The 72,089-nt window shown below is 36.0% G+C and overlaps 1 protein-coding gene and 1 pseudogene across 1 annotated transcript; one reads left to right on the top strand and one right to left on the bottom strand.

Moving 5' to 3' along the window:
• Nucleotides 1-27,877: 27,877 nt before the first annotated feature.
• On the bottom strand, nucleotides 27,878-59,862 carry LOC148940344 (uncharacterized; annotated as a pseudogene).
• Nucleotides 59,863-64,337: 4,475 nt separating this feature from the next.
• Nucleotides 64,338-65,495, top strand: LOC148940343 (E3 SUMO-protein ligase ZBED1-like). The gene has a single exon (XM_089106144.1). The coding sequence runs from the start codon at nucleotides 64,338-64,340 to the stop codon at nucleotides 65,493-65,495; it is 1,158 nt and encodes a 385-aa protein (XP_088962270.1).
• Nucleotides 65,496-72,089: the final 6,594 nt, after the last annotated feature.

Raw genomic sequence — 72,089 nt, 5'->3', positions numbered from 1 at the left:
CTTAATACTATATAGAAAAAGATTACAAGCCCTATTTGAATTATTCAACACGGAAGCACAAAAATTAAAACAAAGTACCACGAAGATTTTCGAAGTATTCTTTCGAAGAAATAAATGACGTTGGTCTACAGGCCTAATTCCCATCATCGGAGAACTCGCCTCCCGCCTTTTCGGTTTAACGACAGAGGAGGACCTAAACAGCCCAAGGGAAAGTGTAAGAAGGTTGAATAATGCCATGAACGTAACATTACACGTTCAGGAGATACAAGCCAGCTTAGCAAATTACCAGAGAGATAAAATTGATATGGTATCTAAGAGAATCTCAAAAACTATAAACGTAATGAATTACTTAAGGAATGAAGTGGAATGCTTGATAATGGACGCGAGCTTAACTATGGTTTCACTCGATACAATTACCATGTCACTACTAAATTTGGCGACAGACGTCAGCAAATTCGAGTTTGCACTATTTGCCCTCACGGGAGGAACTTTGTCCTACGACCTAGTAGATCCATCTAGCCTAAAAAATATACTAGACAAAATAAAAACGCACCTAACGTTTGATTTACATTTGCCCATAGAACCAGAAATATCAAATTTATTCCATTACTATACTAAATTAAAAGTCCACGTCACGGAAATAAATGAACAGCTATTTGTGGTAGTAACAATTCCATTGATAAATCAACAATCCGTTTACGACCTGTACAAAATTTTGACCTTCCCGGCTAACATAAAGAAGACGAATTCATTTATGACTATCACGCCCGAAGCAGAGTACTTGCTTATTGATCAAGATAGACGAAAATATGTCCTAGTCAATCCACAAGACTTAATAGAGTGCGTACCATTCAAAAACTTAGTATGCCAACTCACGTTACCTATTTATAATGTCAAGTCTGGATACTGCATGTTAGATATATTCTTGAAAGACACACAGCAGGAAGAAACACAGAACTCATGCGAAGCCGTAATAGGAAGTACTAGGCGAGAAGTATTCATACACCTTAGAAATGACCTTTGGTTATTCTCAGTTCCAAGAGAAACTGTCCGAACTTTGTCTTGTTACAATAATACAGAAAGAATAGACCCAAGTTACGAAACAGAATTACTATTACAAAATGTGGGTACGATAACCATAAAACAAGGGTGTCGACTCGTAATTAAAGAGTCAACCGTCCGAACGCCGTTAATTACAAAGAGCACAAAGATAATAAGTCCCAAAATAACTAACTTCAAGGCGATCAACCTGTCGTACACTATTCCCAATCTAGAAAGCGAGGAAATGAAAACCTCGATATGGTCAAAAATGGAAAAGAATAAAGGGACAATAAGGCTTACAAAAATAAGAGAAGCATTAGATTCACAGATTCCCCTATTTACAAATGAAGACCAAAGATTGACATATGTAGATAATAGATACGGATTGTTCTCGATCAATTTCTGGTGGAACATATTATTGGCCGTATGTTTCGTATTCGCAACCTCCCTGACCATAAGAACCCTATTGACTTTTAATTACGGAAAAGTCCTAAGAATAAGAAGACGAATACCAAGAGAAGAACACGAGGAAACAGCTGAAATGCTGAGGTTAAACCCGGAACCCCATGAGAACGTCTAAGCCAAGAAATAGAGAAGACATTAGAAAACGAGTGGGTAAAGAGGTCTCCATTCTTCCTTGTTATGTCTTGTTCCCTCATTGTAGTATCGTTTACTTAAAACCGTGTGGTTACGACGCTGCAACATGCGTTTCTTCAACAGCACGGACTTGCGTGAACAATGCAGGCATGAAATATGTTGTAAAATTTGACCTCAAACTTAATAATGTAGGGTAAATTATGTTTATTTAATAAGTATTGAAGAATTATAGGAGCCCTTTATCGATGTTTCCGTTCTCAAAACAAATTTGAAGACATCTCTGTTTTAAATTTTTAGATTTTCGTTGAGAGCACTAATATTAGTGTATTTATTTAATTCTGTCTCATAGCTTAGAAATTAATGTACCCAATCAACACGTGACTTATTTGAACTATGAGTGTTTACTTTAAAGAACGCGTGATTCCGCCTCGTTATTTTTATTACAGGAAGTAAATGGCAAAATGGTTATTGAGCATTACAATGAGCTGCCCAGTACAGATACGACCCAGTAGCATCTATTTTCATCATATCTCAACCAACGAAGAGTACTCACCATAGACTCCAGGCAATTTTTATCCCAGCTTCGTCTACGAAAACAACAGTTACCTTCAATCGTCGTTTCTTCGACCATGAACCATATTACGTATCAGGTAACACTATATTTGAAGTTTAATTCTGAGAACCCCATCGATCAATACAAGATAAACGATATTTAACGATATTTGAAGTTAAATGATATTTAAAGACATTCAAAGATATTTGAAGTTGAAGTTAAATACAATTTGAAGTTTATTTCTGATAACCCCATCGATCAAAACAAGATAAACGACATTTAATGATATTTGAAGTTAAATGATATTTAAAGAAATTCAAATATATTTGAAGCTGAAGTTAAAGAAAATTTAAAGTTTATTTCTGATAACCCCATCGATCAGAACAAGATAAACTATATTTAACGATATTTGAAGTTAAATGATATTTAAATACATTAAAAGATATTTGAAGCTGAAGTTAAATACAATTTGAAGTTTAATTCTGAGAACCCCATCGATCAGAACAATATAAACGATATTTGAAGTTAAAGAATATTTAAAGAAATTTGAAGATATTTGAAGCAGAAGTTAGAGACAATTTGAAGTTTAATTCTGAGAACCCCATCGATCAATACAAGATAAACGATATTTAACGATATATGATGTTAAACGATCTTTGAAGATGTTTGAAGTTCAAGTTAAAGACAATATGTTAAAAGAATCACAATAGTTTGATGACAACCCATTCCAAATCCAAACTTCAATTACCGCGTGATTAACATAGGAATCACCGCAAAGACTAATCGACGCAAGCCATGAGCTAACAATTTTATAAAAGGCACAAATGAACAATTTTACGCGAGAATACATTCTCTATGTGCCTCAAAAAATCCTAAAAAATGATATGTTGAGAAGAAAAACACCAACGCCTGTAATGGGAAGCATCATTTCCCAGTTGACTATTAGAGAAAACTTGTCGTGTGAAGACAGTCAGGCTCGAACTGTTCCATGAAGAAACCATAACGCAAATGCTTCAAACTTTTTACTTAGACAAAAAGAGTGAAGGACAATAATATACAACAGAAGGGTGTAGTACACTAAGGACTCGAAGGTGATCAATAGATGTGAATCTACAGGTTTTACTTCCTAATAAATTTTATAATTCAAAAATCCCAATAGTGAAAGTGTTTTAAAATTACCAGTGAACATGGTAAACACAATATTGTGTGTTTTAAATCGTTTTTGTATGTAGTGCTAGATATCCAGATAGTTCTGTGTAGCGTTGTCAAGCTATTCATTTGATGTAGCGTAGATAGAAAGTAGTGTACCATATAGACAAAAAAAAATTAATGAAAAAAAAACTAATGTAAAGGTAGAATAGCCCCAACCTTGTTGGAAATGTAAAAGTAATCAGTGCTAGATATAGAAAAAAATCCTTGGTATAGTAGCTAACCTAGAACCATAAATAATCTTAGTCCGGTAGATGAATTTTAGATAGGGATGTAGAATAAAATAAGAAAAATAATCGAGAAACTTTTTAGCACTCCTAATGAGCAGTTACTAATGACGGAGCTTCATTAATTGATGGGAAGGGTGATATGTACCATGAGTAAGATACGATGTATTAAAATACCAAAATAAAGTTCCTTCTTTCTAAAGATAATTCCGATTTCTTATAATTAAGCTAAATCTAGTTGCAAAAATGAAAAGTCCTTAATCAGCAAAGAGAAAAAGTGCAGTCACTTTCGCATGAAGTTTAAACGGCAAAAAACTGTGTGAATGCTTGAATCATCAAAAATATTTAAAAGAATTCATTGGACGAAGGGCTCGCATCCTTGGGCCACGTGAGCCAATTGCGAGCCAGTCCTTACAGCGCAGGACTAAAGAACTACGTTTGATAGTGCGGCAGAAGTGGTTTTTGAGATTATTCGTAATGTTGAAGCAGGTCTATTGAAATAGAAGTCTTAAACTTTTTCATCTGGGTCACCGTTATTGTCATTGAAGTGACCTATTGCTTTGCACCTAAATATGTAAGTCAATAAATCTATTGCCTTTTTATCTGTGTTTGTTATATTTTATATGTCTAAATCTAGTCTGATGATACATAATCAGTTCGTATGTCTCCAAGGTAAATGCTCCTACAGGTAATCGGATTTCCAGATAACCCGAGAAAAAGAGGTCACGTTTACATGGCTGTACATTTCATTTTCACCCAATAATTGAGCGTGGCGCAGGCCTTGTTGGCACAATCTCCAGCGATATGAGCGGCGCTATAGGATAATTTTCTATCGCCACAAATATAAATCTTTTTATTGCTACACTTTTACGCACACAAAGCTCCGGACCGAATGAGTGCTGGCGAGTGCAGGATGAGTGCAGGATCTGACGACTTAGAGCTGTAGTTTCCATGCACTACTATGTTTAGTGTTCAGATGTCGCGGCTGTACTTACAAGCGGTTTCTCAACATTTATGTAGACATTCCCCGTCTGAACGACTTTATGGTGGAAAATCTCCTCTCAGACCTGTACAATATTGATTTTAGTGCCCTACGAATAAAGTGCTTAAAAAATATATGTGAATTTGTTTATTAATAAAATAAATGTATATATATGACAATTTTTTTATTCATTAATTTAGATTCTTCTTCTTTGGTGTATAGGCAACAGTCGTGAACCATTAATACTGGTAGATCATTTGAATTCACTGTATATTGATCTTGATTGCTTCAAAGTCAGGGTCATATTTTCTACAGTATAATGTAAATTTACTCTTGTCATATCTGTTTGTATAGTCAATGATACTATTTGCATTCATATTGTGAAATTCACGTGTTTCAATCTGTCTATTTGAAGCAATATCACATAGAGTGTTTTCAAATGGTGAATCACACTCAGTAACTGCCAAATAAAAATCACCAGGTTTATAGCCATAAAAGGCAGTGTCGTCACAACGATGACGTAGAAACCAAATTGTCTTGTTACCCCAATAGTTGAATCGTAGACCTGAATCTTCCTCCCAAAATAATTTAAATTCACGACGATACCAATCTCGTAGAAATAAATTAAAATCACGTTTGGGGTTCTTTCCAATTATACCGGGGTAAGTAGTCTCCCAATGATCACATTTGTCATAGTGGTAATTAGAGTATAGATGTCCTCTAGGGTGAAAGTCACAAATCTCTTCAAGACATGAATTACATACTTTAATTTGTACTGCATATCATCTATGTAATTTACAAGGATTACATAATTTGCACTTTTCATTATAGTCACCAACAATTGTACAATTCTCACATGATGACGAATTGCCAAGAGTGTACATGCATAGTGGACATGTATAGAACATTTTTTTGGTTTTCGATGTCATCTCTCTCACAGCTAAAGGGAAACTGATCCTTGTTCAATAGATTCAGTGGGAAATGAGAGTGGAGTAGCTCTGTGACGTTACCTCTTTCGAGGAGGGAGCCATCTACATTGAATCTAGGCAATGTTTTCAAAAGCATATCCACAATATTATTCTGCTTTGTTTCAATTAATATATCAATAAATTGAGTATAAGCATTTGAGTCACATCGTAAAAGCTTCATACAGTAGTTCAATAGGTAAGAATCAGTTTTCATTTATTTCACTGTAATTTATTTTTATTTTCAATCCTGTAATAACTGGCAAAGAAAATATTTGTAATATAATTCGTGTTCAGTTAAGCGCCAAAGACGCAGTACGTTTTTTGTTTTTATTTACAGTTAAGGAAAGAGGCAGTATCCAAACTCTTGTTTGTAGTGAAACCTTATTCATCTTTAACAACTTTAGATAGAACTGATATATTAAACTGAATATATGATGTATAATGATATTATTTGCTCAAAGGTCATCAGTTCAAAATTTTACTATAGTTTTAATGTTTATTTTCAATATTATGTGCCAAAAAAAATATTTGTATTAAAATTAATTTTTTAGTTTCGGGCGAAAAAATAAAATTACATTAAGATGAAAGGAAGAAAAAATGTATTGAGCGTTTCGGACGAAAAACAAGTGTAAAAAAAAGTATTGGCTGACAGTGATGTGCACCGACATTTGGTAAGCTATGTGAAGGCGTTACATAAATTGTGTGACGCCTTTTAATTAAAAAAATTAAAAACGCTTAAAATGTTTTGGGTGAAAAAACCTTAATAAGTATTACGTGACAGTGATTTTTTGCACAGTCATCACATAATAGGTGTCGTTGAGTTACAAATGGGGACTCCCCATGGGTTCCTGTCACATGGTTATATGAAATTGCGTCAATTATATTAGACCTGAGCGTTTGAAACGGGGTAAGTCGTGTGACGTCCTTAGAGTCCAGAGGGGTGTGTCATGGGAGTATTGCCAACTGTGTTCTCTTTAATTGAGCTGTTGACAGTGTTGCACAGTTATGGGGCTTGAGGGGCAGGTAGCTCCACTTATCTATGTGCTAAAAATGGTGGTTGCTAAGGGGAAATATTAGACATATTCCAGAAAAAATATGTGCTAAAAATTGCGGTTGCTAAGGGGAAATACTGGAATACCTGGAATTCCGGGAATCTTGCCAAGGCATGTAATGGGAATCTTGCCAGCCGACTTCTAGAAACAAGGTATGACCAGAATCTTGCCAGGGATGCCATGACTTACGACGGATGTCATGCGAAAAGGGATAGGGGTGTCATGACGTAATAAGGCATTTGTTTAACATCCTATGGGAAAAGGGAGGGCTAGCGTTTAGAAGCAGACTGGGGTACTACTAAAGGATGTCTTAGGGGGATGGGGCGATGTCAGAGGGGTGCCACAGAGCGGTAACAGTTTGGCATTGTTGCATGCAATGTCTTGGACGAGTATATTGTAGATCTTAAAGATAAAGACTAAATTCTAACATTCCTGTCTAAGAAACTATTTATTCCATTAAAAGTCCTTCAAAAGAACCACTTAATATGGTTTAAATGTCTTACTAATATCAGCTAATACTCTCAAAGTGAATTTTAAGGGGGCAGTGGTCCACCGTATATGGTCAGGATATTGTGAAATATTCATAAGTTTAAATCAAAGAAGACGAATTATTTTCCTTAAAATTTTTTAATAGGGCTTAAATATGCATGTAATATCACCCATATCCCCCTGTTACTGTATGCTAGGTTCTTTTGTATATACTACAATAAGTCCCTTTTTACCTGTTTATCTTAGTTCCTTTAACTGTTTTTTCTGTGTTTTTAATGTTAATCTAAGTTGGTTTTTATTAATAAAACTTTCATTTACAAGTTCTGTGTTTTCAAGATGTATTGTTTATGACGATATCTGTGATTACACAATTTTGGCATCCCGTTAGTCTGATTGCTATTAATACTTTGAGAGCAAATGTTTCTGAAAATAAATATTCTTCAAGAGCTTGTCAAATTTTGACACTAACACGTCGTTCTAGCATGTGGAAAAAATAGGGAATCTTAAGTGTTGTGCAATAGGTTAATTTTAGAATATAATGATATAATTAGAAAATAATTAGTATATATGTATATATGTATGTATGTATGTATGTTCTTGAAAACGGTTCCACAATCGTTAAGAGCCTTAAGTTTGGTTTTTCAAATGACGTCATGTAGTTAAAAATTACAATGACTTTATGCACTTAAATTTAACGATGACGTTATGCATGATGCCGTTAATGTTACCGAGGTTTTAGGTTACATTGTAAGACCTGAAATTTGCATTTCTAATTAATTTGCTGGTAGTTAATTGAAATAACTCCCCAAAATAAGTTTTTCATGGAAACATAAAGAAACTTATTACAAAAAAAAATGATCAAAATTAATTAATGGTTTTTTGTCTAATTAATGATTTAAATAATATACCGAGCGTGTAACTACCACAAATCAGCATCAATAAATAAATGAAGCCCAAAAAGAACAGAAATCACATTAAATAACCGAGTAAAACTCAAAACGAGAAGAAATTAACACGATTAAGGCTCACAGCGCTTATGGTTTCTCAAGGCCAGAACATAATTTGGACTTTAATGAAAAAATACGAATAAATTTGCATTTTCAGTTTAATATACAGATGCTCATATTTATCCTTTAAAATCGTAATAATTTTTTATTTCTGACTTGGTTGTTTTTGACTCGGTTGACTCTTGTCAAAAAATACTCGGTTATGTTTTGATTCGGTTATTTAATTTTTGACTCGGTTATTTGTTGTAATTTCTGTTAGTTTTGGATTTAAGTTATTTATTTATATTGATTTGTGGTAGTTTGGCTGGGGTTCAAACCCAATAACCTGCACTTGAAGTTTAACGGCCAACCATTCCATAAAAACCTTATACATTCCCAAGGCACAACTTTCAACCTTTGCTCCAGGACTCTTGAACATTTGCCAACCCTAGGGGAATTGTTATATGTGAAATTACAGGTTTAGGGGAGTTGTTCCAGTAAAAATTGCAGGTTTTTGGTCTTCAGCAATGATAATCAAATCAGAGTTTTCCTATGCTTTATCAGCATAATGGAACCATTTCCCTAGTGGTTAAACAGGGTAAAGAAGGTAATTATCCTTTTTTACAATTGAGGAAATTGTACACGTTCCACAGCGACTAAAGAAGACATAGTTTTCCTGTTATATTACTGTGAAAAGGGCACATGTCCTGTGCATTTTCTCTAAAAGAGGCTCATTTTATCCATCTCTTTCAAAATATTTGAGTTTGTGTTCTACACAATAGTAAACGTTTTTTTTCTTCGTAAATTAGATAATTCAAAAAGAGTGAAGAACAGTGCATAATTGTACATCAGCTGTGATGAAGGAAGGGTCGTGGGTCCTTGTGTGGGTGGAAGAAGAGATGCCAGATTGCTAAAAGAGATAAGTTCAATAGCCTAATTTTCTAAAGAATCATAAGCATTTATATGAAAATAAGAAGCAGTGTGGGACTTCTAAACTAACATCAAAACGCCAATTTAGATTAGTTTAAGAAAATTTAGATTTAGTGAGACAGAGAATCCAATTTATTTTTCTCCAAGATTCATTCAGTAATTTCCGCTTTTGTGTGAAAAAAGTCTCTATTTCAATGAATTAGAGAGAATTTAATGCCCATGTGCCTTTTCAATTTCATATCCACAGTTTCTGGTTAAGCACTATCTAAATTAGTTATACAAAACACAAGTTATTTAAAGACCAACGAAATTACCAATTTCAAGATACTTCCAGCATCGGGTGTCAAAATTCTGACCATTTTTTTTACCATCTTTTACTACCACTGCTATCAACTCACCGCAGCATCAAACCGCCTTAGGCCAACACAGCTACACACACTCCTCCTCTATCCCAATCTATTCGAAGCCTCCCTTTTTTAAACCCACCCACGAAGTTACCATTTCCTTTAAATCTTTCTTTATGACATCCTCCCAGACGAGGACGATCTGCTTTCCGTTTAACCCTAGAAAGTTGGCCGAAAAGAGAAATCTTCGGCAATCTGTCATCGTTCATCCGTACAACATGCGCTAGCCATCTCAACCTTTCTTTTATTATAGCCCTAGAGAGCAGTATTGAACAACATTTTTCGTATAGTCTATTGTTTGAAATATGGTCCGTCAGCCGGAAAACATTTCTCTGGAAAACATCTAGGAAATGTTCATCCGCTTTTCGGAGCGCCCATGCTTCAGAGCCATATTTGACCACTGTCATCACTGTAGCTTCTAATATTCTAATCTTGGTTTGCAGACTTATCCTTCCTATTCTTCCAAAAAAAATTTAAATGTGAAAAAAACACCCTGACCCTTGGCTATTCTACTATTAACATCTTAACTGCTCCCACCATCATCACTAATAATACTACCAAGGTAAATAAAGCTGCCCATCTGATCAATCTTTTCATTACCCAACGTCACCTTTTCATCTTCACTTATTCCAGGATTTTAGTGACTTAGTCTTCTTAACATTAATTTTCAAAGCTATTTTAGCACCCTGAACTTGCAAAAACTCTAAGACTTCATTCGTTTTGCTCACACTTTCATCTAGGATGCTTAAATCATCAGCATAATCTAAGTCCAGGAGACTTTTTCATCCCCATTTGAATCCATGGTCTCCTATTGCCTTTTCAGTGCTCCTTAAGACAAAGCCCATAAAAAAATCCAAATGAAGGGGGATAGAACACAACCCTGCTTAACTCCTGGTTAATGCAAAACCAGCTGCTAACCTCATTTCCTACCTTAACCACAGCAGTGTTATTCTCGTACATAGCACTAATCATTTTAATGTATTTGTCCGGTATACAATACAAGGATTAAACCTTTATAATAGCTCCTCTATCAAAAGAATCAAACGGTTACTCGTAATCTATAAAACTAAGGACGAAAGGTGTTTGAAAACTCAGGCACTTCTCAATTATTAGCCTAAGAGTAAAAATTTGGTTGACAAATCCTCTACCTTTTTTAAAATCACACTGTTCTTTCCTTAAAACTTTGTCTACGACATCTCTCAGTCTAAAAAGTATCATATTACTAAGTCATTTACTACCTACGGAGACCAGACTAATGCCTCGATAATTCTTACCATCGGCAAAGGCAATTCTGTTTCCAATGTGATTAACACAAAATGAGCAAAGTATAATGAGTAGAAACGAAACTCGCCAGATACCCCATTTCAAGTTTACATAACTTACATAACAGTTTACATAACAAGTTTACATAACTAACATCACTTTTAAGGATCAAAAACCGCTTGGGGGAATATATTCCCGGATTATATTGTGATCATCAGGTTCGATTTGACGAGAAAGTGTTTTCAGATTGTGCGAAATAAATATTTCTTGGAGGTATCACGGTCCTAACGTCTGGACTATAATATTTTTTGACGGTAGAAGCTGATTGTAAACACAGTTGGATTGGAATGGACTTCAAACATAATATAACATTGGACTTCAAACATAATAATAATATAACATTAAATATAACAGTCCAATAATATAACATTGGACTTCAAATTTAATATATAACAAAATACCAGTGTAAGATGTAAAACAAAGAATATCTTCCGCCGTTTTGCACGGGAGAAAAAAGGGAGAAACCTGATCCCTGGCCATCCTAGCCAGCAATACAATAAACCATGTATTACCACATACTCAACAAAAAGATCAATCCAGTTATCAACGTCAAGCAAGATTTGACAAATGTCAAGAAAGATTTCAACAAAACCGATATCATCGGCTATGTTGACTTTGCGAGTAAAAGGAATGTAATCACTCGGTGACTCTTCAGCTAAATTAGTCAGTTTTTCAATTTGTGGTTTTGATGCGACAGCATACGTGGATTTATTTCTTTCCGAATGGAATAGTGTATAATGTTGGTTAACTGGATTTTGATTACTTCGACGTTGAAAGGAATCTTCAGCTTTATGATCAGAATCAGCAAGTTCCTCGTCGCCTTCTGTACAAAATTTGTTCAATTCTTTTCTTGTGACATTCCATAGAAAAATGCTTTCAGAAATGAATCTCTTCGGGTTGCCAATGCAACTGTTGGTAATCGCTGTTGGTTCATCCTTGCTATTTCGTAGTAAATCATTAACGTTAAAGGTATTTAAACTATTTTCCAAAAAATGTCTGTCCAACTTCTTTCTTTTGTCTTTAATTTTTCTGTCCAACTTTTTACAATATGCAGATGCTGCTTTTCCGTCTGTTTGTTGTTTCAAAGTTGTCTCAAAATAACACTGACTCTCTGGATTGCCTAAACTATTAGTCGAATTTCTCAAATCGGGGTGTAGAAATTTTTCCATGGTATTGGTCAATTTTATATCGAAGATGTTGACGGTAGTTAGTTTAACCAATATTGCTGCTATTATTGAGCTTACAATTATTTTCATATATTTTTGATAAATTGGGTTCTTGACTTTTTCCTGTGAGTTGAAGTAGTGGAAATTAGAAATCTCCAACTTTTGCCTCAATCGATTATGCCAATATTGAAAAAAGTTGTAATAATCAAATCCTAGTTGCTCCTGCATTTCTATTTCTCCTATTATTGCTATAAATAGCCTGCATCTTGAAAGATTCTTGACATGAAGATTATATGCGAAGAAATATAGGAGAAGAATAATTTTATAATTGACATAAAATACAACATAAAATAAAAGAATGTTTATTATAGCACTATACAGCAAAAATACCACGCTCTGACGTCTACTCCATCTCCCCAGTTTAATTTGACATATTTGACACGTGTCAGACCCAGATATCAAAAGCCATTTCGTCAGGCAAGTTTTGTGGGTATAAGCCATACTTCCTTTACAATTGCAAGGGCAGATTAATGGTTCGTCACTTTCCGATTCGATACAAATTCGACAAGCCTTGCTATTTGACATATTCATCATTGTGTCTTAATTAAAGATTTGAATTCTGTTGATCTCTTGATTAAAACATATGAATATATTCTCTTCAAATTCAGTTAGTATATTTGTACCAGAGATTCAAAACAACATTGGAATTTTAGGGATAACCAAAGCTTTAATAAAAGAGATTTTTGCTATTATGCATTTGGCTAAAAATATTAAATCGAGGAAGAATATCTTTTTTTTAGCTAATTTAGTAATGGTAACTATTATTATTATCCTGGTTGCAGCAGTAGATACAACCTGCTAAGGGTTTGACAAAGAATAAAAAACGACCAAAAAATGTCAAGTGAGAAAATATTGCCATTACTTGCTAATTTAGGAATAGTAACTTTGATTTCAATCCAGGTTGCAGCGGTAGGTGCAACCTAGTAAGGGTTGGACAAAGAATAAAACAAGTTTAAGAAACTAAAATTTAGAAAAATTGCCATTTTTAGCTAAATTAGGAATAGTAACTATGATTTTAATCCTAGTTGCAGCGGTAGGTGCAACCTAGTAAGGATTAGACAAAGAATAAATCACGTTTAAAAAAGAATGAAAAGTGAGAAAAAATTGCCTTTTTAGCTAATTTATGAATAGTACTTGCGATTTTGATCTTGGTTGCAGCGGTAGGTGCAATATAGTAGCCTAAGAAAATGTGCAATCTTTGTAGCGTTAAGAAAAATGACAAGTGAGAAGAAATTTCCAGTTTCAGCTGATTGAGTTTGGCTAGCACAAGTTAGCATTATTAAACAACTAAAATCTGAAACGAACAAAATCACAATCATAGCCGAGTAAACATCAAAACGAGTAGATATTAGCAATTTTAGGGCATACAACCCTTATGCCTTCTCAAGGTCAGGACATATTTGCAGTTTTGCACTATGCTATTGTGCTGAATGTTTTTTCTTTTAAATATTTTCACTTATATTTACTTTTATAAATCAAAAATTTTTGAGATTATAATGCATAACTAAGAGCTTATGCATATTAAACTGGCAATGCATATTCATTTGTATTTATACAGTAATGTGGCAATTATTTTTGGCCTTGAGAGGGCATAGTGGTTGTGAGCCCTAATTATGTTAATTTTCGCTCGTATTGAGTTTGACTCGGTTACTTATTGTAATTTCTGTTCGTTTCGGAATTCATTTATTTATTAATACTGATATGTGTTTGGTTTGCGCTCGGTACATTCTCACAGTTGCGTAGTGAAAAATATAATTTTACAAAGGCACCTCTTCTAATTTAAGGCCCATAAGAAAAGGCTCAAATTGTCCGCGTTTAAAACACATGCGACAGTGAGAATCTAGACATAGAAGGCTGCCGCGTCCCGATTGCATATATATATATATATATATATATATATATATATATATATATATATATATATATATATATATATATATATATATATATATATATATATATATATATATATATATATATATATATATATATATATATATATATATATATATATATATATATTCTGTAAAAAATTGGAAGTTCTAGACACACCTCTAAGCATTTCTACCGGAGCCCTCTGACGACACGGCATCCATAGTAAAAATTGTGTTGGATTTTAAAAGCATGCCCTGTGACGTCATGGTACATACCCCTTTTCTGAACATGCCTTGTTTCTGTGCAAAATTCCCCTCTACATGTCCAAACATGCATCCTCAGGTGGTTGAAGCCACATTGTTGTCCCCCACGATGTTTTTTCTAGACGCTTGTACGAAATCATGTCCAAACATGCCTCCTAGCTAGCAAGACTCCCCTACGTTGCTTTTCTATTAAAAGCCTAAGAGGGATTTTCAAGGTGTCCCCTTCGATCCCTGAGTGTTCTGGGAACTCTTTAAATACCCAGGGTAAAAGCGATTTTGCATTAGCCTCAAATATTCAGTTGATGGCGTCACAAGTATCTAAAATTATGGAGAATTCCTACAATGAAGTAAGTGCCTTTCTTTAGTAGCTCCCCTCCCTTCTGCTTTGCTTTGTTTATAATTATTTTAAAGAATAAAATACGCTCTTTTTACCATGTAAAAACCAACTCCTCCTCCGTTCATTTGAAAACAATCCTTTCAAAAAGAATTATTCTTTATTCAAAAAAGATACTTTTCTGCAGTCCCTTTCTTCCTCAACGCATTTAAAGCCTTGGCATAGTATTCAACAAATGTGTCAAAATGTTTCGTGCTTAATATAAATTAACAAAACATGTGTGGATAAGGCTGATATTCCTGTAACCCTAAATTTTCTTTTTAGAATTCCCCCCCCCCACACCCCTCCCCATTGAAAAACAGCAAGGACCAATAATAGTAATAATAATAATTTATTTATTACCTACTATAAAAAAAGAAGTGGAGTCCATCAAGAACAAAAAAAAAAGCAAACTTGCGCACTTAACAATTATTTACATAAAACGACGTAGATTATGGTGCGCTGTAGGACCTGCAGATAACGACAAGTTTTCCGCAAACATAGTAACTTTTTCCCGTAAATCAGTGAGGCTGAATCGCAATTAGATGCCGGTTCTGCAACCAAGTAGGGAGGTACAAAAGGTACCGAGAAAATTTAAAATAATAAGTCCTGATAGATTTCAGATCCTTAGGCTTCAGAATTGGAAGAAAACCAGATAAAAAAGAATAGAATGATCGCAAAATGAAGAATACAATTTCCCAAGCACTTTTCAATTGTACCTCCCTCTATTTGCAACAATTTTGAATATCCTATCTGAATTTTCTTTTGTCATTAGAAACTGTAAAAGCCCGAAGTGTTTTGAGATTATTGGTAATATGAAGACCGAGCCAATAAAAAGAATAGACACAGGGAATAGAGAAAAAACCACAGTTAAGAGAGAGACTCGGACTATAATTAAATGAAGTATATTCGCACTTATCAACGTTCAACACAAGCACAATCTGTCTGAAGTGGTCTGAGAACCAGCTGACAGAATGTGAGAGCCCAGCCCTAGAAAGAATGACAAGGAGAACATCGTCCGCATAAGCAAGATACGCGACTTCAATTCCCAGAAATAGCCCTAGAGAGCGGTATTGAACGACATTTTTCGTATAGCCTATTGTTTGAAATACGGTCAGTCAACCGGGTACCCAGAACAATCCTTAAGCAATTTCTCTGGAAAACATCTAGCAAATCTTCATCCGCTTTTCGGAGCGTCCATGCTTCAGGGCCATATTTAACCACTTTCATCACTGGAGCTTCTAATATTCTAATCTTGGTTTGCAGACTTATCTTCCTATTCTTCCAGACTTTTTTTTAACTGTGAAAAAACACCCTGATCCTTGGCTATTCTATATTTAACATCTTAACTGCTCCCAAAATCTTTTTTAATAATACTACCAAGGTAAGTGAAGCTGCCCACCTCATCAATCTTTTCATTACCCAATGTCACCTTTTCATCTTCACTAAATCTTAGCTTTAGTGACTTAGTCTTCCTAACATTAATTTTTAAACCAATTCTAGCACCCTTAACTCGCAAAACCTCTAAAACTTCATTCATTTTGCTCACACTTTCATCTAGGATACTTTTTCCAAAGACTTTTGGAAAAAGACTTTTGGAAAAGTCTCCTGGACCCTTTCCAAGAGTCCAGGAGCCTTTTTCCTTCCCAGTTGCTAGTGCTCTTTTTATGAGTACAAGTGATCAGAAGGCAGCCCCCCCCCCCCACAAACACACTTCTTTTTTGCCCAAACTGAAATCGAATTTAAGGTTTATATGAAAGGATAGAATGTATACACTTAAGAGGTGGTATATCTGGTTGAAATTAGAAGTTCTAGTTCTCTTTTAAGAGTAAAAAGTGATTGAGGTAAACTAGCCCCCCTCCCGGATGCCCCTTTTTTCACCAGGCACATTTGAAATTGTGTGGTAGCAATTTTGTTCAAAATATTCAAAAGAACATTTAACAATGCCTCCACGTTAACACAACCCCGCAGCGCCCAGGGCCAAGAGATAAAAGATGTTCCCTGGGGGCATATAAGGTTTTATAGAATAAATGGTAATATTACTTACTTTTTTATTCATTAATGTCTTTGTCTTTTTTTCCTCTTACTACACTATCTTCAAAGATTTAAGTTTTGACTTACTTACTTAACTTAATGCTCCTGTCGAGGGTTTGCCGTAGAGAACGATGAGACCAGGTACCTCTAGGTTGACCTATCTCTTGTCAGGCTGGCAGCTTCTTCCGCTGGAATATGGGCTTAAGCGAGGAATTCAGTGGCTTTTACTTTCAACCTAGTGTAATGACGTCCTTTGAGTCACGGTTATACATGGCGGGTTGGGCCAAATTCAAAATTTAACCCTGCGGGGGCTTTATATTTACAGCGAAAGAGAATGCCGTAACACCCAAAATTAGGCGGAGTGTGCGTCATAGAGAGACGATTTTTTGCCGTGCGTGGCAGGAGGGTCTAGTTGCTAACGAAGTCAGTACAGTGAAGTCCCTCGATTCTTCGGAGGTATTTCGTCTGTGCAACATTGACGGCACTGAGGATAGATTTTGCAGCTGGCCACGTTTCGGCTTTAAACAGCCTTACAGTGCCGACTGACGTATTGTAAATGCACATTTTGGTAAGGCGGCTAATGTTTGGCTTTCACAAGATTCTGCTAAGCCTCCAAACACGTGCCGACGCTTTGACTATTCGAGATTTAAGCTCTTTTGTGATCAAGCCATCCTTAAAAAGAAGGATGGCTTGGATTATTCAACCACCTATCTCCAAACATGTGGAATTCTGAATTCTTTCCGAGAAGAAAGATCCCAGATGAGTTTTTTCTCTTTTTTCTCCACTTTTTTTCACTCACTAGTCAACATAATTAAGGGATCACCATTGTTAACTGACGCTGACCACCTGCCACAGACTCTCCTCTCAAGTTTCTGACCATAACAGAGGGTATTGTTTGATATGATCTGCCGAGATTGAACAGAATGAAGCCAGTAATAGCTGCCAAAACCATACATCGGGAAAGGGGTGGAGGTCAATCCTCCTTGACATATGAAGTGCAAACTGAGACGGGAGACATTACCCTATTGAAAAGAAACTTTCTTGCTAGTTATTTCCACACCTCATCTATATGAGATGAGAAATCTGAGACTCTTTAAAAACTTATTTTATTATTTTAGTTTTAAAATTTATTTTTCAAAAAGATTTTTTAGCATGTCTGTTTTTTTTTGCTTTATATTGTATTTTGCTGATGACGGTTGTTCCATATTGATCAAAATTTTTGCTTAGGTTGTTTTCCCTGTCTCGACGAGTTTCCCTGTTATCTCCTCTTATTTTGTAGTATGAATCCTAAAGATTAAACGCCGCTAACGGCTGGTAAATAATGGGCAACCATCGCTTCTCTTTTGAGGGAAGAGTCCAGCAGCTGTTGTTGATTTATTATTTTCTCTTTTGGGGTGATTTTACCGAACCAATACTAATAATACTACTGCTAACTACTCACCGAAGCACCAATCCGCCTGAGGCCAACAGAGCTACGGACGCTCCTCCTCCACCCCAATCTATTCAAAGCCTCCCTTTTTACACCCGACCACGAAGTTCCCATTTCCTTTAAATCTTTCTTTATGACGTCCTCCCATCCCAGATGGGGACGACCTACTTTCCGTTTATCCCTAGATGGCTAGCCAAAAAGAATAATCTTCGGCAATCTGCCATCCTTTATCTGAACAACGTGCCCTAGCCACCTCAGCCTTTCTTTCATTATAGCCCTAGAGAGCGGTATTGAACACTATAGAATATAGAATAGCCAAGGCTCAAGTTGTTTTTGTCAGTTAATAAGAGTCTGGAAGAATAGGAAGATAAGTCTGCAAATCAAAATTAGAATATTAGAAGCTACAGTGATTACAGTGGTCAAGTGTGGCTCTGAAGCATGGACGCTCCGAAAAGTGGATGAAAATTTGCTAGAAGTTTGCCAGAGAAATTGCTTAAGGATTGTTCTGGGTACCCGGCTGACTGACCGTATTTCAAACAATAGGCTATACGAAAAATGTGGTTCAATACCGCTCTCTAGGGCTATATTGAAAGAAAGGTTGAGGTGGCTAGGGCACGTTGTGCGAATGAAGGATAACAGATTGCCGAAGATTGCTCTTTTTGGCCAACCATCTAGGGATAACGGAAAGTAGGTCGTCCCCATCTGGGATGGGAGGACGTCATAAAGAAAGATTTAAAGGAAATGGGAACTTCGTGGTCGGGTGTAAAAAGGGAGGCTTTGAATAGATTGGGGTGGAGGAGGAGCGTCCGTAGCTCTGTTGGCCTCAGGCGGATTGGTGCTTGGGTGAGTAGTTAGCAGTAGTATTATTAGTATTGGTTCGGTACAATCACCCCAAAAGAGAAAATAATAAATCAACAACAGCTGCAGGACTCTTCCCTCAATAGAGATGTGATGGTTGCCCATTATTTACCAGCAGTTAGAGGCATTCAATCTTCAGGATTGATATTACAAAATAAGAGAAGATAACAGGGAAACTCGTCGAGACAGTGAAAACAACCTAAGAAAAAATTTTGATCAATATGGAACAACCGTCATCAGCAAAATACAATATAAAGCAAAAAAAAAACAGACATGCTAAAAAATCTTTTTGAAAAATAAATTTTAAAAAAAAAATAATAAAATAAATTTTGAAGGAGTCTCAGCTTTCTCATCTCATATAGATGAGGTGTGAAAAGTACAAGCAACAGAGTTTCTTTTCAATAGGGTAATTTCTCCCGTCTCAGTTTGCACTTCATATGTCCAGGAGGATTGACCTCCACCCCTTCCCCAATGTATGGTTTTGGCAGCTATTACTGGCTTCATTCTGTTCAATCTCGGCAGATCATATCAAACAATACCCTTAATTATGATCCCTTAATTATGTTGACTAGTGGAGTGAAAAAAAGTGGAGAAAAAAGAGAGAAAACACATCTGGGATCTTTCTTCTCGGAAAGAATTCAGAATTCCACATGTTTGGAGATAGGTGGTTGAATAATCCAAGCCATCCTTCTTTTGAAGGATGGCTTGATCACAAAAGAGCTTACATCTCGAATAGTCAAAGCGTCGGCACTTTTTTAGAGGCTTAGCAGCATCTTTTGAAAGTCAAACATTAGCCGCCTTACCAAAATGTGCATTTACAATACGTCAGTCGGCACTGTAAGGCTGTTTAAAGCCGAAACGTGGCCAGCTGCAAAATCTATCCTCAGTGCCGTCAATGTTGCACAGACGAAATACCTCCGAAGAATCGAGGGACTTCACTGTACTGACTTCGTTAGCAACTAGACCCTCCTGCCACGCACGGCACAAACTCGTCTCTCTATGAAGCTCACTCCGCTTAATGTTGGGTGTTACGGCATTCTCTTTTGCTGGACATGTTAAGCCCCCGCAGGGTTAAATTGCTACTTTGACCCAAAACAACAGGTATAAACGCGACTCAAAGGACGCCATTACACTAGGTTGAAAGTAAAAGCCACTGAATTCCTCGCTTAAGCCCATATCCCAGCGGAAGAAGCTGCCAGCCTGACAAGAGATAGGTCAACCTAGAGGCGCCTGGTCTCATCGTTCTCTACGGCAAACCCTCGACAGGAGCCTTAAGTCAAGTAAGTAAGTCAAAACTTAAATCTTTGAAGATAGTGGAGTAAGAAGAAAAAAAAGACAAATACATTGATAAATAAAAAAGTAATTAATATTACCACTCATTCTATAAAACCTTATATGCCACCCAGGGAATAGCTTTTATCTCTTGCCCCTGGGCTCTGCGGGGTTGTGTCAACCTGGAGGCATTGTTAAATGTTCTTTTGAATATTTTGAACAACATTACTACCACACAATTTCAGATGTGCCTGGTGAAAAAAGGGGCATCCGGGCGGGGGGCTAGTTTACCTTAATCACTTTTTACTCTTAAAAGGGAACTAGAACTTCCAATTTCAACCAGATGTACCACCTCTTAAATGTATACAAACTATCCTTTTATATACAACTTAAATTTAATTTAAGTTTGGGAAAAAACGAAGCGTTTTTGTGGGGGGGGGGCTGCCTTATGATCAATTTGACTCATAAAAAGAGCATTAGAAATTCTGATTCCCAATCTAACGAGTCCTATTTAAAGCAAATACACCCCACCTGTCGAAAACACACTTATATGATGCCAGGGCATAACCTAACACCCTTGCCTGGAGAGATGCAAGACGAGGGTAGGGGTATATTCATCACACACACAATTTTCGAACCCTTCAAATAATGTGAGGAAAATTTCTTATCTCCAAATTTCGATCTGAGGCGTTAAGGGAAATGATACACAGAGGCAGTGGATACTAAAGCAATTTATAATCCTACCAATTTTCTTTCTAGAACAAAATTATGGAAGGTACATCTGGTGGAAGCAACTAATTACTGGGGCTCTGTCACTGATTTACTTTTAAGATTAACAGCTTAGTAAGATGAAGCTATGTCAGTATGTTAAAAAGTTAAGGAATAAGCAGCAGCAACCCTAAAATATTACAGAATTCTATGGTCTTAGATTTTTTTTTTTTGGGTTTTTGTATTTTGTTCCATCCTATTGAGATTCGTTCTTCTTACTATGAAATTGACTTTGATATGACATTGAAGTAATAACGTGTTTTTTTTTCAAATTTTTATAGTAAATGCAAGGTTTAAAGAAAATTTTAACTTAGTAGATTGATATGAATAATAATAGAAAAAAATAATAATATTTTCGGTCATTAAGGGATCCAAGGATAGATCCCCTTTGGACTTCCTGCTGCTTCAAAATATATTTGCCGTAAACTAAGGTCAAACCTGACACTTTATTAATTTAACAGGGTTTAAGCATAGTCAAAATCACAACTTTTAAAGGAAAACATATATAAAACTTGTAAACAGAAAATATTAGACTATTAAAATGCAATAAGCTTATGCTTATTCCCCAAATTTAGCATTAGATATTTTAAATTAAACACTTTACATTTGTACATTATTAAAATATTGGTTAAAAATTTTATTTAATAAGCTAATTAATAAGAAAAAAACGGCTAGACCTTTTAACAGTTTTGACAAATCATATTTTTCCAAATTTGAAAAATAATGCAAGTGGGTAAGCGTCTGGCTGCCCCCTCCCCCTGCCCATCACTTTTAGACACCCCCTCAACATGCAATACAATTTTTACATGATATCCCCATTATTCCCTGAGATATTGCTGATACATCATTTTATACCTAACACTAGGGTCTATAGTAGCATGTCACTTCTGCACAGTAAGGTTTGGTGACAAGCTTGGAACTGGTCCCTGTAAAAAAGACTCAGCAAGTGAAGCATCGATTCAACACCCAATATGCCAGTAATGGCTCTGGAGGATCTTTAAATTTTAAATCACTCTGCAAACAGCCCTTCTTACTAATGATTAACATTATTAAGAATTTTAGAGTCGAATCTAAAAGAAAATATCAATATGTATATTAAACTTTCTGAATAGTTTTGCCGTAGATTTTATGAATGTAAATTATTATTTTCGTCACTATAGAAATAATATCTTACAGAGATTTTGTAATTGCATCCTTAAAACGAACTATTTCTGGTACTGGACATTAGCATTAGCTACATAGCCGTCATCTCCATTGACTGTAAATGTAACTACTTGCAGACGCCAATCGGGAAGAAGTACGTTCTAGCTACCCTTACTGACCATTCTTCATTGGCAAAATCGAGTCCATTCTTTTGATCACTGACAGCCCAGTCTAATTCATAGGGCATTAGCTCAGACACCTAAAAATAATTGAGAAATATAAAGCTTCCATGGGGACTCCAAAAATAAGGTTACACCTTTGTTTTATTTCCTCTCCAGAAAAACTTGACGGGTTCCAAGTGGCAATTTACTTAAGTGAAACCTATTCCAAACAATCGAATAGACGTCACTGACATACTAGGTTACGAAGCTATGAGTATATGCAGTGTCTTAAAAAAGTTCTCGAGATTAATTTATTATACGCAACTTGATCTTCTTTATATTTTTAATGAAACGAATTTGAAGAAAAAGAAAATTCCTCCCAACCGTGTAAATTCTTGTAAATAACAGTTTTATTTCGTTCAATTTGTTTCCCCCCAGGAAAAAACTGACTGGTATAAAATAAAGCCGTGTCTTCGTTTTGACTTTTTCAAGCTAAGTCGTCCGTGCTTTTTAACTGTTTCATGCAGCCTCAGTATCCGTTTGTACTTTTTAAAGCATGAAAATTCAAAGCAGGTTCATTTGAAGTGAATTTTTTCCAGAAAATTTGTTTTCAAGGAAAACTAAACAATCTTTCCTCGGCCGACTTTGCCTTAAAATGAATACGAGGCTTAACAAACTATGATAGCAGATGCCCCTCTGCAAACCTTTCAAAACAGATTTCGCAGTAATTTTAGGCTACCAAAGAACCACAAATACATGTATTTACTTTTACGGCGTGCGACAAAAGTCACCCATCCAACATGGCTTCGTCAAGCTGAATTTCAATCAACCAACAACTGAACGCTCCGCTCTTTACTCTCTTTCAAGGCTTTGCTCTTTACGCTAAAGTTTTTTGTTGTTTTAAAAAATAAGTTGTGAGACTGAGTCAAACTTTAGCGTAAAGAGCGAGGCGTTGAGAAGGGGACAGCCCTTTTCAAATACGGATTAATTTTTGTTTGTTTTATGTTTTAACGCCGCCCCTTACTATTAGTTTAAAAGCTTATTTTTTTAATTTAATTTCTGAACATTTTTGAGTTAATGCAGCTTTCTTGTTGGCTCGCGGTACATGAATAATCAAAACAAAATTTGCACATTAATTTTACTTTTTTTGGCTAAATTTTTTTTTCGAATTTTTGTTCTGACGTAACTTACGAAGTAACTTACGTAACGAACCTCTGCATTCGTATATTTTTATTAACTATATTAGAAAATTTGCCCCCTAGCCAATATCTGTTCTTTATGATAAAGTTCAATTTTGGTTCTAATTCTTTAAGAACGACCCCTTAGTCACAAAGTCCGTTAATTAGAATAAATAGCTCTGATGAAAGTAAAAAAAAGTTTAGCGTAAAGAGCGAGGTAATGACTAGGAGGCGAACCCAACCATACGTAATAATTTGTCTTCGTTTTGAATTTTGATGTTTCTCATTACTTTCAGTTGAATCAATTGTTTTTTTTAACTGTTCGATTTCTGATCGTTGTGTTAAAAAATGCTGGTAAATCTGGCACCCCTTCATAACAATGCCCCTTCCCCAATGAAAACTTCCTCTATGGAGAGATCCTCCCATGTAACGCCCAATCCATCCAACCCCTCCCCCCCCCCCCCAGTACCCGAAACATCCCCCTGAAAACTTCTCCATACTTCCTAATAACCAACACTATATGTAAAAATTGGGCAAAGTTCATCACTTGCAGACCTTCCCCCTGGGACTTTGGGGATTAAGCCTTCCTCTAAGACATAATTATTGTATTTTTAGACCATGCTGAACAAAACAGCAATATCAAAATTTTGATCAGGTGACATTGGGACAAATTAGCGCTGAAAGAGGCCTAGTTGCGCTCCATTTTTTTTAAATTAAAAATAGAAATATAACTTTTAATTTCCTTTAAAATGATTCCGCCCGAAATTTTCTAGTACCAAGGTTTTTAAACCATAAACCCTAGGAAAAAAAAAAAAAAAAAAAAAAAAATAAACACTCATCTGTGACCTTTCTTCTGGCAGAAAATATAAAATTCCATATTTTAATAGATAGGAGCTTGAGACTTTTTTAGTAAGGTTCTTTGATACACTGAATCTGATTGTGAGATTTTTATTAAAGTTCTATGACTTTTAGGGGGTTTTGCTCAAATTTTCTCGGGCACCTAACCTTTTGTGGGTAAGACTAAACTCGATGAAACTTATATTTTTGAAATAAATACAAAAATTCAATTCTTTTGATGTATCTATTGGTATAAAAATTTTGTTTTTTTAGAGTTTTGGTTACTATTGAGTCGCTCCTTACTTACATAAACACGCATGCGTGATCTTTCTTCTGGCAAAAAAATAAAAATTCTACATTTTCACCGATAGGAGCTTGAGACTTCTATAGTAGGCTTTTCTGATACGCTGAATCCGATGGTGTGATTTTAATTAAAGTTCTAGGACTTTAAGGGGGTGTTTTGCTCAAACTTTCTCAGACGCTTAACCTTTGTGGGTAAGATTAACCTCGATGAAGCTTATATTTTTGAAATAAACATAAGAATTCAATTCTCTTGATGTATCTATCTTTCGAGGATCTGGAAGATACAGCTAGACGGCATAATAGTAAAATAATGTACTGGCACATTAATAAATTGAGAGGGAGTAGTCAATCCGGACTATGCCCAGTTAAAGATAGGAATGGGGTCGCAATTAACGATAAGGAAAAAATTAAAGAGAGATGGGCCGAACATTTTAAAAATTTTCTTAACCGAGATAGAGTTGCAGGAAAAAATCTAGAGGAAAATGAAAAAGTTTGTGATACCTTGGATGTGAAGGAAGATTTGTTGTGTAGGAGGAATTAGCAACAGTACTAAAAGGATTAAAGAATAATAAGGCTCCAGGTGCTGACGGGGTGGTAAAAGAGTTTCTTAAATATGGTGGCTCTGACGCTACAAATAAGTTACTGAAGATTATGAATATGATTCTTGAAAAGGGGGAAGTACCTAACGAGTTTAGGAAAACCTTAATTAAGCCACTTTATAAGAAATGTGATGAAAGTGAGTTTTGTAATTAACGAGGATTTAGTCTAGTATCTGTAGGTAGTAAATTACCTAGTAATATGATACTTTTTAGACTTAGAGATACCATAAATAAAGTTTTAAGAGAAGAGCAGTGCGGTTTTAGAAAAGTTAGAGGATGTGTCGACTAAATTTTCACTCTTAGATTAATAATTGAGAAGTGCCTGAGTTTTCAAACACCTTTGGTCCTCAGTTCTATGGATTATGAGGTTTCGTTCGATTCTGTTGATAGAAGAGTTTTAGTAAAGGTTTTATCCTTGTATGGTATACCAGACAAATACAATAAAGTGATTAGTGCCATGTACGAGAATAACACTGCTGCGGTTAAGGTAAGAAATGAGGTTAGCCGCTGGTTTTGTATTAAATCAATAGTTAAGCAGGGTTGTGTTCTATCCCCGTTTGTATGGATTATTTGGATGGACTTTGTTTTAAGGAGCACTAGAAAGGCAATGCGAGACCACGGAATCAAATGGGGAGGAAAAAGTCTCCTGGACTCTTGGAAAAAGTCCAGGAGACTTTTCCAAAAGTCTTTTTCCAAAAGTCTTTGGAAAAAGTATCCTAGATGAAAGTGTGAGCAAAATAAATGAAGTTTTAGAGGTTTTGCGAGTTAAGGGTGCTAGAATTGGTTTAAAAATTAATGTTAGGAAGACTAAGTCACTAAAGCTAAGATTTAGTGACGATGAAAATGTGACGTTGGGTAATGAAAAGATTGATTAGGTGGGCAGCTTCACTTACCTTGGTAGTATTATTAGTAAAGATTTTGGGAGCAGTGAAGATGTTAAATATAGAATAGCTAAGGATCAGGGTGTTTTTTCACAGTTAAAAAAGTCTGGAAGAATAGGAAGATAAGTCTGCAAACCAAGATTAGAATATTAGAAGCTCCAGTGATGAAAGTGGTTAAATATGGCCCTGAAGCATGGACGCTCCGAAAAGCGGATGAAGATTTGCTAGATGTTTTCCAAAGAAATTGCTTAAGGATTGTTCTGGGTACCCGGTTGACTGACCCTATTTCAAACAATAGAATATACGAAAAATGTGGTTCAATACCGCTCTCTAGGGCTATAATGAAAGAAAGGCTGAGGTGGTTAGGGCACGTTGTTCAGATAAAGGATGGCAGATTGCCGAAGATTATTCTTTTTGGCTAGCCATCTAGGGATAAACGGAAAGTAGGTCGTCCCCATCTGGGGTGGGAGGACGTCATAAAGAAAGATTGAAAGGAAATGGGAACTTCATGGGCGGGTGTAAAAAGGGAGGCTTTGAATAGACTGGTGTTGAGGAGGAGTGTGCTTAGCTGTGTTGCCCTCAGGCGGCTTGGTGCTTCGATGATTTGTTAGTTGTAGTAGTAGTAGTATCTATTGGTATCAATTTTTTTTTTGAGTTTCGGTTACTCTTGAGTCGCTCCTTGCTTACGGTTTGTAACCACGAACTGTTTGATTTTTTTTGCACGTTCAACATATAGAACGGTGTGTTTATTGCTACTTAGTTTTTTTTGGGGATTTGGTTTGTTGTTCCATCTTATTGAAATTCACTCTTCTTACTGTGAAATTGATTTTGATATGACATTGAAATGGTAGCGTTTTTTTCTAATTTTTATAGTTAACACAAGGTTTGAAGAAAATTTCAACTTAGTAGAGTGATATGAATAAAAAAAACTACAATAAGAAAATTTTGGTGCATTAAGGGCTCTGGGGCCCGATCTCTGTTGCAGTTCCTCCTGCTTTAAGTTACATTTGCCTTAAACCAAGGTCAAACCTGACACTTTATTAATTTTATGGGGTTTAAGCTTAAACAAAACTATGATTTTTAAGGGGCAAACTCTGAAAAATTTAAACAGAAAATATTAAATTATAAAAATACTCTAAGCTTATGCTTATTTCCCAAATGTAGCATCAGATTTCTAAAAGGATAACTTTTCAAGTGGACATTACAAAAACATTTTACATATTTGCAATATATTTTCTCTCTCTTTGACCACTGTGATTTTGATATACTCTACTGCCTTAATATTTCATAGCATAATTTTTCTATTTAGGAATACAGGGCACAGACACAGAATTACCTTTACATTTAGCAGTGCTAATTCACAAAAATGAAGGAAGGGGGGGGGGGGTGAGAACTAATAAGCAATAAATGGTTAGACCTTTTAATAGTTTTTACAAAATGTTTTATTCCAAATTTGAAAAAATAAGACAAGTGGTTGAGAGTCTGGCTGCCCTCCCATCATTTTTAAACACCTCCTTAATATGCAATGAAAATTTCAACTTTATATTTCAACTTGAAATATGAATGTGCAATGAAAATTTCAACTTGAAAACATGCAATGAAAATTTCAACTTGATGATATTGATAGCCGTTTCAGCACATAAATTTCAACTTGATCCCTGAGATATTGCTGACATATTATTTAATACTTAACACTAGGGTCTATAGTAGCATTGCTTCGCATTAAGGTTGGGTGACAAGCTTCGAACTTGTCCCGGTATAAAATACCCAGTAAGTGGAGCGTTGATTCAACACCCAATGTGCCAGTAATGGCTCTGGAGGATGTTTAAATTTCAAATTTCAAGGGTTGTAAACAACCCTTCTTACTAATGATTAAACAATATTAAGGATATTTAAAGTCGAATCTAAAGGAAAATATCAATATGTATATTAAACCTTCTGAAAAGTTTTGCCTTAGATTTTATGAATATAAACTATCATTTTCGTCGCTATAAAAATTAAATTTATAGAAATTTTGTAATTGCATCCTTAAAACGAACTATTTCTGGTACTGGACATTAGCATTAGCTACATAACCGTTATTTCCATTGACTGTAAATGTAACATCTTGCAGACGCCAATCGGGAAGAAGTACTTTGTAGCTACCCTTACTGACCATTTCATCACTGCTAGCTTCTTCATGGGCAAAATCGAGTCCATTCTTTTGATCACTGACAGCCCAGTCTAATTCATAGGGCATTAGCATAGGCCCCTAAAAATAATAGAGAAATACACAGCTTCCATGGAGATTCCAAAAATCAGGCAATCTATTTTAAACCTTTGTATTAAACAAATTATGATAGTAGATGACACACTGCAAGCCTTTCAAAATAGATTTCGCAGTAATTTTAGGCCAAAAAAGAACCACAAATACGTGTATTTACGTTTACAACGGTTTATACTTAGAAAAATTCTAGAGGCTACTTTGTGATGTGTAGTGGGATCCTTTTGGGCTTTTTCTACAAAACGAAATGTCCAAACTACCAAAAGTAACGCTTTTCGCGGTCGAGGAAAGCTTTCAAGAATAAGACAGCAAGGCTTACCAACAGTTTGAATACTAGCACTCACAGAAGGGATAATTATTAAACACGATTGCAAAGCTTATACGTTTTGAAAATAATAATTGGACGTTTTCCACAAGACTCTTTTAAAGTTTAGCAATTGAACCAGCTTTAACCAGCAATTGAACCAGCAATTAGGAATAATACTAGTTTTTTAGTTAATTAGGAATAATACTAGTTTATTCAAAGCAAAACCCTTTACAAAAAATGACAATGACGTTTTAATAAGAAGTACAAAATAGAAATGATGTTCTAATAAAAAGTACAAAAATAGCAATGATGTTCCTATTAGAAGCGTAAAAATAGCAATTATGCTCTAATAGGAAGTCCTAAAATAGCAATGAGGTATCAAAAAGAACTGCAAAAATAGCAATGACATTTAAACAAGATAAGCTAAAGTAGCAATGACGTTTTAATAAGAAATGCAGAAAATAGCAATGATGTTTTAAAAAGAAGTACAAAAACGATAATATCAGGGATATCTTACATTAGTTATATCGTAAGCCAATACGTTATACTGCAGACGATTCTTGAAACATAACCGTGAAGTGTCATGGCCAGATATTAAATTTTCAGCCGGCGTTTTAAAACCTTGCAAAATGGTTTTGTTGCCTTAGAACGATTAAAAAAAAGGAAAAAATCTAAGTGTAGGAATGACTTTTCAGTTTAAATTCTCGTATGTTACATTTATCTTACCAGAATTTTTTTCGAATTTTTATAGGTGATTGCTTGCATTTATTAAACTGCTATCATAAGAAAAAGAACAATAAATGAAACTCAAATAATGAAAGACCAAGCCAAAGACAAAATTGATCAACCTATTTATCTATAAAAACAAATTTAAAGAGTTAACAAAAAATTAACACCATTAGCTAATTAAACATGTGTTTTCAATAGTTTTTGGGGTTAGAATCTTATTTTTTGCCTCTTGAAGATCAAAAACTGAAGAAATTAGGAAGTCTCTACGACTCTAATTAATTTAAGTTTTCCTGATGAAAAATCTTTTAATACCCCCTAGCGACTTTTAGTTTAATCATAGTAATACCTAGTCTTCGTCTTGTTTATATTGCTTTTGGTACAAGAATTTTAAATTTCGCTTTTTTACATTCAAATAGCAATTTCAGACTGTTTCTTCAACTATTAAAATTTCAATTCTATTCCATACATACTAAATTCAATTTTTTTTTATTCTTTTGCTCAAATGTCTACACCTTGTAGACAGGATATTAATAATACAACTAAAAAACTTTTTTCAAACTTGATTAGTTACAACTCCAACCTGTTTCAACAAAATTCTACATCGTATTAACCCTTTCGTTCCCACTGACCACAATTGAGGACAAATCTTTAATCTTTCATCCCAGAGCCCAGTGAAAATATAATGAAATCACTGACATGCCATCTGTTAGAGAAGTGTCTTTCAAGTATTTCACCTGTACACAGTATCGCCATCTAAGGTAAGGTATGCGATCTAGCCCGATAGAAAGTCTCAGGTAGGTCAAACATCAGAAAGGTAAGATTTCTTCTTTTTATAAATTTTTTTACTCTGATAAGGGCTGGATTTGGAAGTCTGGGATTTTTGCCGTAGAAAATTATGTCATTAAACTTTCCTTAGACAACTGTTACATCATCTTTGCAACTCTGGGTTATCAGCACATCGCCATTGCGTTTTGTCCCCGTTTGTGGACGCTGGGATACAAGGGTAGTTGAACCGATGACACTGTAGTAGTGAATGTCAAAGGGACATCTAGGGGTCTCTTGTTGTTTTTACGATTTCTGTTGCTAGAGGGCACCAAAGTATTCGATAAGCACAAGTTCTCGTTTGTGGACAATGGGAAATTCACTGAAACTATTCACTATAACTGAAACTAGCATATTTATATACAAAAAAAAGTAACTTTTCAGGTCATTCACAAAATAATTAACTTCCGGCTTATTCACTAGATTATTTTCAGAGAAAAGTCACTGACAGAGTTCATAAAAAGTCTCGATGTAAATTTTCTTCTTTAATATTGCCCAAACGTAAAATAAATTTGTAATAAAGATGGCAAAGTCTTCTGTGTCTTCTAATTGCAAAAGAAATGTTGAGTTTATAGTTGTGTACTTGGTAGGTCTTATTTCACCATATGTACGACGTATCGTGACGTAACACCTTTAAGTAGGCATTCCCTTCTTAGACCACACTGCCGTTCTATAACAAACGAATAAATTTCCAAATGGGGATAAATCCATTTATTTAGACACTGAAAAAAACACTGTCGAAAAAATGTTTTTTTCACTGTCTAAATAAATGGATTTATCCCCATTTGGAAATTTATTCGTTTGTGATAGAACGGCAGTGTGGTCTAAGAAGGGAATGCCTACTTAAAGGTGTTACGTCACGATACGTATCATCTCAGAAATCCAAAATCTGTGAATAATCGGCATAGTGTTTCTTTGAGGAATGGAAAGACGAAAAAGACTCAGTGCTGCAGATTGCCTTGGCGTCTTTGACGATCTCGATGTTACTGATCTTTCAAGCGAAGAAGATGACAGCGTTCCCACATGGGATCCATCTGACTTTCCAGGAAATGCGGAAACCTTCTACGAGCTGCTTGACGATCAAGAAACGGAACTCGGCTGTGAATTCGACGGTGCAAGTGAAAGCGATACAGTCGCTGCGAGTATTGAGGATGTTATTTATGGATCTGCAAGTGCTCATATTTCTGAGACCCCAGCTGTAAGTTCTAACAATGGAAGCAAGCGAAAGAGTGTTTGGAGAGCTGCTGACCATCCATTAGCAGGAGCGCGACCGAACTTCAAAGCAGACCGTGATGAATTGCTGCCAGACATTCTATTGCTGAAGGAGCCAGTAGAGTTTTTCCTCAGACTGTTCCCAGATGCCTTGATCGAGAAAATTGCTTTCGAATCTACCCGCTATGCTGTTTCACAAGGTAGCAGTTTCAACGTTTCTGTACATGAAATGAAGCTCTTCCTGGGGATAAACCTAGTGATTACTTACCTCAAATACCCGCGCCTGAAGTGGTACTGGAAATCTGACGAAGCAATGCGGATTCCGATTGTTGCTGATTCAATGTCTCGCAATCGTTTTGACGAAATTTCCAAATACCTTCATTTCAATGAAGCGCAGAGTGGGGAAAATGATAAATTTTTCAAAGTAAGACCGGTTCTTGACGTTTTGAAGAGTACATTCTTACAAAATACTCCTCTCGAAGAACACCACAGCATAGACGAAATGATGATACCCTTCAAACGTCGCTCCCAAATGAAGCAGTACATCAAATCCAAACCCAAACCTTGGGGTTTCAAATGTTGGGCTCGAGCTAGTCCTTCAGGATACATCCACGAGTTCGAAATGTATGAAGAAGCTGCGGTAGGGACAGAAACGTTTGGATTAGGCGTTGGTGGTGATGTCGTTGCACGTCGTTGCTCGTCAAAAAAATACTACATGAAGGTCTTTTGGAACTTCGTTGACGTTGCAGTTGCAAAGGCGTGGATTCTGTATCGTACGGCACAAAAGGCAGGGATGGAAAAGCACGATTTAGACGCTGGACTGAAAGAGCTTGGCCTATTGGAGTTCAAGGCCAGCGTAGCAAGAACTTTGATCAACACCGGGAAAACTAGTTTTGCAGCATCTGCTAGACCTTGCGGGAGACCTTCCCAGTCACCGTCGGTTTCTCAGACACGAAAACGAAAGTATAATTGCATTGTTGCACCCGAGATTCGCTATGACGGACTGACTGGCCACTGGCCTACCAAGACGAATGCCGCCAACGCAGGACGCTGTTCGCTAGAGTCGTGTACTAGCAAGTCGCGGATCAAGTGTGTAAAATTTGAAAAGGTTTTGTGCCTTGAATGTTTTGAGAGTTTTCACACACGCTATGTGTCAGTTTTTTGTAATTGAAAATAAATAGATGATACTTTTGTTCGCAAATAATTCTGCTGGAAATTGTGAAAAATTGGAAACCTTAGTTCCCACCGTCCACATATGAGGACATATTTTTTCTGCACCACCAAGCGGTGATGCAAAGATGCAAGTTACACCACTAGAAAGAGCGCATTTTTCTCTCTCAGAAACGACTATTAAAAAAAAATCCTACCAACTTTCTTAAAATTCGGGACTGAAAGGGTTAAGAATAGTCCTTAACTATGCAAAACCTTTGCGCATTATTGTATGTGGAAAACTTACGACAGCGGAAGGTGGGGCTGCTCTTGTTTCAACCTGATTCGTTGGTGCTTCTGGTAATACATACAATCTGCTTGGGGGTCTGTTGTACGAGTATTGCGGGCAGAAAATACAACAAAAAATCTCGAAGCCAATAGTAGCCTAGCCTGCAATTAAAAAATTCATAGTTTAACTTCAATATATGCTTATTGACAAAATACAACTTGAAAAAAAATTATAGCAATTCATGTGTACCTTTTTGCAACATCTTGCGGTACTTGTGTATTATCTGTAACACACGTAAGAGGACCCGACTACGCAAGTTGTACTTTCGTGGAATATTAATGGTGGAATTTTAGTCAAAATTCCTGTGATAAAAGGTTTGCTTTCGAATTGTGACGTATTGTGCTTGCACGGGCATTTTTTGAGAAGTCATAGTTTAGGACTTCAGAAAATTGACAATAATTTTACTAGCTATTCAGTGCCCGCTAAACGATTCGCTCCCAACGGCCGCCCTTCGGGTGGTATTGCGATGCTTGTTTGAACCTCGTGCCGGTCAAGTATATTTGATTCATATGATTTTTTTCTTGCTGTCCATGTAAAAGATCATGTTATTGTAAACTTCTATCTCCCGACAGATTATTGCAATGACCGATCGGAATTTTTATTTACTTCTGCATGTGATAAACTAGGGTCTTGCCTTTCAAATTTTCGCCTGTTAGGTAAGTGTTGTGTTATTGTAGGAGATTTTAACTATAATTTAACTGACGCCTCGTTATAGCGTACTTTTATTTTGTCTGGTATTTTGACGATTGGCTTAGGCAGCTGCCGAAAGATCTTGATTACACTTTCACACACCATTCAAATCACGCATAGAGCCTTGACCATGCAGTTTCTTCTATAAATCTCCAAGTGGCACCTGTTCACGTCGTTACTGATTTCCAACTATCAGACCACCTTCCGATATCTGCATTTATTTATTGTTCCTCTGCTCAGTCTACTCCTGCTACACAACCATATCAGCCCCACGCCCAATTTTACAGGTATTGGGATAATATCCAAGATGCCCTTTTTGCTGCAGAAACTAATTCTGTCCTACATAAAATTCATGTACCGTTCCAGCTGCTCATGGAAAATCCGCAAGTTGATGCAAATGAAATACGGATGTTGCTGGATATCTTGCACAAATTTGCCATGCTCTGTGATGCGCAGAAAAAGCCAGTATACCTCTTAAACGTATACATCGGGGTGTCACAAAGCACTGGTCCAGTAATCCGAGCCTAGTTGAAGCTTGGAGAAAATCCAAATTTTCGTACCATTTGTGGCTCCAGTGCAACCGTCCTCGCTCTGGCTGGGTTTCAGACATTCGTCTTTCTATCAAAAGAAAGTTTGCAAGAGAACTCTGTATCCACATGAACTGGATAGTTGAAGAGACAGCCCAGCAAGCTTCTCTGTCCCAACCTTCCTTCTGGAGAAATGTATCAAGAGATCCTTCTAGGGCCCACTTATCTGCTCAACTTATTCCTGATTCTGAATGGAATTCATAATTCTCTGGTGAATTCTCCCCACCAGATGCCGCCCAACAGTCCAAATGTGAAGATAAGCTTGATAACTTTCTGTCTAGGTGTCCAACCGACAATTTTGTTATTTCAGCTGATTCTGTACTGCGAGCAATCCAACGCCTAAAGCGTAAGAAATCTTCTGGCATCGATAAAATAAGCGCTCTTTACATTCTGCATGGAAGCGAGCTGCTGGTAAACCATATTGCTATTTTGATGCTGATAAATGTTACCCAAGGAGTTGAACCGTCTTCTTTTTCAATCGGAGATCTTACTCCAATTCCAAAATAAGGTAAACTCGCAACCCAGTGATCTTCCTTCCGCCCTATAACAGTGGCTACTACCTTCTAGTAGTATGTTAACTTATACTTTGCTCGGTGCCATAGCAATTCCCATGTTATTTGCTTGGTTTATTTTCCCTTCCATGCTATTTTATGTCCCTTCCATTGTTATTTTATTGGAACCTCTACATGTGATTAAACACGTCATGAAACTACGTTCTATTTGCTTATGTTCCGTTGGAACCATTCCAAACGAACGGGGATTCCCCACCTGTTGCTAAACATTGCAAAAAAGATATCAGTATGAACGGGGGTTCCCCACACAAATTTGTTTCAACTCCAAGTTTTCCAACCAGACTGGTTTTTGAGCCAACTCTAAGTTTCTGGGCCTTTAGGGGTGATTGTGTACTGTATAATACACATGTGATGTTTTGAAAGTGTTGTCAATTGAAAATAGTTTAACGTTCCCTCCTTCCCCCATTTCTGAGGGCAGGAGAGGGGGGGGGTCAATTTTTGAGGGAAAACCAAAAATAATCATAAATGAAAAAAAACGGGATATGCCTCACAAGGACGGCTCAGCGGTCATTCGTTCCCCTTTTTCTGAGGGCAGGGGAGGGGGGGGGGTCAATTTTGGAGGGAAAACCAAAAATACTCAGAATCGAAAATAAAGCGTGATCTGCCTCAAGGGGAAGGCTCAGCGGCCCCTCCTTCCTCCATTTCTGAAAGCAGGGGAGGGGGGGTCAAGTTTGGAGGGAAAACCAAAAATACTAAGAATCGAAAATAAACGGGATCTGCCCCAAGGGGAAGGCCCAGAGCCCCCACGTTCCCCCATTCCGGAGGGCAGGGGTGGGGGTGGAGTCAATTATGGAGGGAAAACAAAAAATACTCAGAATCGAACATAATGGGGATCTGCCGCGCGGGCAAGGCTCAGAGGCCCCTCCTTCCTCCATTTCTGAGGGCAGGGGAGGGGGGGTCAATTTTGGAGGCAAAACAAAAAATACTCAGAATCGAAAATAAATGGGATCTGCCTGAAGGGGAAGGCTCAGAGGCCACTCCTTCCCCCATTTCTGTGGGCAGGGGAGGGGGAGGGGGGTCAATTTTGGAGGGAAAACTCAAAAATACTCAGAATCGAAAATAAACAGGATCTGCCTCAAGGGCAAGGCTCAGAGGCCCTTCGTTCCCCCATTTCTGAGGGCAGGGGAGGGGGGGGGTTCAATTTTGGAGGGAAATCCAAAAATACTCAGAATCGAAAATAAACGGGATCTGCCTCAAGGGGAAGGCTCAGAGGCCCTTCGTTCCCCCATTTCTGAGGGCAGGGGGGGTCAATTTTTGAGGGAAAACCAAAAATACTCAGAATCGAAAATAAAAGGGATCTGCTTCAAGGGCAAGACTCAGAGGCCCTTCGTTCCCCCATTTGTGAGGGCAGGGGAGGGGGGGGTCAATTTTGGAGGGAAAACTAGAAACACTCAGAATCGAAAATAAACGGGATCTGCCTCAAGGGGAAGGTTCAGAGGCCCTTCGTTCCCCCATTTCTGAGGGCAGGGGCGGGGGGTCAATTTTGGAGGGAAAACCAAAAATATTCAGAATCGAAAATAAACGGGATGTGTCTAAAGGGCAAGGCACAGAGGCCCATCCTTCCCCCATTTCTGAGGGGAGGAGAGGGGGGGAGGTCAATTTTGGAGGGGAAACAAAAATGCTCAGAATCGAAGATAATTTCCATTCGTCTTAGTTTTTTTTAACGATGCTCCTTATTTCTAGTTGAAAATGATTATTTTTTAATTTAATTGGGAATGAAAAGTCAAACTCTGAAATAAGGAACGAGGTATTTTGGAGGGGATAGCTAATTTCATATGCGGGGTAATTTCAATTCGTCTTAGGTTGTAACGATGCTCCTTATTTCTAGTTGAAAAATGCTCATTTTTTAATTTAAATGGGAATGAAAAGTTAAACTCTAATATAAGGAACCAGGTATTTAGGAGGGGGTAGCTAACTTTATATACGGGATAATTTCCATTCGTCTTAGTTTTTAACGATGCTCCTTATTTCTAGTTGAAAATGCTGATTTTTCAATTTAATTGGGAATGAAAAGTCAAAGTATAACATAAAGAACAAGGTATTTCGGAGGGGGTAGCTATCTTCATATACGGGATGATTTCCCTTCGTCTTAGTTTTTAACGATGCTCCTTATTTCTAGTTGAAAATGCTTATTTTTTTAATTTAATTGGGAATGAAAAGTCAAAGTCTAACATAAAGAACAAGGTATTTCGGAGGGGGTAGCTAAATTCATATACGAGATAATTTCCATTCATCTTAGTTTTTAACGATGCTCCTTATTTCTAGTTGAAAATGCTTATTTTTTTAATTTAATTGGGGTGAAAAGTCAAAGTCTAACATAAAGAACAAGCTATTTCGGAGGGAGCAGCTCACTTCATATACGGGGTAATTTCCATTCGTCTTAGTTTTTTAACGATGCTCCTTATTTCTAGTTGAAAATGCTTATTTTCTAATTTAATTTTGGTGAAAAGTTAAAAGTCTAACATAAAAGAACAAGGTATTTCGGAGGGGGGCTCGTTACTGATATTGATATTAGTGCGTAATCTACAAACTGACAAAAAATATCCAGAACTTTTTTTCTTATAGTCTTGACTTTGAAGACATTTCTTCATCTTAATTGGCGTTAGAAATATTATGCAAAATAAACTAGCCTAACCGTCATTGCTTTGTCGAATTTTGAGCAAAAACAAAAGGATTGTAACACCTGATTGCCCCGTTTTCCAACTTTTACCTTGAGAATCGATGTTGTTAGCAGAATTTCAAAAGGATCGTTTATTAGTGCTGGCGTATCTGATGACGATGCTCCTTATTTCTAATTGAGAATGCTTATTTTTTAATTTAATTGTGATGAAAAGTCAAAAGTCTAACATAAAAGAACAAGGTATTTCAGAGGGGGGCTCGTTACTGATATTGATATTAGTGCGTAAACTGCAAACTGACAAAATATCCAGAACTTTTTTTTCTTATAGCCTTGACTTTGAAGACATTTCTTCATCTTAATTGGCTTTAGAAATATCATGCAAAATAAACTAGCCTAACAGTCATTGCTTTGAATGCAAAATAAAAAAAACTAGCCTAACAGTCATTGCTTTCTCGAATTTTGAGCAAAAACAAAAGGATTATAACACCTGATTGGCCCGTTTTCCAACTTTTATCTTAAGAATCGATGTTGTTAGCAGAATTTCAAAAGGATCGCTTATGAGTGCTGGCGTATCCGATTAAATAAAAATACTTATTTTTTTAATTTAATTAGGGTGAAAAGTCAAAAGTGTAACATAAAAAGAACAAGGTATTTCGGAGGGGGGGGCAGCTCACTTCATATACGGGGTAATTTCCATCACGTCTTAGTTTTTTTAACGATGCTCCTTATTTCTAGTTGAAAATGCTTATTTTTTAATTTAATTGTGATTAAAAGTCAAAAGTCTAACATAAAGAACAAGGTATTTCGGAGGGAGCTCGTTACTGATATTGATATTAGTGCGTAAACTACAAACTGACAAAAATATCCAGAACTTTTTTTCTTATGGCCTTGACTTTGAAGGCATTTCTTCATCTTAATTGGCTCTAAAAATATCATGCAAAATAAACTAGCCTAACAGTCATTGCTTTGTCGAATTTTGAGCAAAAACAAAAGGATTGTAACACCTGATTGGCCCGTTTTCAAACTTTTACCTTGAGAATCGATGTTGTTAGCAGAATTTCAAAAGGATCGTTTATGAGTGCTGGCGTATCTGATGAAATAATTTAGGTCATATGATCAATTTAATTTTTTTTTTTTAATTCAGTAGTTTTTCAGTAAGGACACTCAATATTCTAAAAGTGTTTGATTAAAACTTTTACTTTGAGAATTGATTTTGTTAAAAGAATTTTAAAAGGATCGTTTATGAGTGCTGGCGTATCTGATGAAATAATTTAGGTCGTATGATAATTTTTTTTAATGCAGTAGTTTTTTTAGTAAGGACACTCGAGACAACACGCACACAGAGAGAACAAACACACAGACAGATACGAAACACACATAGAGACGACACATGCATAGAGACAACATACACACACACAGAGACGACACCCACACAGAGACGACACACACACACACACAGAGACGACATACTCAAAGTGACGACTTACACATAGAGACGACACACACACACACATACATACACATACACACACACACACACAGATACACACACACACACACACACACACACACAGACACACACACACACACACACACACACACACACACACACACAAACACACACACACACACACACACACACACACACACACACACACACACACACACACACACACACACACACACACACACACACACACACACACACACACACACACACACACACACACACACACACACACACACACACACACACACACACACACACACACACACACACACACACACACACACACACACACACACACACACACACACACACACACACACACACACACACACACACACACACACACACACACACACACACACACACACACACACACACACACACACACACACACACACACACACACACACACACACACACACACACACACACACACACACACACACACACACACACACACACACACACACACACACACACACACACACACACACACACACACACACACACACACACACACACACACACACACACACACACACACACACACACACACACACACACACACACACACACACACACACACACACACACACACACACACACACACACACACACACACACACACACACACACACACACACACACACACACACACACACACACACACACACACACACACACACACACACACACACACACACACACACACACACACACACACACACACACACACACACACACACACACAGACAGACACACAGAGAGACAGACAGACACACACACAGACACACAGACAGAGCGAGACACAGAGACACTCAGAGAGACCGACACACAGAAAGACAGAGACACACACACAGACACACACACACACACAGAGCCACACAAACAGAGACAGAGACAGCGCCAGAGAGACACAGTAAAACACAGAGAGAGAGAGACGAGACACATAGTGAGACAACACACAGAGACTAGACACATAGAGAGACAACACACACACAGAGAGACGACTAAAACACACAGAGACAACACACACACACAAAGAGACGACACACACACACAGATACAAAACACACAAAGAGACGACACACACACACACAGACGACATACACACACACACACATAGAGACAACACAGACACAGAGACGGCTAAACATACAGAGAAGACACAAAAACAGAGACGTCACACTCACATAGAGACAAGACACACACACACAAAGACAACACATACAGAGACAACACCCGCACAGAGACGACATACGCACAGAGAAGACACACACACACAAAGACAACAAGCACAGACACAACACGCACACAGAGACAACACACACACAGACACAGAGACGACACACACATAGTGACGAAACAAGCACAGAGACGACACACACACAGAGACGACAACACACATAGCGACAAAACACGCACAGAGACGACACGCACATAGAGACGACACAAACACAGAGACGACAACGCACAGAGAGAAGACACACGCACAGAGACGACACACACACACACACAGAGAGAGAGAGAGAGAGAGACGAAACACACACAGACATAACACCCGCACACAGAGACGAAACACACGCATAGAGATGACACACACACAGAGACGGCAATACACACACATAGTGACGACACACACAAACACAGACGACACACACACACACAGAGAAGAAACACGCGCAGAGACGACACACACAGAGACGGCACACACACACACACACACACAGAGATGATACACACATACGAAGACGAAACACCCATAGAGACGACACACACACAGAGACGATACACACACAGAGTCAACACACACACAGAGAGACGAGACAAATAGACAAGAAATGACAAAAACACACATAGAGACGACACACAAACAGATACGAAACACACATAGAGACGACACACGCATAGATAGAACACACACACAGAGACAACACCAACACAGAGACAACAAACACAGAAAGACGACACACACACAGAAACGAAACACTCAAAATAGACGACTTACACATAGAGAAGAAACACACACACACAGAGACGACAAACACACAGAGACGACAAACACACAGAGACGACACACATAGAGAGATGACACACACACACAGAGACGACAAACACACAGAGACAACACACACACAAAGAGACGACACACAACACACAGATACGAAACACACAAAGAGACAACACACTCACACAGAGTCCACAACAAAAACAGAGACGACACATCCACAGAGATGACACACACATAGAGACGACACACGCACAGACACTACACACGAACAGAGTCATAGTGAGAGAGATATCCAAAAAGTTGGGTTGATCTAGGTTCACTTAGAGTGGCGCGCCACTCTGTGTTTTCGTCTCTGTGTGTGTGTCGTCTCTCTATGTGTCTCGTCTCTGTGTGTTTGTCGTCTCTCTCTCTGTGTGTTTGTGTGTGTGTGTGTGTGTGTGTCGTCTCTATGTGTAATTCGTCACTTTGAGTATGTTGTCTCTGTGTGTGTGTGTCATCTCTGTGTGTGTGTGTGTGTCGTCTCTATGTGTGTTTCGTATATGTGTGTGTGTGTTCTCTCTGTGTGCGTGTTGTCTCGAGTGTCCTTACTAAAAAAAACTACTGTATTAAAAAAAATTATCATACGACCTAAATTATTTCATCAGATACGCCAGCACTCATAAACGATCCTTTTGAAATTCTTCTAACAACAACAATTCTCAAGGTAATAGTTTGAATCAAATACTTTTAGGATATCGAATGTCTGTACTGAAAAACTACTGAATTAAAAAAAATAAATTAAATTGATCACACGACCTAAATTATTTCATCAGATACGCCAGCACTCATAAACGATCCTTTCGAAATTCTGCTAACGACATTGATTCTCAAGGTAAAAGTTGGAAAACGGGCCGATCAGGTGTTACAATCCTTTTGTTTTTGCTCAAAATTCGACAAAGCAATGACTGTTAGGTTAGTTTATTTTGCATGATATTTCTAGAGCCAATTAAGATGAATAAATGCCTTCAAAGTCAAGACTATAAGATAAAAAGTTCTGGATATTTTTGTCAGTTTGTAGTTTACGCACTAATATCAATATCATTAACGAGCCCCCCTCCAAAATACCTTGTTATTTATGTTAGATTTTTGACGTTTCATCACAATTAAATTAAAAAATATGCATTTTCAACTATATATAAGGAGTATCGTTAAAAAACTAATACGAATGGAACTTACCCCGTATATGAAGTGAGCTGCCCCCCCCCTCCGAAATACCTTGTTCTTTTTATGTTACACTTTTGACTTTTCACCCTAATTAAATTTAAAAAATAAGCATTTTTATTTCATCAGATACGCCAGCACTCATAAACGATACTTTTGAAATTCTGCTAACAACATCCATTCTCAAGGTAAAAGTTGGAAAACGGGCCAATCATGTGTTACAATCCTTTTGTTTTTGCTCAAAATTCGAAAAAGCAATGACTGTTAGGCTAGTTTTTATATTTTGCATGCAAAGCAATGACTTTTAGGCCAGTTTATTTTGCATGATATTTCTAAAGCCAATTAAGATGAAGAAATGTGTTCAAAGTCAAGGCTATAAGAAAAAAAAGTTCTGGATATTTTTGTCAGTCTGTAGTTTACGCATTAATATCAATATCAGTAACGAACCCCCCTCCGAAATACCTTGTTCTTTTATGTTAGACTTTTGACTTTTCATCACAATTAAATTAAAAAATAATCATTTTCAACTAGAAATAAGGAACATCGTCACCAGATACGCCAGCACTAATAAACGATCCTTTTGAAATTCTGCTAACAACATCGATTCTCGAGGTAAAAGTTGGAAAACGGGGCAATCAGGTGTTACAATCCTTTTGTTTTTGCTCAAAATTCGGAAAAAGCAATGACTGTTAGGCTAGTTTATTTTGCATGATATTTCTAAAGCCAATTAAGATGAAGAAATGTCTTCAAAGTCAAGGCTACAAGAAAAAAAAAGTTCTGGATATTTTTGTCAGTTTGTAGTTTACGTACTAATATCAATATCAGTAACGAGCCCCCCACTGAAATACCTTGTTATTTTATGCTAGACTTTTGACTTTTCATCACAATTAAATTAAAAAATAAGCATTTTCAACTAGAAATAAGGAGCATCGTCATCAGATACGCCAGCACTAATAAATGATCCTTTTGAAATTCTGCTAACAACATCGATTCTCAAGGTAAAAGTTTGGTAAACGGGGCAATCAGGTGTTACAATCCTTTTGTTTTTTCTCAAAATTCGACAAAGCAATGACTGTTAGGCTAGTTTATTTTGCATGATATTTCTAGGGCAAATTAAGATGAAGAAATGCCTTCAAAGTCAAGGCTATAAGAAAAAAAAGTTCTGGATATTTTTGTCAGTTTGTAGTTTACGCACTAATATCAATATCAGTAACGATCCCCTCTCCGAAATACCTTGTTCTTTATGTTAGACTTTTGACTTTTCTTCACAATTAAATTAAAGAATAAGCATTTTCAACTAGAAATAAGGAGCATCGTTAAATAACTAAGACGAATGGAAATTACCCCGTATATGACGTGAGCTGCCCCCTCCGAAATACCTTGTTCTTTATGTTAGACTTTGACTTTTCATCACAATTAAATTAAAAAATGAACATTTTCAACTAGAAATAAGGAGCATCGTTAAAAACTAAGACGAATGGAAATTACCCCGTATATGACGTGAGCTGCCCCGTCCGAAATACCTCGTTCTTTATGTTAGACTTTGACTTTTCATTCCCAATTAAATTTAAAAAAATAAGCATTTTCAACTAGGAATAAGGAGCATCGTTAAAAACTAAGATGTATGGAAATTATCCCGTATATGAAGTTAGCTACCCCCTCCAAAATACCTTGTTCTTTATGTTTGACTTTGACTTTTCATTCCCAATTAAATTAAATAATAAGTATTTTCAACTAGAAATAAGGAGCATCGTTAAAAACTAAGACGAATGGAAATTATCCCGTATATGAAGTTAGCTACCCCCTCCAAAATACCTTGTTCTTTATGTTAGAGTTTGACTTTTCATTCCCAATTAAATTAAAAAATAAGCATTTTCAACTAGGATTAAGGAGTATCGTTAAAAAAACTAAGACGAACGGAAATTATCTTCGATTCTGAGCATTTTTGTTTCCCCTCCAAAATTAACCCCCCCCCCTCTCCTGCCCTCAGAAAGGGGGGAAGGCGGGGTCTCTGAGCCTTGCCTTTGCGGCAGATCCCGTTTATTTTCGATTCTTAGTATTTTTGGTTTTCCCTCCAAAATTGACCCCCCCTCTCTCCCCTGCCCTGAGAAATGGGGGAACGTTGGGCCTCTGAGCCTTCCCCTTGAGGCAGATCCCGTTTATTTATTGATTCTGAGTATTTTTGGTTTTCCCTCCAAAATTGCCCCCCCCCTCCCCGGCCCACAGAAAAGGGGGAACGATGGGCCTCTGAGTCGTGCCCTTGAGGTAGATCCCGTTTATTTTAGATTCTGAGTATTTTTGATTTTCCCTCAAAAATTGACTCCCCCCTGCTCTCAGAAATGGGGGAACGAAGGGCCTCTGAGCCTTGCCCTTGAGGCAGATCCTATTTATTTTAGATTCTGATTCTTTTTGGTTTTCCCTCCAACATTGACCCCGCCTCCCCTGCCCTCAGAAATGGGGGAACAAAGGGCCTCTGAGCCTTCCCCTTGAGGCAGATCCCGTTTATTTTCGAGTCTGAGTATTTTTGGTTTTCCCTCCAAAATTGACCCCCCCTCCCCTGCTCTCAGAAATGCAGGAGGGAGGGGCCCTTGAGCCTTCCCCTTGAGGCACATCCCGTTTTTTTCGATTCTGAGTATTTTTGGTTTTCCCTCCAAAATTGACCCCCCCCTCCTCTGCCTTCAGAAATGGGGGAACGAAGGGCCTCTGAGCCTTGCCCGTGAGGCAGATCCCGTTTATTTTCGATTCTGAGTATTTTTGGTTTTACCTCAAAATTGACCCCCCCCCTCCCCTGCACTCAGAAATGGAGGAACGAAGGGCCTCTGAGCCTTCCCCTTGAGGTAGATCCCGTTTATTTTCGATTCTGAGTATTTTTGGTTTTCCCTCCAAAATTGACCCCCCCCCCTCCCCTGCCCTTAGAAATGGAGGAAGGAGGGGCCTCTGAGCCTCCCCCTTGAGGCAGATCACGCTTTATTTTTGATTCTGTGTATTTTTGGTTTTCCCTCCAAAATTGACTCCCCCCTCCTCTACCCTCAGAAATGGGGGAACGAAGGGCCTCTGAGCCTTCCCCTTGAGGCGGATCACGCTTTATTTTCGATTCTGCGTATTTTTGGTTTTCCCTCCAAAATTGACCCCCCCCCTCTCCTGCACTCAGAAATGGGGGAAGGACGGAAATGGGGGAAGGACGTTAAACTATTTTAAATTGACAACACTGTCCCAACATCACATGTGTATTATACAGTACACAATCACCCCTAAAGGCCCAGAAACTTAGAGTTGGCTCAAAAACCAGTCTGGTTGAAAAACTTGGAGTTGAAACAAATTTGTGTGGGGAATCCCCATTCATACTGCTATCTTTTTTGCAGTGTTTAGGAACAGGAGGGGAATCCCCGCTCGTTTGGAATGGTACCAACGGGGCATGAGCAAATAGAACGTAGTTTCATGACGTGTTTAATCACGTGTAGAGGTCCAATAGAATAACAATGGAAGGGACATAGAATAGCATGGAAGGAACATAAGCCAAGCAAATAACATGGGAATTGCTATGGCACCGAGCAAAGTATAAGTTAATATACTACTCCTTCTGTAAGTTTTTTGAACTTCTGTTCATAGACCAACTGAACGCAAAACGCTATGTTCCACCTAACCAATTTAGATTCCAGCCACGTCTCGGTTGTGCCCACGCTTTGTCAGTTGTCGCGAACGCATTGATCGATGCTGATGCATCACGTGAAACTCTCGTGTTGGCCCAAGAGCCGTCAGACTTGAGAGCCGTCACCCATATATTTTCCTTGTTTCTGTTATTTATGTATATCGGAGTAAATCAATCATTTGTTGAGAGTGATCTGAGTTCAAGACCAGCGGGTGCTAGTGTCGTTTAACTGTTCTTACCGTTTCTTTTAATATTTACAATAGTTAATATGATTATCTAATGTAAATCTTTTTTCTTTCACTGCTGATTTTTTTTTTACCAATTACGGCTTGATACAATGATGTTCATATTATTTATGTTTGTTCAGTATTTAGGAGCCTAAAAAAATGAAAAGAAACATGTCGCGTACCTACAGAGCAGTGTATAATTGTGTTTTTCTTTCTCGATTGGTGTAATTTGTTCTAAGTGCTGATTTAGATCTTAGCTCCAGCGTTCGTCACTGCATACCATTTGTATAACTCCTAAGTTTATGTGTATTGCTTTTTTTTGTTTTGCTTATTGCTCCGTCGTTTCTTTTTTTGTATGACGGGTTTTTCAATAAATAATAATAATGATAATATTATTAAAAGCTGGACAATGTTTAAATATTGATAGCATAAAAAAGTATTCTGTTTTCTATGACTATTGTAGGTCATAGAAGAGAGCCCTAATTAATACTAAATTTTCTTTTTAGAATTTCCCAGCCCTTTCACCCCCAAGCAAAAGAGCAAGGACCAATGCAATCAACCCTTGAGGGTATCGGTTATCAAATATGCCCGGTCTTTCTTGGCAGACCCTAGGTAAGACTCCTACCCATCGAGCTGCCACCCCACAAGCTGCCATCCACCCTCCATCCTGCGTTGCCGGGGGCTTCAACTGTCCACACCCAAGTGCAGCCAGAATTTGTAGCTGTGAGTATATTTATTGACCCAGGCAAAAGAGCAAGGACCAATGCAATGACCCCTTGAGGTTATCGATCATCAAATATGCTGGTGCTTCTTGGCAGACCCTAGGCAAGTTTCTCACCAATCGAGGTTCTACCCCGCAAGCTGCCATCCACCTTCAATCATACGTTGCCGGGAGCTTCAAGAGCCCAAACCCAAGTACAGCCAGAATTTGTAGATGTGATTATATTTATTGATGTAATAAAAAACTTACCACTTATTTTTTAGCTAGTTTATATTCTTGTTCGATTCCATTATTTTCAAGCTAAACTCTTTTACCTACTACATACATTTTTCCCTATTTTTTACTTTTTTAGAAACAGTTCCTAAGACAAATTGAAGCGCTAAACTCTTACTTTATATCAATAGTTTTTTTACTTTTCGTTAGTTCTTATCAATATTTTTGTCTCTTTCAGCCCTTGAAGGGAATTTTCACTAAAAACAGCATTTTGCTCACCCTTTTTTCAATCTAAGAATGATGTTCATCGCTAATGTTTTAGTTTACTGTCAGAGAGCCTTTTCTGGCCTTGAAGGATTTTTTTTTCTTTTTATCCCTAGTTTTGTCTTTTTCCCTTGAATATTAAAGGTCCAACTTATATATCTTTCTTCTCCCCTTAGTTTTAAATGACTCTAAATAAGGCTTTTTTCAATTTTTTACCTTAACAAAACTACTTTTTTACCTAATAGGGAAGACATTAAAAGTTTGTTCTGTCTTTTTCACTATTTTTGTCTTTTTCAGGTTACATGCTTTTCAACTTTTCAAACTTTAATGTGTATAATCGGTAGCTTTTTGAGGGAGTCTCATGATACATCCCCCCTTATGGTATTAATTAAGGAGCAATATTAGTTATTTGCTATTAGACTTCAAAAGAAATAACCAAAATAAGGTTATTTTTCGAATTTTAAAGTGTATACTCAGTAGTTTTCGGGGAGTAAGACGCCTCTCCCCCTGATAGTTCCATTCATGCCTAGAATTTATGTTTTCTAGGCTGAGATTGAACATTTTATGGTCAAATTCATTGGGGGAGGTCCAGCAGACCCAGAGGAAGCCTCCGAGGAATTTTTAGCCAGGGCTGATGATTTCCTTACCAGATGACCAAAACCAAATCCCCCTTCGGTAAGTAATCCAATACTCCTTTTAAATACATTCAAAAGGCTAAATCAGTAGTGTGGGCATAGAGGGCTTACAGTACCGGAGCTACCTTTCAATGCTTCATAATACAAGGATACATTTCAATGAGTATTAAGGGTAGAAGAAAAATAACCGAGTTAAATAACCGATTTAGAATAAATACCTGAGTTAAACTCAAAACAAGCAGAAATTAACATGATTAGGGCTCACAACCCCTATGCGTTCTCAAGGTCATATTATATGTGTTCTGTATTGATTCTTTCTTATTATTATTTCTTTTTCACTTTTACAACTAGAATCCATCCAAAATTATTAACACTTTAATGAATAATATAAGCATGTGTATATTAAATTAACAACACACATTCATTTGTAGTTCTTCAGTAAAATACAAATTATGTTCTGGCCTTGAAAAGGCGTAGGGGTTGTGAGCTCTAATCATATTAATTTTCACTCGTTTGGAATTTGACTCGTTTATTTATTGTAAAAACTAAACAAAAACACTTTTTGGAGTGAAGACGTGGCCAGCTGCAAAATCTATCCTCAGCACCGTCGATGTCGCACAGACGAAACATCTTGGAATAATCAAAAGATTCACATGACTGACTTCGTTAGCAACCAGACTCTCCTGTCACGTACCGCTCAAACTCCTTTCTCAACGCAGCTCGCCCAGTGCACTGTTCGGTGGTTTGATCACCTCCTTTGCATACCACGCGAAGCCCCAGCACAGGTCACATTTGACTTCTACCCCACCTACACGGATGGAAGCTACCAAGAGGATGCCCACCCATTAAATGGAAAGACTCAGCGATGAATTCCTCAACCAAGCCCACATCCCGGTGGAAGAAGCTGCGTGCCTGGCAAGCGATAGGTCAACCTGGAAGTGCCTAGTCTCATCGTTCTCTACGCCGAAACCCTCGGCAGAATCCTTAAGTCAAGTAAGTAAGTTAAGACACAATATAGAATCAAATAATTTACCAAACATACAAATTGAAAAATATGACTTTTTCTTAATACTAACCATTTTTTCTAATAGCAGCTAGTGTTTCCGTGAAAAATAAAAATTTTCTCGTAGAAGTAACAATTTCCTATCTTGGTTAACAGGTTGTCTTTTAGAATTAGTAAGTTTTTTCTTCACACTAACAAGTTTTCTCTTCCAAGTAGCATTTTTTTTCTTAATTGTAACAAAGTAACAAAATTTTTTTAATAGCTACAAGTGTTTTGTCAAAGATAACAAATATCTCTTTGAAATAAAAATTTAATTTTTGTTAATGCTAACAACTTTTCAGTTAGAAGTAGCAATTTTTTCTTAACACTAACAAATTTTCTCCTCGAAGTAACAACCGTTTTTCTAATAGTAGCAAGTTTTTCGTCAAAGATAACAATTTTCTCTTAGAAATAAAAATTTTGTGTCTCTGCTACAAGCTTTCTGCTAGAAGAAGCAAGTTTTTCTTAACACTAACAAATTTTCTCTTCGTCGTAATAACTTTTTTTCCTCAATACTAACAAAGTTTTACTTAATACTATTAAATGACTTTTGGAAGTAGCAGGTTTTTCTTAAAACTATGAAATTTTTTCTCATAACAACGATTTTTCTGTCACATATAAGATACTTCTCTTAGAAGTAATATTTTTTTTGCTTTATGATAACAAGTTTTCTACTAAAATTAGCAAGTTTTTCTTAACACTTACAAATTTTCTCTCTGAACTGATAACTTTTACACATTATTAGACCACACTGGCTATACATGACAAATGAAACTCAGAGAGAAGAGAAAGTAACAAAATGAAAAATAAAATCAAAAAGGGTGAACAAACAAGGATTTTGTCAGCCAGTGGCGAAACCATGAAGATGAAAATATAAGCAAATATTTCGACACGGACCTCCGCCAAGTCGTCCTCAGTAGTCGTAATTTGAGCGTCTGTTCTGTCTTCGTAAGGTAAACTTCGAAAGGTTAGATTTTCGTTTTTTTTTCTTTTTTTTGTTTAGCACTGCGGACGACTTGGCGGAGGTCCTTGTCGAAATATTTGCTTATATTTTCTCCTTCATGGTTTCGCCACTGGCTGACAAAATCCTCGTTTTTTCACCCTTTTTGATTTTATTTTTCATTTTGTTACTTTCTCTCCTCTCTGAGTTTCATTTGTCTGATAACTTTTTCTTTAATAGTAACAAACTTTTAATTAATTCTATCAAATGTCTCTTGGAACTAATAGGTTTTCTCTTGATATTAATTTTTTTATTAGTAGCAAGCTTTTTTTTATCAAAGATAGGGTATTTTCCTTAGAAGTAACAATTTTCGGTCTATGTTAACAGATTTTCCACTATAAGTATCACGTTTTCTCTTAACAATAAAAAATATTCCCTTCAAAGTAAGAACTTTCTCCTTAATACAAAGAAAGTTTTAGTTAATACTATCAAATTTCTCTAGAATTGACAGGAATTATTTAACAGTAAGACGTTTTTCTAATACCAGCAAATTCTCCGGGAAAGATAAGAAATTTTTCTTAGAAGTAACAATTTTCTGTTAACGCTAAGATGTTCTCTGCTAGAAAACGTCTTTACTATATTAATCTTACTACGTTTAGGTTAGGTTCATTTAACTTAGGTTAACATGGCCACTCATATTAACGTAAGTTAAATTAATCTAACTTAAACATAGAAAAAAAATTGTTTGTTCAAAAAAAATTTCCCCTCGTTGACGGAAAACTAATTCTAACAGAACATTTGTTGTCACTTATGAGAAAATTGTTACTTCTAAGAGAAGTTTGTTATCTTTGACGGAAAACTTGGTACTGTTTGAAAAAAATGTAAATATGAAGAAAAACATGTTACTTCTAAGAGAAATTTGATAGTGTGAAGTAAAATTTTTTAAAATTAAGAAAAAGTTGTTACTTCAAAGAGAAAATTTGTTAGAGTTAAGGAAAACTTGCTGATTCTGACAGAAAACTTGTTATCATAAACAAATTTTCCTATAGTTTTAATGGAGATTTGGTATCTTTGATGAAAAACTTGCTGTTATTACAAAAAAAATTTACTATTAAGAATAAACTGTTACTTCCAAGAAAAATTTGATGATATTATGTAAAAATTCGTTAGTATTAAAGAAAAACATGTTAGTTCGAAGAGAAAATTTGTTAGTGTCAAGAAGAATTTACCAATTCTGAAAAGAAGTTTATAATCGTAAAATAAAGCTGCTGCTTCTAGGAAAAATTTGTTATCTTTGACGGGAAAATTGTTGCTATTAGAAAAAATTTGTTACCACTAATAAAAAACCTGTTACTTCCAAGAAACATTTGACAGTAATAGGTAAATATGTGTCATTATTAAGGGAAAAAGTTAGTACTTCGAAAAGAATAATTGTTTTTTTTATGAAAAACATTATACATCTAACGGAAAAATTGTTATCATAAACAAACAAATTGTTAATTCTAAGAGAAATTTGTTGTCTTTGACGGAAAACCTGGTGCTATCAAAAAATAATTGGTACTATTAAGAAAAAATCCGCTACTTCCAAGAGGAATTGATAGTCTTAATTAAGAGTTTGTTTGTATTAAGGAAAAGGTTGTTACTTCGAGTAGAAAATTTGTTAGTGTTAAGAAAAACTTGCTTAATCTAACAGAAAACTTGTTATGATAGACGAACTAATTATTACTTCTAAGAGAAATTTGTTATCTTTGACGGAAAACTTGGTACTGTGAGAAATTTTTTTACTATTAAGAGAAAACCTGTTACTTCCAAAGGAAAATTGATAGTGTTATGTAAAAGTTGGTTTGTATTTAGGAAAAGGTTGATACTTTGACAAGGAAATTTGTTAATTTTAAGAAAAACTTGCTACTTCTGACAGAAAAAATATTATCGTAAGCAAAATAAATTATTTTTAAGAAAAAATTGTTATCTTTGACGGAGAACTTGCAACTACTAACAAAATTTTTTTTTATCGCTGACAAAAAAATTGCTACTTCTAGGAGAAATTTGTTTTCTTTAAGGGATAACTTAGTGCTATTCAAAAAAATTTTTACTATTAAGAAAAAACCCTGTTACTTTTAAGTAAAATTTAATAGTGTTAAGTAAAAGTTTGTTAGTATTAAGGAAACAGTTTTTGCTTCGAAAATTTTTTTTAAGTGTTAATAAAAACTTGCCACTTCTGACAGAAAGCTTTTTATTATAAATGAAATATATTTACTTTTAAGATAAGCTTGTTATCTTTGATGGAAAACTTGCTTCTACTAGAAAAAATTTGGGACTAATGAGAAAAAAACCTGTTACTTCAAAGATACTGTTCATAGTATTAAGAAAATGTTTGTTAGTATTATGAAAAAAAGTTGTCACTTTGAAGAAAAATCTTGTTAGTGTGAAGAAAAACTTGCAAGTTCTAGCAGAAATCAGCTCCTTTAAAGAATTTAAGTTTTAGTGAGCCTTTACCTTATAAAACGCTATTATGGCTCATTGTCAAGAAAAATTAAACCGAAGAAAGGCTGGTGTTCCAGGAACAAAAGATGTCATAATCCCTGACGTTCTTACAAAGCTTGAAGAGAGAAAGGTGACTCTTGTATAGAATATAAGTTTTAGTCTTCTTCAGCTTCCGATTAAGCCTTATCGCTATGAAATATTAAAGCCAAGAAAGGCAGAGTGCTTAAAGAAAAGTCATAGATTGCTTGTGTACAAGAAAGAGTCAACCCTAGCACTCTGGACCAAACCATAAAAATCAAGACCATACCAATGAAATGCTGATCAAAATTTATAAATCATGGTCAACTTCTAAAGAATCATTACCAAAACAAAGAAAACCTGACAAATTTATGAAAATCAAGAGCAAATTGTAGAAAACAGGGGAAACACTAGAGATAAAGACTACCGTAGAAATCAACGGTAAAAGTGGAAAAATCATGGCCAGAAAGTTTTTGGTGGCTATTAACATAGACTTCTCTTGCGGAAACTTAAATGAATGGCTTGAAGTATAATTTTGAACAAGAAATTACTGAAAAAATGTCTCGGGGGAGATGGAGCAAAGTCAGAGGATTGTCACAGTGCAATAATAGTGTGGTGTTGTGGCTTGAATTGTTTGGAGTATCAAAGTCTCGCAAAGAAATGGCAAATTCTGTTTTCAAAAATAAATTGCTTAATGAGATTCATCAGCTTATTTTTGGAGTAAAATGGTTGAAAATGAACAAGGGGGGTGATGAGGGGTGGTGCCTTGTGGATAATAGATTTGGAAGGTTCTTAAAAATCACAGAGGGTTGGGAGTGTTTTGAAAGTTATCATGAATGGCTTGGGTTGTAATAAGCTTGAATCAGTGAATTGAGCCATCATTTTAAGCATGTAATGTCTGACAACCGTCTTCAGAATGATGAAGAGGGATTCAGAGGGTTCCTCAGCATGGTTAGTTTGGTAGTGTAGCGTAAATTGCTTTGATAGTCACTTTCTAGCAATGAAATGCCGGTTTATGCTTTAAAAAAAGTACAGTGTTTGATTTAGATTCAAAAGTTCATTTTCGGAGTGAAAAAAGATTAAAAATGTTTCTAGGGTGATTAGTGGCTGTGCTATATGGATGACAGGCATGTAATTTTAATCACCCAATTAAAGCATAATTTCAACAAGAAATGTCTTGAAAAAACGTCTTGGGGTAATGATGTGATGTCAAGGGGGCAGTAAAGTAATGTCGTTTTGTTGTGAGTTGCTTGGAGTATCATGTTCTACGATTTAAAGGTTAAGGTGGAGGCGTTAAAAAAAATTCCCTGGAGGAGGGTGGGAAGGGGGGTAAAAGAAAAAAAGTACTCAAAGAAATGAATATTTCATTAACAGTACTTCAAATATACCTCTTAAAACGCTTTAAATTTATCTCTAATATCCCTCCTCCCTCCCTAGTATTGCCTGATAGGTCCCATACCTTTTTTCTATTAACACGTATTTCGTTTTTTTCGTTGCAGTCTTGTCTTGAAAAACTGTATTTTCAGAATTTCCCTAATTGTATATTTGTTTTGGGGACAATAATTTCTCAAAATAGAATTTTTCCTTCGCGCGTTTGATATTTTTGCTGACAAAATGCCCCCTGAGATGCAAGAGGGCTGAGACAAAAGGAGATTGTGCATAAATCGGGGGTTCTGTTGAACGAGGGTTCAGTTAAACGGGCTCAGTTGCACGGTTATAAACACGGGCTTGGCTTGCGATAACTTGAATCACTTGGTTTAAAGGCATAAAATTTAACAAGAAATGCCTGAAATATGTCTTACGGGAGATTGAGTGAAGTCAAAATTGGTTCCATAGAGCAGTAATAGTGTGCCAGAGTAACGTGAATTGCTTGATATATCTCTCTCTAGCGAAGAAATGGGCGACTTCTCGGTATTCAAGTAGAAACACACTGTTTGATTAAGATTCAGTTGCTTATTTTTGGAACTAAAGGGTTGAAAATGCCCTAGGAGGAGAGGCGGTTGGTGCTACTTGGCTGGTGGGGGGCAAGTTTGTAATGTGTAATGTGAGAGTCTTGGGTTGTGAGAACTCTAATAAATGGGTTGAAGAACGATTTTTCACAAGAAATAACTAAAAGATGTTTTTGGGGAGATGGGGTGATGTAAGAAGGGGGCCAAAGAACAGTAATAGTGTTGCTTTGTTGCTTGAATTGCTTGGATTATCACTCTCTAGCAAAGAAATAGCGACTTCTTGGTGTTCATATAAAAACACAGTTTAATTTAAATTCACTATCTTATTTTTGGAGCTAAAAGGTTAGCGATGTCTTAGGGGCAAGGGATAGGTGGCATATAGATTACAGAGGAGAAGCTGTGTAGTGCCGTGGTGTTTTGGAGTGTTTTGGATGGTATTATGATAGACTAGGCTTCCAAAAACCCGAAATCAATGGTTGAACTATAATTTTAACAGGAAATGCTAGACAGATGTCACGAGGGAGATGGAGCAATATTAGAGGGTTGGCAGAGAGACAGTAATAGTGTGGCATTTTTTCAGGGGCTGCCTTGGACTAGTTCACTCTAGAGCTTAAAGTAGTGGATGTGTTAACTGAATATTTCGGTATAGGGGGACTGAAATCTAATATTCCTGTCTAAGAAACGATATATTTCGTTTAAAGTGCTTTAAAAATACCTCTTAATATAGTTTACATGTATCACTAATATCAGCTCGCACTCTCAAAGTGATTGTTAAGGTGCTCGGTCAGCCGTATATTGTCAGGATGTGGTGAAATATTCATAAGTCTAACTCAAAGAAAATGAGGTATTTTACTTAAAAGTTCTCAATAGGGCTTAAAGTTGCATCTAATATCAGCCATACCCCCCTGGTATTGCTTGCTAGGATATGTTTTTCTATAATAGATGATTCTTTTACATATATTACGATAGGCCTCTTTTCACCATTTGTTTTCTTTGTCACCTTTATCAACTACTTTTTAACATGATTTTAATATTCACGTAAGTTGGTTTTTTACTAATAAACCTTCCATTTACAAGCTCTGTGTTTTCAAGATGTATTGTTTAGGACTATCAATGTGATAATACAGTTTTGGCACCCCTTAGTCTGTATTGTTATTAATATCTTAAGAGTAAATATGTCTGAAAATAAACATTTTCAGAGAGCTTGTCAAAATTGGGCAGTAACAAGCCGTTCTAGCTTTTGCAAAAAATGAGGAATCTCAGGTCTGGCAAAATACGTTAATGTTAATACACAATGAGTAAAAAAATATTAGAAATAGCATGTCAGGCCTCTCGGTTAGGGCACAAATTCGTTGGATGGGAATGACCTTTTGAGTCCTGGTCAAAGACTAAAGAAAAAAAAACTAAAGAAAAAAAGTGTTGAACCTTTTGGGTGAAAAAATAAAATGCCATTAAGTTAAAAGGAAGAAAAAATGTGTTGAAAGTTTTGGAGGAAAAATTAAATGTAAAAAAAGGTACTATCTGACAATGATATGTGCCAACATTGCGTAAGTTGTGTGCTGGCGTTACATAAAATCTGAGCATCCATTAAGTTAAAGAAAGAAAAAACTCTTTGAATGTTTCGGGCGAAAAAAGCACCAATAAGAATTACGTAACAGTGATGTTTGCGCAATCATCCTATAATGTGTGTGCTGTCGTAAAGTTACAAGCGAGAATTACCCATCGGTTCCTGTTTCATTGTTACATAAAAGTGCGTCAAGCATATTACACCATAGTGTTTAAAACGGGTTTAGTCGTGTGACGTCATTGGAGTCCGGAAGGGCGTGTCATGGGAGTCTTGCCGACTGTGCTCATCTAATAGATATAAAAAACTTAAAATGCCATTAAGTTAAAAGGAAAAATATTTTGAGCATTTCGGAAAAAAAATTAGATGTCAAAAAAGGTATTATCTGACAGTGATGTGCGCCGACATTGCATAAGTTGTTTGCTGGCGTTACATAAAATATGTGCCACCATTAAGCTAAAGAAAGAAAAAACGCTTTGAATGTTTCGGTCGAAAAAAAAACCAAGTATTTGTCTATTCTATCTGCCTTGGCTCTTCCTTTTCTACAATTAGCCATGTCTTGATGCCTGCCTACTCCAGAATACTTTATTTTCATGTTTCAATTTATCCGTGCAGCCATATAAACATTTGCCTCTGAATTACTTTGACTATCTGTCATGGCTTTTGTCTTTTTACAATTAGCCATGTCTTGATGCTTGCCTACAGCAAAATACTTGATTTTCAATTCATCTGTCTGTCATATGTCAATTTTAAATTGTTGGTCAACCTGCTTGAGACCCTAGGCGGGCGTGCGTTTCCATAAGCAAACAGACTAAATAATTTCCATATTACTACTCCGTTCAAGAATAATAATAAGAAGGAGAACAAAACCAATAAAGAATCATATTTTCTTTTATTATCAACATAATAGTAGCACTTTACAAATAGTTTTAAAACAATTAGAAAAAAGTACTTTATATTTAATAAATACACTTAAATTAAATTATTTTATTCATTTATTTATAACAAAAACAAAAAAAATATTTATTTCAAAATAGGCACTGAGAAAAAACATATTTTAATTAAAAAATAAATAGACTTAAAAAATATCACTGTTTTTTTATTTATTTACAAAAAAGGACAATATTTATTTGAAATAGGCACTAGAAAAAAAAAATTATTAAACAATAATAACACTTCATACTTTTTTTTATTTTATTTACAAAAAATTACAACACATTCTTAATTTGAAATAGAGTCCCCTTAATAACGGGGGGGGGGCAGCCACTGCGGTGGCTCAACCAGAAAGCGCGGGGAGCCCAATGTGGTGGGGCGGGACAGGGCTGGGAACATTTAATTATGAAGGAATAAATAAGCCTTGCATCAACCCACATATTGAAAATTTATAAATTTTGATATAAAATAATTCCAAAACCACCCACCAACCACCTTGTGTTATGAATGAATTTAACCTAATTTATTTATACCGAGTTGTTTTCTGTACTCTATACATTCAACTCGATTTGAAATCATGTAGTGTTCGTGTGGAAGTACCTTCACACCATCCTGAAGTAAACAAACTTGGCCTGCTATGGCCGATATTGCGTTTTCCTCAACTCAAACTGTGTAATTTTTAAACTATAAAAAGTGAATCATCTTGACTTTTTCTCTTGGGACTAACCTACGCTCCACAAAGTTTCTATAAACACTCATATTGAAATCATATTTTACAATATGTGCAGGCTCCCCCATGCAAACTTGTCTGATATCCTTGTTGTGCGTTTCCACACAGTATACCTTTGGCCCAGGAAACACACTACTGGATATCAGATCGCTTCCCGTTGCAGATTTTAACCTTAAAAATTCATATGGGGCGTAGCATTTCACTAGCTCTGGATAGAGGGATTCATTCCAGTTGGTGTAGTCCATCCGAGAGCTAGTATACTTTCCATTTTCCGAATCATTAAAAAAATTTCAGTTTAAACTTTTTACAGGAGTGAATCAGTGTTTCCTTAATACACTTGAACTTGTTCCTCAATCGGCCATGGTACCTTGCATATATTATAATAAAATGACAGCAGGAGTTTTTTTAAATTTCTGTTATTGTATTCCTGCCTGCAATATTTTTATTTAAAATAATGTTTCTTTACTTGCAATGCAGGAGCACCATTTTAAAGTATAAGACTGTGAAATATGTGAAATTCGTGTTGGCAATGATTCGAGCACAATCTATGGGATTAGTTATAATATCACAGTGACTTCTGTTTCGTACACTTTTACACATTTTAACGAAGGCTGAGATCAATAAGAGTTTATAGATTTTCTTTTTCAACCTTCGTTTTCGCTTCTGAGTGTTTACTGACAAAGGTGTAAATAGACTCTTTCATGCAAGGCTTTTGATCAGGTTGGTGGGTTGTATGAATCTTTATGACTTTGAAAATATTGAACACCATCCATCGCAATAGCACGTGATGAACAACGATATTCTGTTTCTAGTTAAGGTCAACAATAAGTTTTTGCTTTGAAGGCACCCAGTGTATACTCCCATCCTCTACCAAAGATAAAGTGTAGGGACTCAGAGAGTCCTTACCTACCGGTCTATTTATGCACAGGAAAACAAAGTCTTTTGCCGAGTCATAGATTTCCATGTGTATTTCACCGTCAATTTAAAAAAAAACATCCTTTCGCCCCATTCAACTCAACGGTAGCAATGTTGGGGAAATTCCAAGCACAATAAATGCTATGCCATTTGTAATTAACACACGGCAGACAGTAGTGAGACCTTGCCGACGGATAAAGGGAATTCATATCCAAAATAACTGCATCAGACTTTTCATCGGTGTGTTGTTCGGTCGGATCAGTTTTCATGATACGGTCCCCGTGAAAAAAATACCCTCTCTCATTGAATTCTCTATAAATAGATGCTGATCCACGGTGGTGATCAGACCTAAATATTTTGAATAAAATTCGCTCACACTTTATTTAAAAAGTATATTTTTAGTGCTATTGATGCTTTTAAACAGTCCTTCCCTCCCCACACCCGCATCTGTTGTTCAAGAAGGGTTCGAATCTTGTTAATATAAGAATGAGTAATAGCGAGGGTGTCTGTTACTATACCCCCTGAAATTAAAGAATTGAAGGGGTCACCGAAAATGACCTTGTAGACACTAGTATGGTGCAAGGCAGAGTTAGACAATAAAAATCTGGTAGTGTAAATTTATTTGGGGGTAAGGTGCCATAAAATCTCCAAAATTCAATAGCCTTATCACCACCAGTCTGTTCATTTGCATTGGGGGGGGGGGGTCGGTTTAAAATCCTCGAATTCACAAAAGACACCTTCCAGGGTGTTTGGGGATAGTTGATCTAGCCAGCCAGCATTGTGATGTGACACAATTTGCTTATGATTATTAGCATTGTCAATAGAAGTGGTATGGGAAGCGAGTTTAGATGCACTTGTCAGATATCACTTAAATAATGTTCCATAAACCTATTTTTCCATTCCGGGTCATCATTCATCTCTATGTCATAAGTCAGGTCCTCTAGACTAGCTATATCCCCAAAAGGATTATTTAAGAAGTCCCTTTGCCATCCTAAATCAATATCAACTAGTGCACTATCCTGAAATTACATTGGCTGCGTTAGTAATAGTGCGGATTCATTGCCATTAAATTTTCCTTGAGCGGGCAATAGTTCATCAGTGTTAACCTATAAAACAGGATTTATTTTCCATGTGGAATATCCACTATTTTATAAAGTCAAAAAAATTAATTAATAATCAGCTCTATGGTCATTTATGTATAATAGAAAAGGATTTTTTTGAATCCCCCCATCCCTCTTTTTCAATAATTAGCCCCTAAGCTAATATACACACAGAAATAGGATTTTTTGTTCCCTCTCAACCCCTCCTCTTTTTTTCTACAACTACACCTTGACTTAATATACAAATGTAGCTGATTTAAAATTATAAGGAGAATAAAAAAATATGCAGCGTAATCAAAGTTCGATAAGGGTGAGCCCCCTGTCCAATTAACAATTAAGAAAATTGTCCCTTTTTCCGAAAAAATGCTAAGCTAAAAGACACGGCATTCGTGTCGTGCTGTTTTCTTAATTAAGATAGCCACGAAACATGCATTGATTTCACTTTTAACGGTAAGTGCTTAGATCCAGTTTCACTACTCACCGTATTATTATGCATGTCAATTAAAATGCTTAAAGTTACAACAATCTCGAAAGACTGTTTTTGCTGCAACCAATGAAAGAAATGAGTTTACTATTGATTTAAGAAATTAGTAAAATAAGAATTTCAGGATATCTACCCTTTTTTGTTTCGTATTTGGAGAAGTAAATTGTAGTTTTGAAGAAAATTTTCCCAGAAGACCAGTATTTCTACAGAAAGTCCATTAAACCTTTGAATATGTTATACTAAGGTCTTTAGTTTTGGGCATCGAGCCTAGAAAAGCACGTTTGACAACTCCAGTCCCTTCTGTAGTAATATATATATGTCTGTCTGTTGTAAGTCGTGTCCCGTTGAAACTACACTGTATATTACACACCCTCTGTATTTTGTGTCTCTGATTGGTCCAGAAAATGGGTTTTGACACAGAAACCTGTTTGTTAAGTCCTCTCCCTTCTGTACTACTAAGTACCCGTCATTGGTAGGTCCTGTCCCGTTGAAATTGCACACATATTCATACCCCAGGCTTGTAGGTTCTGAGGTAATTGATAACATACTACTTGGCTTGTCGTATTTGTATTTAATCAGAAACTGACGAGCCATTAGTCTGCCCTTAAAATCGTAAAGGAAGTATAACGTATACCCACAGAACTTGCTACACACATTGGCTTTTTATACATGGGTAATAACCCAATGAGCAATGAACCATTACACAGTAAAACTTTCAATTTATTGAGATTCAAGATTAATTTACCGTATTATCAATTTTTCAGAAAAAGATTTGTATTTTTGAAATCTTTGCAAGATAAGTAATAAAAATAGTTATTCACAGTGGTTTTATAGTACTACCAAACAGGTAAGTCATGTAAGCATAGCATATACTAAATACATAACCTGAGTCAACCTAGGTACCTTTTATTCCCCCTAAACCCGAAAAAACTAAAGTTTAAATTTTAATTTGCACATTAAGTTTTTCTACAGACAAGTTTGTTCAATCACTATCCGGGTAAGAATAAATGAGTCTTATCCTATCTGTTTACAATACAATTATCGTGCACTTACCGCTTTTTACAAAAGTACCTCCGTTTTCACAATGCGAGTTTGAAAACACATAAAGATAAATGTTTAGTCCTCAAACACTTTTTCCCAATTCTAGAAGAATCCCCCAAACATTCATCCCCGTCCGATATGTTTAAGTTACAATTACTAAATGGAAAAAAGAAGTGAAAGCCTTTCGAATTCTGCGGGGTGTTCCTTGTATGGGAGGCAACTGGAGTAGACCCAGAAAAACACCTCTATATTCTGAACCTAGATCTAAAAATGGTTCTATGACGATAATTTGTTACTGAGCCAAGGGAAAGGAATTTTGACATACTTTAGAGAGGGCGTTAGAATTCAAGTGACAAATTGTAGATTGTTTATTGCAGGGAATTTTCACATGAGATTCTGACGTGCAAATTAGTGTTCGGCGATATTCGATAGGATACGATATTTATCGATATATCGACCGAAATATCGTTATCGAATATCGGAAACCAAATATCGATATTTCGATATTTTACTTTTCGCGGCACTGAAAGACAAGCGTCAAATCAAAAGCAATGTGCCAACAGGAGGTTGGTGAGTCACACCATTCCCATTTGCAATTTCATTCATTCAGTTGGTCAGTTGGTTGCGAGGAGCAAAGATCAGTAGGTTTTGTTACGAATTTGATTGCCGAGATAGTGTTACGAAAGTACAAAGGTAAACTGTATGTTTTTGGAGTGACACCTTTGTGCTTATCCTTCTCTTAAGTCTCCTCTAGTTGAGTTTCCTTGTAATGCTGACTATTGCTACATCTCATTTAGCCTAGAGCTTGCACCTATGAGTTTTTGCAACTGCTAACACTGATGGGTATAGCTGTAGGTTAGCTACCCCTGATAAAAATTGTAAATTTGAAATGTAGGACCATAATGAGATAGCTAGGAAACGAACATACCACTCAATTTAGAATTCAATCCTCTATCCAAATATAACAATCATTTATGGTGGATATTAATTCCAGAAATCTAAAAAAGTCTGGAATTTCCAGATTCTCGGATAGGAAAACCCTATTTTCAGTTGTTTTTTTTTGGCTTACTTGGAGTTCAGGGTCAAGGCCACCTCACCTACAAGCCTGCAGCCCACCCTTGAATCCTTTTTTATCCCTAAAAAGCTTGATTTATAGAATCTAGAGGATGAGTTTCCACTGGAAATGATTGCTACATTTCAATACAGCATTATGGTAAACTCTGAGTCAAATGGTATGTTTATTTCCTAAATATCTCATTTTCATCCTATATCCAAAATTAACAAAAGACAACTCCTTTTTTAATCTATGTTATTCAGTAAATTGTACTGTAAGGTTGCAGAGATGCTGCCTAGTAGATGCAGCATATGAACAACTCATTTTTTACTGTCTATTCTGGTTCTATCAGGCACCCTATACTATAGGGGTAGCTAATCTTGCTAATCTGCACCATTATCAAAACAACTGTATGTTATTCAGTCTATCATGTTGGGCAAACATGCAGAACTGCCACCCATGCAGTAAAGGTGAAGAGTTGTTGTGCAATGGACTAATTAATGCATACGTTGTCTTACATCCTGCGTCTATTGAGCTGCACCACTGCATTTTTACTGCATAGGGAGCACCTTTACCGTCATATCCCAATACTGTTTCAAAGGTTGGTTATAACCGAGAATGGTCCACCAAGACAAGCATTTTTTTTTTAATAATGCTCTGATAGTTTTATTGGCTGATTCATGACCCCCTATCTTCTCTACTTTGAACTCGTTTTCTTATTTCTTTTTCTTATAATTTCTAATATCAACAATTATTATTTCTATAATTAATCTGTATTCTAATATTAAATATCAACAAGAAATTTCAATATAATTTTCAATTAAGTTTCAACCAGTAAATTCTAACCAGTGGTGTATTAAAAAGTTCGAATTTAGCATTAAGAAGTTTTTCCTTGTTTCTATAATATTCTCGTTTGGTGGGATTAAGGCGGATTCCAAAGATCAGGGGGAGGGGTCTAGTTTTAGATTACCCCACAACAAACTGGCAATTTCAGGGTCTCTTGTAGTGATAAAAACTTTAAAAAAAGAACTGAAAAAAAAATAAGGGGGGGGGCCTTGGTCAGCTGGCTATGCCACTGGCTTTGGTAAAGGTACAATTTAGTTATCCCTGTAGTGTAGGGTGCAGGACCAACCCATAGAACTGGGATATACTGTAAGAAGTTAGTGGTTTATATTCTGGTTCTACTGGACAGTATCTATGAAACTTTACAACTGAATAATATACAGTAGGAAATAATTTGTTTTTATCAGGGGGAAATAATCTGCAACTTTACCCTGGTTTCAACAATACTCTATTTAGTTTTGTGACAGTTAAGGTTTTGTCTGGCATCTTTTCAGTACTGATTCTTGTATATTTGTCTTTTCATTGACTCTTCATAAGATAGCCTACAGTTGTGTATATTTTATATCTTGACTCTCGTTTCATGCAATAAGTATTTTTCTCTAACATTTGTGTTTATCCGCATTCCTTTACCAACTGACATCTGAGCTAGTAAAAAGGGTATGTATTGTTTGGAATTCTCATGTATAATAAATAGTTTTAAATTTCAACCTCTGCCTTATGCATAGGGAATTGTTTATTTTTTTTTCATTTGCATGACTGGCAGCCTGCAACTAGTGAAACATATTGATATGCATATTTATTGTACTTGATTTTTTGCTTATTATGTATTTTTCAGAAGATCAGCACTTTAGCTAAACATAGCCAGAAAGAATCAGCACTCTAGCTAAATTGGGCCACAAAGAATGATTCTTCCCAACAGACATTTTTGCCATATAGTTTTTGGGGTGTAGCGGCAATGGGCCTTGGAGGCCTGAGCCTCGATCCTTATTGGGTCCACCCCTATTAATAATAATAATAATAATAGCCTAATACTATATATTGCAGTTCTATTTGTAGGGCCTCTGCACCCTATACTACAGGGAGAGCTACACTGCACCTTTACCTTACTCTATTATCCTGGTTCTATTGGGCAGTACCTCCGTACCTAAAAGGTAGGGTAGCTAATCTGCATCTTTAGCACTATTTCAATATGGTCCTTTATTCCAAACTTACCAAATATTTGATACTTACTACACAACGTCCTTGCTAACTAAAAATAAGCATCACTCTAGCTCAAGATATTGTGCTCTGATGAAATCTAGCTTTTTGAACAGAGTTATAAGGTAAAAATTCAACTATTAAACTTGTATACTTAGAATTCATTTATTTTAATGCTAAATTTTACCTTTAAGGATTGGACAAATTGAATTTTTGTCAAAGCACATTACTTTTTCAGTTTCATTTGAGGCCCTATAGATCGCAGATCTAGAAAATAGGCAGTCCTCTGTGGAAGTACTTCCGGAAAGTAAACGTCAAGTCTGCTGTCTGCCTAGTCTGCAAATTCAGCGTCATGACAGCCGGTAACACCACAAATATCCGAACCCATCTAAAAAAGAATCACAAGAAGGAGTTCAACGAAATGGAGAAGCTGCCGGTCCCTGGAAGAAAAAGACCTGCTAACAGTACTGAAGAGGAGCCCAACTTGAATACAGACTCAGAAATGGAGAACGAAACTGAAGTGAACAGAAGTTCCAGTGAACAGAAACAAGTCAAAGTTTCAGAGTTTGCTCAGCCCTTGTATAATAAGTCTCATCCTCGGAAAAAACAATGTGATCGTCTGCTGGTCAACATAATCCCAACTGACATGCATCCTCTTTCATTGGTCAAGAATACTGGCTTTCAGCAGTTCTGTAGAGCTCTAAATCCCAGCTACACATTACCGAGTGTTGAATCTATAACGAGAGACTTGCTCCCAACTTACTATCAGCAAGAAAAAGAAAAATTCTCCATCCAGCTTGGAAAAGCACACTATGTTGCTCTTACTACTGATGCATGGACATCACGGTCTACAGAGGGTTATATGGCCGTTACAGTCCATTTTATCAATGAATTAAAGATTCACAGCAGGGAGATCAGTACAAAGAAAATCGAAGAGCGTCACACAGCAGAAACTCTCAAGAGACTTTTGCTGGAAGTAGCAGAAGAATGGAAAATAAAAGAAAAAGTTGTGGCCGTTGTCACAGATAATGCGAGCAATATCAAGAAAGCAGTTAACGATGCCGCCAAGGAACTGAAATCCGGCTTGGGGCATGTATTGTGCTTCGCACACACGCTAAACCTTGTCGTGCGTGCTGCAATAGACGAGGCTCCAGGCTTCAATCCGCTACTTTCGAAATGCCGAGATGTCGTTAACTACTTTCATCGAAGTGTCATAGCAGCGGACAAACACAGAAGCAACCAGCTTTGTAATGGACAAGTCGTCTCAAAGAAACTCAAAACTGATGTTGCCACTAGGTGGAACTTGCTTCTTTTGATGGTCAAAAGTTTGCTTGATGTGAAGGATGCAGTTTCTAGTTCGCTTGCCATGCTTGGAAAGCTTGAGCTTCTTTTTACGGAAGACGAATGGGAAAGTCTCAGGATTATCATAGTCTTGCTTCGCCCTTTCGATGAAGTCACAGTTGAAGTCTCGGCGGAAAGTACCCATCGATTTCGAAGGTCTTGCCGCTGACGAAGATCTTGATCCACCATCTAAACTCCATTTCGAGTGAAAATTGCAATACTCCCGCAGCCGAACAGCTGCGTTTACGTTTGATCTGCCACATGAAAGATCGGTTTCAGGGACTTGAGCAAGTGACGCTTATAGCAGTGGCTACGTATCTCGACCCACGGTTCCGGAAAACATACGGATATATATCTCAGGATGCCGTTTCTTCTATAGAAGCAAGGATTGCAAGAGAGCTTGATTTCCTATCTACTTCAGTGGACGCAGCTGACATAACTGAAGCAATGGCTTCATCCAACAACTTAGGTGGCCTATGGGGAGCCCATGATGAGCTCGTCGGTGCTACAGAAGGGAACAGTTCAACGACAGCTGCTGCAGAGGGCATCCTCAATCTAACAAGCTAAAAATCGTGAGAAGCCCGTGGCTCGTACTACTGACGCCATAGTGTGGTAGAAGACGCATTGCCAGTCTAGGAAGGTCCTCGCAGTAGTTGCCCTGAAGTTCCTTTGTGTTCCAGCAACTAGTGTCCCTTCAGAGGGTGTTCTCCAAAGCTGGTCAGCTGATTAGCGAGAGGCGAAACCACCTAAAGGGAGATAATATAGACATGCTTTTATTCCTTGGACAATAATGGAAATTCAAATATCGATATTTCGATATTCCGATATTTGCCAATATCACCGAACACTAGTGCAAATAGAATTGGAATAATTATTTTAAAAAGAAAAAAAGGGTTGTAATATTAATTGTTTTATCAGTTATAGGGTAAATCTCAGGGAACAGTAAGTCTATTATTAGATATATATTATTTATTTTTATTTTGGAGAGATTTTTTATTTAAATTTCCGAATATACTTAACGCAGTATTTTTAAATTTATGAGTCTGGTCGGTAAAATACACAAGTACCAAACGAGGTGTATTGTCAATATTTATTTAAAAAGAGAGAGGGTCGAAATGTTATTTGCATTTCAACTAAGCTCTGTATGAAGGAATAGTGGATCCATTTAGAGATACATATTTTTTTATTTTGGAGGGATGTTTTGAATTAAATTTCCCTATATATTTAACGTGGGAATTTGAAATATATGAGTATGGTCGCTATAATACACAAGGTACCAAACTAGGAGTATGGTCATAATTAGTTAATGAGAGAGAGACTTGCAATATTATTTGCATATCGACTAAGCTATGTGTGAGGGAATAGTGAATTCACTATGAGATTTAATACACAAGTACACAACGAGAAGTATAATCAATATTTATTTAAAGAAAGAGAAAGGCTTGCAATATTATTTGCATATTAACTAAGCTATCTATGAGGGAATAGTGGCTCCATTAAGAGTAAGCAAAAAGTTGTCAAAAATGTTTTCAGACCCCATCTTTTCATAGTTCGATGGGCGAACGAATTAAACATTCGATTTTGACACTTTTACTTAACAACATCAAATATGGCAATTTAGAATGTTGTCATTTTAAAAGTTTCCCATGACCTAAACAGACGAACTATCCATATTATTAGGATAAATTCCACTTGACCTACTTCTATCTTGAAAAGGGGGTTATGTTCTGAAAATTTAATTTTTGAATATGTGTCTATAAACTACAATATATCCCGGGAAAGCATTTTGAAGTACATACCTCCACTGTTTCCCCACTATTTTCCATATTTCACTTTTAAGTAAAATTCTTTCTATACAATTCCACGCATAAGACGATATTATTCATTTTTTAAAATAGTAATGTTAGAAAATTACGCTCAACAAAGCTGATTCTCCGAGTAAATGAAAACGTTGGTAAAGCGTTGTGCATGTAGGCAAACCAGACAAAAATCAATTAGACAATGTTTTCACACACATCTAGGGGACAATTTTGACTAAAGTTATCCTGCACTTGTCGATTTTAAACAATTATTTAACATATTTTAACATTTATTTCATATTTTTAATAGTTTCTAGGGCTAAGGGAACCAATCTTTCAAGATACACATATATAGGGGGGGGCAATTTTGACTAAAGCTATATTAGGACTTGTCTATTTTAAATAATTATTTTGCCATATTTTAACATTTGTTTCATGTTTAATATTTTCTAGGGCTTATGGGACCAATGTTTTGTGAGTATTAAGACATTTTTTTTAAATATTTTTCGTTATTTTCACTGGGTTTAATAGATCCAAGGCTTTCAAAATTCAAACGTGAGAATGTGATTGCACTGCGACACTGTTTTCACATACATCTGGGAGGGCACAATTTTGACTAAGGTTATCCTAGCACTTGTCTATTTTTATCAATTTTTGCCATATTTTAACATTATTTCATATTTTTAATATTTTCTAGTGCTTCGGGGACCAATGTTTTTAGGGCCTAGGGAGGTCAATGTTTTGAGAGTTTTAAGCCATTATTTTCATATTTTTCGGTATTTTTACCAGCTTACCAAATTCAAAAACAAGAGCGTAATAGCACTGAAAAACCGTTTTCATACACATCTAAGGGACAATTTTGACTAAGGTTATCCCGTCATTTGTTGATTTCAAACATTTATTTACCATATTTTAACATTTGTTTCATATTTGATAAAATCGAATAATTGTTCAAACGCAAATTTTCTGTAAACTCACTTCTAATAATATATTTCATAGAGTGGCAGAGACTTTTTCCAAAAAGGATACTTTTCAAGTAAAAGTAAAGAGCTGCTACATTAAATCAAACATGAGCAGAAATAAAGTAGGATAATTGTTCATGAGCAAACATTCTGTAAATTTACTTCTAATGTTATATTTGTTAGAGAGGCAAAAACTTTTTTCCACAAAGGATGTTTTTTCAGCTAAAAGTAAAGAGCTGCTACATTAAATCAAAAATAAGCATAAATAAAGCTTAATAATTGTTAAAACACAAATTTTCTGTGAATTTACTTCTAATATAATATTTGTTAGGGTGGCAGAGACTTTTTTCCACAAAGCATATTTTTCAACTAAAAGTAAAGATCTGCTACATTAAATCATAGTTAAGCAGAAATAAAATCAAATAATTTTTCAGGTGCAAATTTTCTATAAACTTACTTCAAATGATGTATTTGATAGAGTGGCAGAAACTTTTTTCCACAAAGGATGCTTTTCAAGTAAAAGTAAAGAGCTGCTACATCAAATCAAAGATGAGCAGAAATAAAGTGGAATAATTGTTCCGGCACCAATTTTCTGTAAACTTACTTCTAATGATATATATTTTTTAGAGTGGTAGAAACTCTTTTTTCCACAAAGGATGTTTTCCAACTAAAAGGAAAGAGTTGCTTTATTAAATCAAAGAAGAGTAGAAATAAAGTCGAATAATTGTTCAAGCGCAAATTTTCCGTAACTTACTTATATTGTTATATTTGTTAGAGTGGTAAAAACTCTTTTTTCCACAAAGAATGTTCTTCAACTAAAAGTAAAGAGTTGCTACATTAAATCAAAGATGAGCAGAAATAAAGTCAAAAAATTGTTCAAGCGCAAATCTTCTGTAAAGTACTTCTAATGTTATATTTGTTAGTTGCAAAAACCTTTTTTTCCACAAAGGATGTTTTACAACTAAAAGTAAAGAATTACTGTATTAAATCAAAGATGAGTAAAAGTAAAATCGAAAACTGTTCAAGCACAATTTTCTGTAAACTTACTTCTAATGATATATATTTTAGAGTGGTAGAAACCCTTTTTCCCACAAAGGATGTTTTCCAACTAAAAGGAAAGAGTTGCTATATTAAATCAAAGAAGAGTAAAAATAAAGTCGAATAATTGTTCAAAAGCAAATTTTCCGTAACTTACTTCTATTTTTATATTTGTTAGAGTGGTAAAAACTCTTTTTTCCACAAAGAATGTTCTTCAACTAAAAGTAAAGAGTTGCTACATTAAATCAAAGATGAGCAGAAATAAAGTCGAAAAATTGTTAGAGCGCAAATTTTCTGTAACTTACTTCTAATGTTATATTTGTTAGAGCGGCCGAAATCTTTTTTCCACAAAGGACGTTCTTCAACAAAAAGTAAAGAGAAAGCTCAAGATTAGCATAAATAAAGTCGGATAATTGATCAAGCGCAAATTTTCTGTAAACGTACTTCTAATATTATTTTTGCTAGAGTGGCCAAAAATTTTTTCCACAAAGGAGGTTTTTTCAACAAAAAGTAAAGAGCTGCTACATTAAATCAAAGATGTAGAAAAATAATGTCGAATAATTTTTCAAGCGCAAATTTTCGGTAAAATTATTTCAAATGATAAATTTAACAGAGTGGCAGAAACATTTTTTTCCCACAAAGGATGCTTTTCAAGTAAAAGTAAAGAGCTGCTACATTAGATAAAACATGAGCGGAAATCAAATCGAAAAACTCTTCAAGCGCACATTTTCTGTAAACTTAGTTCTAATGATATAAATATTAGAGTGACAAAAACGTGTTTTTCCAAAAAGAATATTTTTCAACTAAAAGTAAAGAGTTGTTACATTAAATTAAAGATGAGCAGAAATAAAGTCGAATAACTGTTCAAGCGCGAATTTTCTGTAACTTATTTCTAATGTTATATTTGTTAGAGTGACGAAAACTCTTTTTTTTTACAAAGGGTGTTTTTAACTAAAAGTAAAGAGTTGCTAGATTAAATAAAAGATGAGAAGAAATAAAGTCGAATAATTGTTCAAGCGCAAATTTTCTGTAACTTACTTTTGATTTTACATTTGTTAGAGCAACAAAAACTTTTTTCCCTACAGGATCTTAGACAGTTTTGACTAAGGGTATAATAACATTTAGGGATTAAAGAAATTATTTACAGCAATTATTTACAGAATTTTAACATTTGTTTCGCATTTTCAACTAATATGTCTAGATTAATTGTATTCTATGTTTGCTCATAGACACTACGTGGCTGTCCCAAGGGTACTCCATGGCTAGTTATTGACAGTACTTAGTTTATTGTATGTAATAAATCAGCAATTTTCACAAATTGGAAGGATAAACACCTGCATCATATTTTTTTTAAGTGAAAATGAATTATTCTAAGAAAGTGTGTTGTTTTTGATGGAGTGGCAGAAACGTTACATATTTATTTAATTCAAGCCTTTTTTCAGCAATTATAATTGTTGATGTGATTGAAACAGAATATGTTGGTATGAAGTATTCTTAAACTGGTGTTATTTTCAAAGCGGCTTTCGTATTGCAAGATGAACAACGCCGTGAAGCTTATAGCTATTAATGGAAAGTCAAATACAATATGTTTAATTACTATAAAAAAAATAGTGTCCAACATTAAATTTTATAAATCAAAACGGCTTTTACGAAATACAATAAGACCATATAATGAAAATGGTTATGAAATAAAACATATACAAGAGGAAATTCAGGAAATATGGAGTTTTTTCAGTGTGGAAGCTGTTTATGTTAAGGGAAACGAGCCGTTTGATAAACTCTTACTAGGAAAATGTGTTAAAGACATATCATTATTCAACATAGAAGCCTTCAAATTTGAGAAATACCTGCATTCAGTACATGATCTGGAAGATGAAGCTAGACATTTTGCTCAATGAGTACCTGAAAAGATACCCACCATGGAAAAATCCATCAGATATCCAAAGACCTAAACTTCTGCTCCTTCTATCAAAACTAATAAGCTTCTTTTATTAATATGTAAATATGTATATTTTTCCGAATACTTTTTGTTTATTGAATATGTTTTAAAGCAACAAACATGTTTTAGCTTACTTTCCTTTTTTATCTACGACTTATACATCATGTTTAGCGCAAGGATACCGTTTGAAACATGAATAAATATTTTTTCTGAAAATTTAAATAAAATTTTTTTAAACATTCTAATGAAATTTATAAAGTTAAATAAATTTAGCCCAGGATATTGGACAAAACTATCAATGACAGCATTTTTTTAAATTTCACAAAAAATGACATTAACATACTTTCAGATTTGAAAAAGGATAAATTCCTTACTATCACCTGAGGCGATAAAGGAAACACTATTGTAATTATGAACACCGATGACTCTAATCATCAGATAAAAACCATTATTTCTGACACTATTACATGCAAAAAATTGATTTTGATCCTACAAATAAAGATGTAAAATCGACAAGAAAGGAATTGGAGTAATTGAAAAACAATTTTCACATTACCCCAGAGTTTTATAATAAATGTTATCCTAGGGGTTGTTCGGCACCCAAGATCTATGGTCTATCTAAGATTCATAAGACTGGGCCTCCCCTCCGTTCCATGGTTAAAACTTTTCAGTCACCTGTTCCGAAAATAGGAAAATGATTGTCGGGTGCATTGCGTCCTCTTTTGGGAACAAAAAGATCATATTTAAACAGTGCGACTGATCTTACCATTAAATTGAGAAATTTCACAGTGGAGGAGAGGTCAATTCTTGATAGTTTTGACGTTGTATCCACTTATTGAAATTGTGATTTAAAAAGATGCAAGGATATTTTATAAGAAAATTGGAAAAACAATTTTATTTTAATACAAGATCTGACTTTAGCCAGTTTGGGTATTGAAGTCATTATGAAACTAGTTTTCCTAGTAAATGAGTTTTCTTTTTATTAGGATTTTAGAGGGAAGTTTTATAGAAGAATTTTTGGGTTA

Source organism: Artemia sp. Qi Xiang Cuo, chromosome 20, assembly GCF_049724085.1.
Source record: "Artemia sp. Qi Xiang Cuo chromosome 20, ASM4972408v1, whole genome shotgun sequence".
Taxonomy (NCBI): Eukaryota; Metazoa; Arthropoda; class Branchiopoda; order Anostraca; family Artemiidae; genus Artemia; species Artemia sp. Qi Xiang Cuo.
Note: the sequence above shows the minus strand (reverse complement) of the source record. Positions and strands in the feature narration are given on the sequence as shown.

Bases quoted from the DNA above. Each gene is read 5' to 3' on its own strand.
- LOC148940343 (XM_089106144.1), top strand. From the start codon at position 64,338: ATGACAGCCGGTAACACCACAAATATCCGAACCCATCTAAAAAAGAAT.